The sequence below is a fragment of the Spermophilus citellus genome (genome assembly GCF_964194105.1).
Source record: "Spermophilus citellus genome assembly, chromosome: 14".
Lineage (NCBI taxonomy): Eukaryota > Metazoa > Chordata > Mammalia > Rodentia > Sciuridae > Spermophilus > Spermophilus citellus.
Window position 1 is genome coordinate 103,918,877 of NC_138194.1, and position 65,169 is coordinate 103,984,045.

General features: G+C 61.0%; 2 protein-coding genes across 2 annotated transcripts in view; both read right to left on the bottom strand.

Annotated features, from left to right (window-relative positions):
- Positions 1–17,213: 17,213 nt before the first annotated feature.
- Positions 17,214–41,986, bottom strand: LOC308633530 (maestro heat-like repeat family member 5; the record flags this gene model as incomplete). Its single annotated transcript, XM_081266381.1, has 26 exons — positions 17,214–17,346; positions 17,458–17,532; positions 17,619–17,721; positions 19,586–19,708; positions 20,314–20,709; positions 21,565–21,741; positions 22,340–22,483; positions 22,701–22,812; positions 23,192–23,329; positions 23,563–23,747; positions 24,750–24,894; positions 25,741–25,895; positions 26,451–26,600; positions 27,818–27,912; positions 28,077–28,212; positions 29,510–29,614; positions 31,966–32,061; positions 36,191–36,326; positions 36,931–37,007; positions 37,107–37,229; positions 37,713–37,862; positions 38,367–38,486; positions 38,684–38,800; positions 39,157–39,295; positions 40,048–40,189; positions 41,899–41,986. The coding sequence occupies 26 exons, from the start codon at positions 41,984–41,986 to the stop codon at positions 17,249–17,251; spliced, it is 3,525 nt and encodes a 1,174-aa protein (XP_081122507.1). The 3' UTR covers positions 17,214–17,248.
- A 19,839-nt stretch (positions 41,987–61,825) lies between these two features.
- ARC (activity regulated cytoskeleton associated protein) overlaps positions 61,826–65,169 on the bottom strand; it is a 3,783-nt gene continuing 439 nt past the window's right edge. Inside the window, exons 1-3 of the mRNA XM_081266528.1 lie at positions 63,147–65,169; positions 62,788–62,927; positions 61,826–62,599 (exon numbers count right to left, since the gene is read on the bottom strand). The exon at positions 63,147–65,169 is cut by the window's right edge and continues 439 nt beyond it. Coding sequence (XP_081122654.1) covers positions 63,734–64,924 — 1,191 coding nt within the window. The 5' untranslated portion in view covers positions 64,925–65,169 and the 3' untranslated portion in view covers positions 61,826–62,599; positions 62,788–62,927; positions 63,147–63,733. The remainder of the gene's footprint in view (positions 62,600–62,787; positions 62,928–63,146) is intronic.

The following is a 65,169-nucleotide window of genomic DNA, read 5'->3' on the forward strand; positions in this document are numbered from 1 at the left end:
GTGGTGATGATGATGGTGTTGATGATGATGGCAATGATCATGTTGATGATGGTGGTCATGGTGATGATGACGGTGATAATGGTGATGATGGTGATGCTGCTACTGGTAATGGTGGTAGTGTCGTTACTTATAACAGTGATGGTGGTGGTGGTGGTGGTGATGGTAGTGGTGATGGTGGTGGTAATGGTGATGGTGGTGGTGGTGATGGTGGTGATGGTGGTGGTGATGGTGGTGGTGGTGATGGTGGTGGTGGTGATGGTGGTGGTAGTGGTGATGGTAGTGGTGGTGGTGGTGGTGGTGGTGATGGTGGTGGTGGTGATGGTGGTGATGGTGGTGGTGATGGTGGTGATGGTGGTGGTGGTGATGGTGGTGGTGGTGATGGTGGTGGTGGTGGTGATGGTGGTGATGGTGGTGATGGTGGTGGTGGTGGTGGTGGTGATGGTGGTGGTGGTGGTGGTGGTGGTAATGGTGGTGGTGGTAATGGTAGTGGTAGTGGTGGTGATGATGGTGGTGGTGGTGGTAATGGTGGTAATGGTCGTGGTGGTGGTAATGGTGGTGGTGGTGGTGGTGGTAATGGTGGTGATGGTAATGGTGGTGATGGTGATAATGGTGGTGGTAGTGGTGGTGATGATGGTGGTGGTGGTAGTAATGGTGGTAATGGTGGTGATGGTGGTGGTGGTGGTAATGGTGGTGATGGTGGTGGTGGTGGTGGTGGTGGTGGTAATGGTGATAATGGTGGTGATGGTGGTGGTGGTGGTGGTAATGGTGGTAATGGTGGTGATGGTGGTAATGGTGGTGGTGGTGGTAATGGTGGTAATGGTGATGAAGGTGGTAATGGTGGTGGTGGTGGTGATGGTGGTAATGGTGGTGGTGGTGGTAATGGTGGTGATGATGGTGGTGGTGGTAATGGTAGTGGTGGTGGTAATGGTGGTTTTGATGGTGGTGATGGTGATGGTGGTGGTGGTGATGGTGGTGGTGGTGGTGGTGGTGATGGTGGTGGTGGTGATGGTAGTGGTGGTGGTGATGGTGGTTTTGATGGTGGTGATGGTGATGGTGATGGTGATGGTGGTGATGGTGGTGGTGGTGGTGGTGGTGGTGGTGATGGTGGTGATGGTGGTGGTAATGGTGGTAATGGTGGTGATGGTGGTAATGGTGGTGGTGGTAGTGGTGGAGATGGTGGTGGTGGTGATGGTGGTGGTGATGATGGTGGTGGTGGTGATGGTGATGATGGTGGTGGTGATGGTGGTGGTGATGGTGGTGGTGGTGGTGATGGTGATGATGGTGGTGGTGGTGATGGTGATGATGGTGGTGATGATGGTGGTGATGATGGTGGTGGTGATGGTGATGATGGTGGTGGTGATGGTGGTGGTGATGGTGATGGTGGTAGTGGTGGTAATGGTAGTGGTGGTGATGGTGGTGGTGATGGTGATGATGGTGGTGGTGGTGGTGGTGGTGGAGATGGTGGTGATGGTGGTGATGGTGGTGGTGGTGGTGGTGGTGATGGTGATGATGGTGGTGGTGGTGATGGTGATGATGGTGGTGATGATGGTGGTGATGATGGTGTGGTGGTGGTGGTGGTGATGGTGATGATGGTGGTGGTGGTGATGGTGATGATGGTGGTGATGATGGTGGTGATGATGGTGGTGGTGGTGATGGTGATGATGGTGGTGGTGATGGTGGTGGTGATGGTGATGGTGGTAGTGGTGGTAATGGTAGTGGTGGTGATGGTGGTGGTGATGGTGATGATGGTGGTGGTGGTGGTGGTGGTGGTGATGGTGGTGGTGATGGTGGTGATGGTGGTGGTGATGGTGGTGGTGGTGGTAGTGGTGGTGATGATGGTGGTGGTGGTGATGATGGTGGTGATGGTGATGGTGGTAGTGGTGGTAATGGTAGTGGTGGTGGTGGTGGTGGTGATGGTGGTGATGGTGGTGATGGTGGTAATGGTGGTGGTGGTAGTGGTGGTGATGATGGTGGTGGTGGTGATGGTGATGATGGTGGTGGTGATGGTGGTGGTGGTGATGATGGTGGTGGTGATGGTGATGGTGATGGTGGTGATGGTGATGATGGTGGTGGTGATGGTGATGGTGGTGGTGATGGTGATGGTGATGGTGGTGGTGGTGGTGATGGTGGTGGTGATGGTGGTGTGGTGGTGGTGATGGTGGTGGTGATGTTGATGGTGGTGGTGATGGTGATGGTGGTGGTGGTGGTGGTGGTGGTGATGGTGATGGTGGTGGTGGTGGTAGTGTAGTATGGTGGTGGTGATGGTGATGGTGGTGGTGATGGTGATGGTGGTAATGGTAATGGTGGTAGTGGTGGTGGTGATGGTGGTGTTGGTGGAGGTGGTGATGGTGGTGGTGATGGTGGTGTTGGTGGTGGTGATGGTGGTGGTGATGGTGGTGGTGATGGTGGTGGTGATGGTGGTGGTGGTGGTGATGGTGGTGGTGGTGGTGGTGGTGGTGATGGTGGTGGTGGTGGTGGTGGTGGTGGTGATGGTGGTGGTGATGGTGATGGTGGTGGTGGTGGTGATGGTGATGGTGGTGATGGTGGTGATGGTGGTGGTGGTGGTGATGGTGATGGTGGTGGTGGTGGTGGTGGTGGTGATGGTGGTGGTGATGGTGATGATGGTGGTGGTGATGGTGGTGGTGGTGATGATGGTGGTGGTGATGGTGATGGTGGTGGTGATGGTGGTGGTGGTGGTGATGGTGGTGGTGATGGTGGTGGTGGTGGTGATGGTGGTGGTGGTGATGGTGGTGGTGATGGTGATGATGGTGGTGGTGATGGTGATGATGGTGGTGGTGATGGTGATGGTGATGGTGGTGGTGGTGGTGGTGGTGATGGTGGTGGTGGTAGTGGTGGTGGTGATGGTGGTGGTGGTGGTGGTGATGATGGTGGTGGTGATGGTGGTGGTGGTGGTGGTGATGGTGATGATGGTGGTGGTGATGGTGGTGGTGGTGATGGTGGTGGTGGTAGTGGTGGTGATGGTGGTGGTGGTGGTGATGGTGGTGGTGGTGGTGGTGGTGGTGGTGATGGTGGTGGTGATGGTGGTGGTGGTGGTGATGGTGGTGGTGGTGGTGGTGGTGGTGGTGATGGTGGTGGTGGTGGTCATGGTGGTGGTGGTGGTGATGGTGATGATGGTGGTGGTGGTGGTGATGGTGGTGGTGGTGGTGGTGATGGTGGTGGTGGTGATGGTGGTGGTGGTGATGGTGGTGATGGTGGTGGTGGTGATGGTGGTGGTGGTGATGGTGATGGTGGTGGTGGTGATGGTGGTGGTGGTGATGGTGGTGGTGGTAGTGGTGGTGATGGTGGTGGTGGTGGTGATGGTGATGATGGTGGTGGTGATGGTGATGGTGGTGATGGTGATGATGGTGGTGGTGATGGTGATGATGGTGGTGGTGATGGTGATGGTGATGGTGGTGGTGGTGGTGGTGGTGATGGTGGTGGTGGTGGAGGTGGTGATGGTGGTGGTGATGGTGGTGTTGGTGGTGGTGATGGTGGTGGTGATGCTGATGGTGGTGGTGGTGGTGGTGGTGATTGTGGTGGTGGTGGTGGTGGTGATGGTGGTGGTGGTGATGGTGGTGGTGATGGTGGTGGTGGTGGTGGTGGTGATGGTGGTGGTGGTGATGGTGATGATGGTGGTGGTGATGGTGGTGGTGGTGGTGGTGATGGTGATGATGGTGGTGGTGATGGTGGTGGTGGTGATGGTGGTGGTGGTAGTGGTGGTGATGGTGGTGGTGGTGGTGGTGGTGATGGTGGTGGTGATGGTGGTGGTGGTGGTGGTGGTGGTGATGGTGGTGGTGGTGGTGGTGGTGGTGATGGTGGTGGTCGTGGTGGTGGTCGTGATGGTGGTGGTGGTGATGATGGTGGTGGTGGTGGTGGTGGTGGTGGTGATGATGGTGGTGGTGGTGATGGTGATGATGGTGGTGGTGATGGTGGTGGTGGTGATGATGGTGGTGGTGATGGTGATGATGGTGGTGGTGATGGTGATGGTGATGGTGGTGGTGGTGGTGGTGATGGTGGTGGTGGTGGTGGTGATGGTGGTGGTGATGGTGGTGGTGGTGGAGGTGGTGATGGTGGTGGTGATGGTGGTGTTGGTGGTGGTGATGGTGGTGGTGATGGTGATGGTGGTGGTGATGGTGATGGTGGTGGTGGTGGTGGTGGTGATGGTGGTGGTGGTGGTGGTGGTGATGGTGGTGGTGATGGTGGTGGTGGTGGTGGTGATGGTGGTGGTGATGGTGGTGGTGGTGATGGTGATGGTGGTGGTGAATGTGATGGTGGTGGTGATGGTGATGGTGGTGGTGGTGGTGATGGTGGTGGTGGTGATGGTGATGGTGGTGGTGGTGATGGTGGTGATGGTGGTGGTGGTGATGGTGGTGGTGGTGGTGGTACTTATAGGGTCAGAAACAAGAACCTCACAGCTCACTCTGTCTCCTGCTCCTCTGACTGGGGGTGGCCAGAGGAAGGGTGGGTAGAAGGAAAGGCACATAAGGACAATGACTAGAGTCTCTGAGTCAGTGGGGCACGGAGCCTCCGGAAGCAGAGCTGCCAGGTCCTGTGCTTCTTTCCAGCACCCACACTCCCAAGATCCAGAAGAAACTCCTTCTCACCGGGTTCCACCTGTCACCCCTTTCCTGGCATCAACACAGCGCTGGGAGGTGGGGGCCCGAGGAGTCCTGTTCCCATTCCCGGAGCCTTGGCCTCTAAGCAGGCCAGGGACCTTTCTGGCAAAGTCCTTCACCACCTCTCTCACCCCACTTCCGGGCCCTGCTCTAGCCAGGCTTGCTGCTGGAAGTCCTTCCTCTTATCCTTTCATCCTCCCTGACCACTCCTGTGGTCTGGGCTGCCATGTGTGCTCAGGCTGGCCTCCCCACCCTCCAAGGCCCTCCTGATCCCACGCCAGGGAAGGCCAGAACCCCAACTGGGCCTACCACCCTCCCCCACGGGCCCTGCTGTCCTCGGGGCTTGCCTCCAGAGAGAAGCCACAGCACTGTGAGCTTGCTTCTGGGGCTTATTCCAGAACTTTCTAAGCTGCCTAGCCCACCCCAGCTCCCTGTGGACGGGGAGTTCTCCACGCTTCCTGGGTGCCCCCGAGACTGACAGGGCTGGTGGCAGCTCACACCAGAAGCCCAGGGGAGGAGGGCAGGGTTGGGGAGGGGGCAGGGTTGGGAGGAGGGTAGGGTTGGGGAGGAGGGTAGGGTTGGGGAGGAGGGCAGGGTTGGGGAGGAGGGCAGGGTTCGGTGGCCAGGCAGCCCTCGTCTCAGATGCAGTCCCACATTTCTGGCTGCTTCTTCCCCCAAGAACCCTACAAACGTCTTGGCTCAGAGGCATGGTCCTCCCGGGAAGAGTGCCAGGGACCAGCCTGCAGGACCACCAACGTAGGCCTCAGAGTGCCCTGCCCACCAGCCGGTCAGCTCAGACAGGCCCACAGAAGGACCAATGGAAGTGAGACCCCAGTGCGGGGTGCCTGGGGTGGGAAGGTCCAGCCAGGCCTGGCCTGAGCTCCCCTCCCTGGCCACCCAGAACTGGCCACAAGCTGGAGGCCAGGCCGACTCCCCCTGCCTCAGTTTCCCTATCTGTGCTGCGGAAACAGGCGCCCTTCTTGGCCCGTGGCCTGTGACTTGGCACTTCTCAGAGCCTCAGGAAGTTGTGGGCTCCCCTTTGTCAGACCCTAAAAATAACCGGGAGGGAGGAGCTCTCTGAACAGCTTGTGAATGTGCCCGTCACCTGCCCTCCACCCCCACCCCTCCCTACAGCAGAAACTCCTCCAAATAGGGCCTTGGCAGAGCCGGAAGCTGGCACCCCAGCCCGTCACTGATCACGTCAGCAGCGGGTTCCAGAACCCTCCCTCCTGGCACCCAAGTCTCTCCCACAGAGGCCAGTGCAGGTGGGGGCCTGAGAAGTCTGGCTCGTTCAGATGCCCAGAGCTTGCCAGGCAATGGCAGCTCGTGAACGCCAGGTCCTGCATTCCTCGTCGCGGAATCCCAGAACCTGCTGGTCTAGGGACTTGAATCTAAATGAATGAATATTGGAACTGCTAACCACACCCCTCTCCCAAAGTTCAGAGAACAGTGGCTCCACATGGAGAACTGGAGGCCCTCCCCAGCGGGCAAGGTGGGCAGGGTGGGCTTCCCTCCCCAGCACCCCAGGCTGAGCCTCCCAGGCAACAGGGAGACCCCACAGGGGTGGGACGGCACCCAGCTGTCCCTGGAAGGCGGAGGAGGTGCTGCTGGGTTCAATATGGTTCCCTGGGAACACCATATGGACCCCACCCGGGAAGAGAGGGGGCGGGAGGTAGGAGGAAGTGCCCCTATTAGCCGTCTCTGGGCTTCCTACCCGGAGTTCCCTCCCCAGGGTGGGGGCTGAAAGTCGGTCTGCAGGACGGCTCAGGAGCTGGTGGCCTCAGCAGCCCGTCTGTCACTGAGTTTGCCGTGGCACCAGGCTGGAGACCCTTAAGGGGCTGCCTGAAACTTACCTCTCCCCTGGGTCCTTCCTGATGCCTCCCAGCCCCTTGCAAGACTCAGGGACCCCCCAGCCCCTGGAAGACTGCACCCCAGTCGCCCTTCAGGCCATGCTTAACCTCCACAATGGACAAGGGTGGGTCTGGGGGCCAGGACAGAGGGTGGGATGAACAGGTCCTGGGTGAGTGGGAGGGGCTCTGCCACCTGGAGAGCTGGTGGGGTGGGGAGGACAGCAGGACCGAGGCCGCCTGCAGGAGGGACCAGACGGAGCCTGGAGATGGAGGGGGCTGTCCTGACGTGTTGATGGAGGGAGGACCCAGGAGGGTGCTTGTCCTTGGGGTTCCGGCCTCAGCAGAGCCCAGGACCTGCTGGGCAGAGGGAGAGCTCAGCTCTGGAGCCTCACCACAGGGAGATTCCAGGAACCAGAGAGGGCTTTGTCCCACCCAGGTCACCGACAGGTCATTAGGAGAGATGTAGCCAACTCTCCTGCCCGAGTGCCTGGGCCCACACTGGCCCCACGGGAGCCAGGCAGGGGCACCTTCCATGCTCCCGGGAATGACGACACAGGCCCTGCTTCCGGGAAGCCCGCGCCCCACCTCTCCTGCCCGCTGGCGGCCCGTCTGGTTGCCCCTGCAGGCCCAGGGCCGTGGTGCTTCTCTCCCCGGTCACTTTTGGTGAGCTCTAAATCCCTGAGAGTCTAACTAGTTCCACCAAGTTTCCAAATGCCCTGGAGTGACACTGCTCATGATTTTCTCATTCCTTTTGAAATTTCTGGTGCTTCTGTCGCTGGTCCTCTTGGTCAGCCCACAACTGAATGACGCTTTCTCTCCTTGTCCCTCGACCTGCCTGTTCTCAGCAGTTGTTTAGAGAACTCACGTCCGCTTCTGGGGCCTCTCCACCGGCCCCCCTTCACCAATCCTTGCCTTTTATGACCTTCTTCCTTCTTTGGGTTTATTATGAGGTTTATGTAACTTCTTAAGCCAGATTCTTAATGCATTGATTTTGAACCTTTCTTATTGTCTAATACGGGTATTTAGGCTATAAAAATTCCCTCAAAATGTTATTTTACCCCGACCTGCAAGTCTCCATATGTACTATTTTTATTATCACTCAGTTGTACTGAATGTTTAAATTTCCCTTCACTTGTACTGTTTTAAAATTTCCCTTTATATATATTTTAAAAGTTCTAAACCATGAAGTTTAAAAAATCTTTTGTGAGTTCTAGTTTAATCATAGTACTTTCATAGAATGTCGTCTATATGAGAATCTCTTTGTTCCATCGTGTCATGTGATTCCTAGGGGTGGAGAGTGGCTCTGAGTTACTCCAAGGTGTACAGAGGAGCCCTGAGCTTCTCCATTTGAGGGCAAGTGACGAGGCACAGTGACTTGGTAATGTCTCTGGGCACATAGCTCACCACCAGATGTCGGAGATACACAATTCATCGAAAAGAGTGACCCCAGAAGCACAGCACAATCACAAGGCCAAGCGGATAAATAATTGTGCTAGTAAAAAATGACCACAGGCGAACTGACCAACTAAATCAGAGCATGCGGATGCACAGGTGTATCAAGCCCACATCAGAGAGACCAGGCCTGTGAGCCTATCAGGCACGCCGGACCCCCAGTAGTGCAACCCCTCGCCTGAGACCCACACAAGGAAGGACACTTGACAGTGGTCTGGTGGCCCACACTGTCTGCCTGGTCAGGGCCATGGGCTGTCACTCCTGACTCTGTCCCCAGGGCTTCAGCTCAGCTCATTCTCCTGCTTGGTGTAGCCCACTTTGAAGCCACCTGCCTGTAGGGACCCTCACCTCCCTGGACAGCTCGGTGCCTCAACAGCTCCGAGCCTTGAATAAGCCCCACCCCTGAACCCTGAGCCCACTCCTTGGCTGGGTGTGCACCTGTGTAGGCTTCCTGTCTGGCTCAGTTCCGCCCCTTCAAATCCCGTGGCCATTCTTAACCCTCCCTCAGCATCCTGTAACCTTGAATGTTATAAAGATTAGCGATTAGGATAGAAGGGAATAAAGATCCTCGGTTCCTGCCACCCAGGTGAGCCGTGCGTGCCTGGGGAATCAAGCCAACAGAATGGACGACTCACGGACTCATTATCTTCACAAGCTCTGACACTGTGGGAAGACACAGGGCACGTGGCGCTCCTTGGTGGCCCAGCTCACTCGTGACAGCAAGGCCCAGTCATTTGTGTGCTCACTAAGCCAGGACAGTCCACTCGCTGCTCAGATCTTCTTACTGTGATATTGGGACATTGGTCCCGGCTGTGGGTAGCCAGGTCAGTGGTAGCACTTTTGCCTAGGCAAAGGAGTCCTGGCTAGACACCCCCACCCCACAAAAAAAAAGGGAAGAAGAGAGACATCCACAGCTCTGGAGCTCTTGGAGTCCTGGGAGCCATGTGCGTCCTGTGGGCTGCTGCGGGCTGCGGGCTGCGGGCAGGGGCTGGGCAGTCTCAGGACAAGCTGTTTGCTGGAAAGACCAAGGTGGGATTTGGGCACGGGGTCCTACAGCCCCACCCCAGCTCCAGGGAGGACAGGGAGGAGAGGGGCTGAAGGTTGGGTTGTTCACCCACAGCCAGCACTGGGACATATTGTGCCCACACAATAAGGGGCCCCTACTGCCCCACAGCTTGAAGCTTGGCTGGACACAGCAGTTCCTGGAGGGGGTCCACCTGGGGAGGGCATGGGAACCCTGCACCCCACCTTGTCCTCCGCATCTTGTCCAGTGCCCATCTGCTTCCTTGGTGTCCATCCATCATGTGGACAGCAAACGGGAACAAGTGAGGAGCGTCTGGAAGACGCAGCCTCCCGCTGCTCTCCACCGACCGCTGCCCCTCGCCCAGGGGCCTCCCGCTGTGGTCCGGTGATGTGCCCCTCTGCTTTGACGGGTTCTGTTTTCCTACAGAGTGGAGATTTGGGGTCCTTTTGCAATGGCCGTCTGTAGGCCATGCTGGATGTGGCACTGATGCCTGTTGAAGGGCATCTCCATGGGCCTGGCGGTGACCCTGCAGCAAGCTGCAGCAGGGGCTCAGATGTGCCACTCCGCCTTCAGCTCTGTCACACGTGTCTGGTCCTGTCTTGCCACCCTGGAGCTCCACTTCTCTCCTCATGGTACCTTAAAGGAATCTCAGGATTTCCTGAAAATATGGATTTATTTAGGATCCACTTTTGCCGTCCACTGACGGGGAAAGCGCCGGACTCTTCCTGACGCTGCACCAGGAGTCACCACAACAGGGTCTGAGGCTCGCCCACTGTTGGCCCCTTCCCAGCAGCACTCGGGGCCCAGGCTCCCACCTTCTCATGGGCCCATGTGGCGACACTGCCTACGTCTAGCTCGCTGGGTCACTTGCCCCCCGGCAGTACCCGCGGGGCCCACCTGAGCTGCCACTGTGAGGTCACACACCTCCCCCCTGGAGTGCACACCTTCCAAGTCCCAAGTCCCACCAGGTCGGCGGCTGGTTGCTGTGGCTTGCTCTCTCCCCTGCCTCCACTTCCTGTCACCACTGGCCGGTGTGAACCCCCAGGCTCTTGTTTTTGTTCCCCCATATTCCCACAACACTCCCCTAACCTATAAGAAATGCCTAATTTCGTGGCTGTGGGTTTTTGAGTTCTTTTCAATTTTTGATAAATTTCAGGCAAACAGAGTTGCAGAGAGAGAGAGTGGGGAGATCTTATCTTCAGCTCCCCCACGGTGACTGCCTTACATAACCAGGCACAATGATCACGGCATATTCTTATTTAAATTATATTATTCTATATCTCAATCTGTCTTTTAAATTTTCCACTAAGCACATTTTTAAAAAGAGCCATCTGTTTGCTGTGTGTGTTTCGATCTGTTACTTTCCCATTTCTTTCCTCGACATGGTTTACTTTAATAGGAACCTGGCCCCACGTAGGCCACAAGTCACACGGAACTGCCTAACACAATGTCATGCACAGTGACTAACACGGACGTGAAGTTCCCATCTTTATTCAGCTGGACTAGGCACGATTTCCACGAGAAGACTCACTCGTTTTAGGTGCTCAGTGACCTCTGTGAACCAGCCCTGCCATCACTCGGCCCCACTCTGCCAGGTGGGCTTGGGAACCTGGACTTGAATCTGGCAGCCGCGACTCCTCACCTCCACACTTGGCCTTTTCTGGAGTCCCCTGGAACGGGTCAGTTGGTGTGCAGCCTTTCAGGCCGGTTCCCTCGAGTTGCCGACGTCCACACACTGCCTCCTTCTGCTGCCCAGCAGTACCCACCACAGCAACCATCATTTACTACTTGGCACCAAAGGATGTCTGAACTGCCCCCGGTTCTGGCAATCATGGGTGAGCTGACATGAAGCCTCCAGTTCGGAGATGCCCAGGTCACGCCGCAGATGCGAGTCTGACTTCCTGGGAGGCCTCAGGACTGGGAGTGGCTCAGTGGCTGAGCTCTGGGTTTGGTCCCCAGGACGGCAAAAAGAAGGGGAAAGAAGCCCCCGGCAGTCCCCAGGGCGGTGTGCCGCACCCGGGGCCCACTCCTCCACCAGCCCTCCTGGGTACCTCATTCTCTCAGGAGTGTCTTTCAGGGACAATCCTTTCACATTCCTCTTTTATGGATAAGAGAATTTTTGGTGCCCTCCAAAGACCTGATCCCAGTTCACACAGCTCCGGGCTGCTTTCCGAGTGTGTGGTTCCCTTGACATTCAGACCCGGGTGCAGCTGGCTTGTACAGGGCAGGGACCACCTTCTCCTCCATCTGAGGAGTCCCCTCACCTCCACTCTGGAAAGAATTGTCACTGTATGCAGAAATCTCGACGGTTCTTTTCCGTCAGCATTTAAGAAATTCTGTGCCCTTCTTTCTGGCTCCTGTGATTCCGGTGAGAAATCCGCCGTCTTCCAAGCACGGTTCTCTTCATGTGGCTCTTACTCTGGTGGCGTATTCTCCTGCCGTACCTTCAGCAGCTGGGTGGTGCCCCTTGTGCCCCGGTTGCTTCAGTTTGTCCTTAGTTCATCCTGGAAGTCCTCCAGCCATGCCCCTCACGCCCCTTTCCTGTGTGGCTTCCCTCTCTCCCGGGACCTGCAGTAGGAACGCCAGGTGTGCGCAGCTGCCTCCCCGACACCCACGGCTCTGCTCCACTGTCCATCTTGCTTGCTCTTCTGTGCAAGTGGGGTGACCTCCGCTCGTCGAGCCTCACACCCACTCCATGGCCCTGTGCTGCTGGACTGTCCAGCGACTTCTTATTTCAGCCATTGCATTTTTCAGTTTTAAAATTTCTATTTAGTTCTTTTAAAATGTTTACTTTGGATTTTTTTTTTCAATTTTAGTGCTCCTCTCCCTTTCTCCCCCTCTCTCTCCCTCTCCCTCTCTCTCACACACACACTTCTCCCCCCTGCCCACCTTTCCCCCTGTGGCAGACACCGTTAGTGAACCAGAATTCACACACCTTCTCCACCCGGGTCCACAGCTCACCTTCAGGCTCACGCTGGGTGTTGCTCATCCTGGGCTTTGGCCCAGTCAGGGAGATGCCGCGGCCCTGCACACCCCAGTGCGTCTCCCACTCAGCCCCCTCTGCGGTCCCTCAGCCCCCCCCTCCCTGCTGCTCCCTCCCCACAGCGCAGCCTTCTAGACCGACTTCGCCACCCAGCCAGGGGCTTGTCTTCCTGTGGCTCCCCTCGTTTCACTTTGGCGGCAGGTAACTATTTATCCGTCACTGGAAGAAAGACATCTGGGGCTATTCCAGTGTGGGCTGTAACCCTCCGCACCCAGGTTTCCGGGTGGACACAGGTTTTCTCGTTTGGATAAATGCCTTGGGCAGAGAGGGCTGGGTGAGGCTGAGAGCAGGCAGGTCTGTGAGGGCCTCCACGGGCTGGCCACTTCTCTTTCCCGCCAGCAGAGGGCGAGCCTCCCTGCTGCCCCCCTCCTGGGCACGTCAGTGCTGCCAGGTGGTCTGTTCACCCTGGGATTCTGGGATCTCAGAGCTGATCCGATCCCAGTTCCCTGATGACGATGCGCGGCACCTTTTCCATGCTTTACCTGCCACCTGTGTGTCTTTGTGTCTCTTCTTTTGCCCGTATTTTAATCGGGTTGTTTTCTTATTGTTGAGAGTCCTTCGTGTTTTGGACCACAGTCAGCAGAGAGGTGCTCAGTGGGCACCATCTCCAGTCGTGGCTGGCCTCTCCCGCCTCCGGGCAGTGTCTTTTGTAGAACATTTTCAACTGTTAAAGAAGAAGTGCAACTCTCACTCTTGTTCCTTTGTTTTGATGAGGTATGTAAAAACTGACAGATCTCCTTTATCTTCTTGAAGTTCTGTGGGTTTTCACCTTCCATTCGGGGTCAATGTTTACTAGAGCAGGTTTTGCAGATGACTTAAGGCCATCTTGCTTCGTGCTGCCTTTGCCCTTTGCCAAGCAGCGGGTGACTGCGTCGGAGGGGTCTCTTTCACAACTACTCTAGTGAGTTTTTGTACTCACTTTGCTTTGCTGTTGGATTCTGTCTTCTAGTTCTCTGTTGAGATGCTCCAGTTTCCCGCTTGCCCCATTATTCTTGGATTATGGCTAAGGTCTCTGACCTTAAAGTCTCTGACCATGTCACTGTGCCCCTCTTAGTGTCTGATGAAGGTCTTTTCCCTTGTGATTATTGAGATTTTCCCAGGTTTTCCTTACACGGCATGCTTTTGGATTGCATCTTGGATACTGTGAACATCTTGTAGTGAGGCTCTGGGTTCCCTTAGAATCCTAAGAAGAATGCTAATCCATGCTTGGGTTTTGCAGACAGTCAGCTTGACCAGGTTTGCACTGCCAGCCCTTTTCTCTGAACTGGGGTCCTAACTATGGTTTCCAGTGTGACGGGGCTGTGCACCCCCAGGCCTGAGTGTGGAGTGCCAACTCTGAGGGCTCCTGCTGGGCCGTCTGGTGGGATCTAGGGTAGGCAGGCTCTGGATCCATACACGTCCTCTGGTGGCTTCCCACACTCACTCTGGGAGACACCCCAGTGCTTTCTGGCTCTTGGGGAATCCCTATTCCAATTAGAAACGGGGGTTTAGTTTCCTGGTTCTGCTGTGCACCTTGTGTAGCTGATTCTGTCTCCTAGGCCAGGGGCCAAGACAGCCGAGGAAACACAAAGGCAACGGGCACCCGCCTTCCTGTGCTCAGCTCCCAGCCTGGTGACTGCACCCCAGATTCCTGGGACTCGAAGAGCAGAGAGAAAACATGGAGAAGCCAACAGGGTCCCTCCCCTCCCTGACCAGCAGGAGCCCTTCCCAGCTCTCGGCCAGAAGCTCTTCCTGCCTGTGGCTGACGACTGTCTGGAACTGTCTTGGAGTCTAGGCCCAGAAGCACCAGGGGAAGCCAGATGTGCCCGGGCCAGACTTTACATCCCCCAGTGCCCTGCTCTGGGGGACTGATTCCAGGCCCCCAGCTCCTGCCCGCACACGTGCCGGGAAGCCAGGTAGCTGCTGTGGCCAAGCAGTGGAGTCTGTACTTCCTCCTCCCCAGGTCGGAAGGGCTGCTCCCACTCCACTCTGCGGCCTGCTCCTGTGGCGGGCAGCTCCTGTCCACCCACTCAGGCTGTCCTCACGCATGTGGCTATAGGTACGTTCTCTCGTGGGCCGCTTTGGGACCAGCATGAGAACTGCTCTCTTTGCAGACTCAGGGGTGAGACTTCTGGCTTATCAGGGATGTGCGACCTCATGTGGCCCCATGGTGTCGGACAGCTCTCCACACGTCCACCACGGCACATCTCTCACAGGATGCACCAGAGACCCAACGTCCTCCGGCTGTCACCAACACCAGGCATCCACCAGCTAATTCCTGCTGGCCCAAGAGGCGTGCGGTGACACGTTCTGTCCCGTGCATTGGGCTGATTATCACAGTTGATGCTTCTTCCCGTCCACTTGTGGGCCTTGGGCCCCTCTTCTGTGTTCTCACTTCTGTTATGGACCCAGGTGGCGCTGCTTGTCTGCGAAAATCACCTATGGTCTGGATCATCATCTTTTCTCTGCAGAACCTTGACGCCTCACCTAACTTCCACTCTTCCTATGACGTCCTTCATTAGTGGAGTCCAGCTGAGGTGCTGTCGGCTCTGGGCTCAAGTGGGACGCCTTCTTCCGCTCGGTGTTGTTTTCATCCTAACTCTGACGTAAACAAAGACACCCTTTAGCTAACTCATGCTTACCAAGTCCTGGACCACCCTGTCCTAGCAGCCTGGGGAGCTGTTCTTTGTATCATTAGGCCTGGTGCCAGCTTTGGTGTGGCCCTGGACAGGCCACCACTTCGTTTTTCTGCACATAGAGAGCTTGTGGTTTGTTCTGCCATCTTTACCATAGCCCAGGTCCCTCTGAGCTGCCGGATGCTCTGTTGGTCTGTTTTTAAGCCCAAATAGTGGTTTGCTTTTGTTCCTTCTTTTTATGTTTACTACCATGACTTGGCATGATCCTATCAATCGTTGCTTGATGCGTTTTGAGGCCATGATTCTTGGTGCTAATGCTCTTGGTGACCACGGCTGCTTCTCACCTTGCTCTTCTATTGGTCCGCACATCCACAGAACCCCACATGGCAGGACATTCTCACCTTGATGCATCTGAAAACGTATTTGGCCTTCCTGCTTGCAGGTGACCTTGCTGGGTTCGGTCCTGGGTGGTACATACCACTCTCCCCTCTCCTGCCACCTGGTCTCTGTTGGTCATGCCTGGATGGGCAGGGGCCTCTTCCCCTGTTCCCAGCATCCTTTCATGTTCTCCACAACATGCAGACATGTGGGTTTGTTTAACTTGATAGGAGTCGTATTCCCGACAACTGTGGATACAAGTCTTGCACCAATTTTTGAGAATTTCTAGCAATTTCACACCTGGCTTCCGCTCCTTCTCTCCAGCTGCACCTGACATACTACCTGATTCAGCCGCGGAGACTCGGCAACTGTCCTTTCCTCATCTGAAAACGTCATTGCTTCCCCTCTGTGTCTGCATGGTCACTGGGAGGCTCCTCACCTTTACTCATTGCTTGGTCCCATATTTTGCTTCTTTAATGTCTCCCAACGAGCGTTTCATAGCTGAGGCTCCTGGCGCCTAAAACCCTTGTGGTGCCCTTGCTGCTCACAGGGCTTCTGTCCTCATGCCTGGGCACCGGGAGCCAGGACAGTTCCCTCAGGGGGCGAGGCCCGTGTCCCAACCGCAGCCCCAATTCAGCAGCAGTCCCAGGTGACCCCGAACTTTCCTGTCACTTTTCCTTGACACACTGGTGTCAGCTCACTGCATGGGAGCTCTTCAATTCTGTCCACGAGCCTTTATGACAAGCACAGTGGCACAAGCCTGCGTTCCCGGTCACTCGGGAGGCTGTAGCAGGAGGATCATTCAATTCAGGGCCAGCCTGGGCATAAAATAAGCAGGACTGGGGGAGTGGCTCCGGGGTAGAGTGCCAGGTTCAATCCCCAGGTCACGGGGTGGGGGGGACCCACTGATTGCAGTTTCCTCAAGACTGAGCTCAACTCTGGTCCCACTCTGCTGAGGCTGGAAACCCACCTGGCTCTGCCCACCCTGCCCACCCAGGTGCCCTGCAGAGACCGGGTCCTTCCTCACCTCAGCCCCGCGGGCATCCAGGCAGTGTCCTGTCCTTCTTGGCTCCTGAACTCCATGCTGCCCCCCCTTTCCTCTTATCCCTCTGAACCTCCTCCACAGGGACACTCTCCAGCCAACCCCACCCTCAGCCTGTCCCCGCCGCCCTGCCCCCAGTGGCCACACCACGCACGGCCTCAGCTCCCTCTGCACAGACAGTGAAAACATTCGCCACGGCTGACTGCCCTGGGCCAGATGCATGGTCCTCCCATTCCCACTCCCCCCTGCCCTCAGTGTCCCTGTCACCCAGCACTTAGCTGGGCAGAGGGACTGGCTGGGCACCAGAGGCCCCTGCCCATCCAGGCATGACCAACAGAGACGAGGTGGCCCCAGGCCTCTGCCCTGGGCTGCTAGAAGAGCTTCTCATGGCCCAGGCTCACAGGCCCAGGGCCCGGGCACGTCCTCAGCCTCCCCGGCAGGCCGGAGCCTGAGCCTCCCTTCCGTGCCTCCGAGGTTGAGCTTAGGCACTACCTTTCCCAAGAACTCCCCTCCTGGGTGACTCCTGAATGTCTGAGATCCTTCTGGAGGGCCAAGGCCGCCCCAGGACAGCAGCCCACTGGGGCCCCATCCCCACTACTGTCACTGCACTGGCTGGCGGTGACGAGGAGCCCAAAGCGCCAGGACTGCTCAATGTCCCTGTGCCTGGTGTGGGCAGAGGTGGTCTAGGCTTGGGGAAGGTCAGAGCCTTACAGAGGGAGGAGTGGGCGTCCACGCTGGGAGCCACAGAGCAGACAGCAGCCAAGCAGTGGGGAGGGGTGTCCCTGAAGGCTGTGCTGGCTCAGCAAGAGTGGGGGCGCAGAGGCCCAGCTGGGCCACCAGAGAGGGCAATGGCTGCAGCTCCAGTGGGCGCTGGCATGACGGACACAGACCAGGAGTGGACCTAGACAGCTCTGCCTGAGCTGGGGAGTGGTGAGAGGGGACAGGCGGACTGAGGACGGGCAAGGGGAGGAAAGGGCTGGCACAGATGACCCAGTCCTGGGCTCATGCTCCCCCACATCACACCCCGAAGGACAGGCATGGCAAGGCCATTGCATTCTACAGTCCCCAGTGGCGACCGCGGAGGGACAGTCTGGCCCAGCCCAGGACCTACAATGCCTGGGGCATGGGGCCTGCAAAGCCTGAGGCCCGAACCTGCTGTCAGCATTTAATACAGAGAACTCAACAAGGACCAGGACGGGGCGAGCCTGGTGGCGGCTGAGGCCTGTGGTCAGGTCACATAGTGGGACAGTTCCATGATGTCTCCCGTGAAGTTCAGGTAGAACCTGCGGCACATCGAGTCCGGGTCCTCCCTGAGGGTCTTCAAGCCTGTGGCAGAGACCCTGTGTCTGACTCTGAAGCTGTGTCTGTCCCCAGGGGTCCCAGTCGGCCACCCGAGGCCCTGTGCTGCCCAGCCCCGGGGCATGGGGTGTGGCTCACTTTTCTTGAGGGTTTTTATGTCACCCTTCTTCAGGTAGAAGCAGAGGTCAGCGAAGTAGTCCTGCAGCAGTGCCCCTGGGACGGGCAGGGGTGGGCAGTGTCACTGGATACCAGCTAGCACCCACCCGCAGGGGGCGGCCAGGGTGCAGGCGGGCACCTACCGATGAACCTCATGGCGGCCAGCTTCAGGTTCCTGTGGGGGCTGTGCAGGTAGGTCAGGGCCTGCATGAAAAACTGGTGGTAGTTGCCAAAGTTGCTCTCTATCTGGGGGAAGAGGAGTGGCTGGTGGCCAAGCTGGGCCCAGATGGCACCTGGCCTCTGTGGCCCTGTTCTGTCTGAGGCCCCCATGGCAGTACTAGCCAGAGAGTGCAGGGCGATCACCTGCGACCCTCAGGTGGCAGGAGGGAACCAAAGCTGAGACCCCCGCAGGCTGCAAACACAAGAACCTTATGCTAAAATGTAGGTCTCTGATTAAGTAGCTAGAGCCATGTCCGTGAGTCCGTCATGTACGAGACTATTCGAGGAAGTTCACTGAGTTAGATAAGTTTTAATTTATGGGTTGACCTCCTGATGGGCAAACGTGATGTTAGCAGTGTTGCCTTTTAAGGCTTAAAAGGTGGATTTCACGCATAAGATCAGCACCCTGGATGTTAAGTAAAATAGAAATGGTCATGCAGATGCCCCTCCATGCAGGACACAGCTCCAAGATCAAAGAAACTGTCAACAAATCCCTCTTAAAATCCTTCAAGCAAGCTGAAAAGAACAATGCTTCCTGAGGGCAGGACTGGAATCGGTCCGAGGTCAGAGCCCACGCACTGGCTGCCCTCAGCAGTGGGCCGTCTGCCCAGGCGGAGGCTGAGCTCAGTGCCCACAAGGAGGACCAGCCCCAAGGACAGGCAGAGGCCAGAAACTCACCTCCAGCCCAACCGGGGCATGGCAGGCTGGAGCTACCGTGTGGACTACAGCCTCCCTAGGACAGTCCAAGGTGAGGAGGAGGGAAAGTCACCCCAGGGCTCAGCAAGCAGAAGACACCCCGCTGCAGGATGCCCAGAGGCCCCCTGATGCACAGCACCACGTCAGCAAGAGGACGGGTGGTGGACTCCTCAGGCACTGCAGAGCTGACCGCTGAGCAGAGGCAGCTGAGCACTTTCTAAAATGACTACAGCTGCAGAAAAGGTGCACACAGGACACGGTCAAGGCCCTCTGTGCTGGCCGCTATCTGTCTCTGTGATCAGAACCCTGACAAGACACTTCAGAGTAGGAGGTCTCCATCTGGAAGATCTCGGTCCATGGGGGGCAGGGGCTTGCTCTGGGCCTGCCATGAGGTAGCCCAGGAGGGGCATGGGACAGGAGGGGCACAGGAGAGGAGGGGCAAGAGACAGGAGGGCACGGGACGGGAGGGGAACGAGACAGGAGGGGCACGGGACGGGAAGGCCTTGAGTCTGATCCTGGGCCTGGAGACCAACCGCCACCTGTCCACGCCCACCACATGCAGCCTGCTGGTAGCGCCAAGACCAGCCTGGCTGGGCAGCCTCAGAAAACTGCCCCTGGCTTCCCTCCTCCCACAGCTGCCCTCAGGCACGCTGGCAAGGGCTCTGCCCTGCGGCCCTGGAGGAGAGGGCGGGGCGACACAGCTGCATACCTCCTGCCTTCCCGGTCCCACAGACCCAAACCAGCCAGATCAGGGAGGCCTGAGAAGGCCTGCTGCATCTTCTGGTGACCTCGGCCTTGCCCCATACCCTGAAACTGTCATCTGGACAGCCTAGGCCACTGGGAGGACAGGAGAGGCTGGGTCAGAGGTTGAAGTGGCAGCTGAAAATGAGAGGGGCAGCGTTTCCTGCACCCCTCCTGGGCCCAGCTGCACCTGCAGGTAGAACCTTGGCCCTTTCTCCATCACACCGTTAGGGCCACTCCACAGTGGCTCTGGACACAGTTCAGGTACATGGTGTGAAAGCTGTGTCCCCCCAGCCACTGGAGAGGACCTGGGCTCCACTGTGGACAGGGACCAAGGACACTAAACAGAAACACACAGTACAGACTCTCCGCTGCTGATGGACCCCACTCAGAGGGCTGGGGTGACCAGCACAACCATCTCCTCCTCCCTCCTCTGGGAGTGCCCACATCTTACCATGTAGATAAAAACATCGTTCTCGGCACCCAGTCCTCGGCCCCACGCCAACTTGCTGAACAGCTCCTTCCGGAATTCCCACTTTAGCAAGATGGCACAGCGCAGGAAGGTGAGCTTGGTCTTCTGTAGGCAGAGCAGGTGGGTCACCCAGGGTTCTCTGTCTCTGCCTCACCACATTCCTCCCAAGCAGACCTCAGGGGAGGATTCTGCAAGGATAACACCCAAGGACAAATGCACCTTGCTGGGGTGGGGAGACTGCTGCCAGAGGAGGGGGCAACCACACCAGGGACCTCCACTCCCTGAGCCCTGTGGTGCCCTCTGGTGCCCTGCTCTAATTCACATGAAGCTTCAGGAGAGGCCTGTGGTCACCCTGGCTGCCAGGCCTCCTTCTTGAAGCTAGGAAGGACACAGGCTAAGCAACAGGCAGAGAGGGGCATCCAAGGAAGTCAGCTTGGGACACCCTGCCTCAGAGGAGGGGCCTGCACCTTTTGGGGAAGGAGCCTGGGCCAGGCTGTTCAGAGATGACAGCTTAACGCTACAGGAGTGGTCTGCAGAGAGAGCATGTGACAAATCCGGGGACTGCAGGGCTACCCTGTGGATCCTTGTGGAAACTGGACGTGGGGAACTCCTGGGGAGGGGACTCTGGGAAAGCAGGTACCCCTGTGCAGGACATGGTGTGCACCCCTGGCCCAGGGAAGGGAGCAGGGGGACCTAAATGCTGGGCTTACTTTTGTGTGTGGGGGGGAGGGGGCTGTGGTCAGTGGAGCTCCAAAAGCCAGGACCATCTCTGGGATGCGTCCTTTCCTTTTCTCCATCTGCCTGTTCTCCTGCAGGGCCAGGTGTGGCCTCTCCCGTCTCAATGGGCCCAGGATGGTGCCTACAGGGCTAAGTCCTCCAGCCCCACCAGCAGATGGGTTCTCCCCACACCTGGCTCTCCCGGCCACCACAGCCAGGCCAGGGCTGCTCACCATGACCACTTCAGGGCAGGAGTCTGCCAGGTGGAAGAGCAGGGGCACCAGGGCCTGGAAGGCAAAGGTCTTGAGCGCCTGCCGGAACTTCTTGCCACCACTGTGGATGACATCCCCGAACAGGAAGATGGCGCACCCTCGCACCTCTGCACTTACCTGGGAGACATGGGCAAGTCTTCCACTCAGGCAGCCCCTGCACCCCCCGGTGCGGCCTCTCAGCCGCTGACCATCACCCCTCCCTCTCTGCCCATGATCTCAAGTCGCTGGTGTACGCCTCATTTTGGCTCAGGGCAGACCCACGCCACCCGGGACCCCACCGACAGGTGGACCCTGGGCACCCGAGGGTAGCTCCTATTGCCCTTTCTCTGCCCCATGCTAGGTCTTCTCTGGGTTCCGTGCTCCCCTCGCCACCCCCGGACCTCCGGCAGCCTTTCATTTACTCTCCTAGATGTCCCTCCTCTGGGTTTCTTGACACCCCCGCCCAGGCTAGGGTCAGTCCGTCACTTCCTAGCTCCGTGACCCTAGCAAGGCTCCTTCCCTGTGCGACCTGGCGTCGCCTTTGCTGACAGCAGGTGACTACAGTCCTTGTCCCTGCACCTGCACCGAGCGGGCCAGGGGCCGTGGTCCTTCCGCGCCGCCCACACCCCTAGCCCTTAGCCAGGGGCGCAAGACAGAGTCCCCGCGCCCCGCGCCCGCCTTTCAAACGAATGGTTCTTGTCGTCGGCCCTGGGAGGCGGGAAGCCCGAGGGCAGCGCAGCACCTGGGTCACCTGGGGCGAACGGAACGCGGTCCTCACGCAACCCCCTCCCCGGGCGGGCAGTCCGCGGGGCCGCACAGCACAGTCCGCGGGGCCGCACAGTCCGCCAGCCCCGCGCACAGCGGCATGGGCTTCTCTCATTGGTGGGCCGGAAGAGACTGCGCAGGCGCCCTGCCTGCTCCTTGTCAAGCCCGTCCCACGCATGCCCCGTCCCTCCCTTTGCCGCGCTCCTCCTTCCTCTCCAGGCGGCTCACGTCCTCGAAGAAGAGCTGCAGGTGGTGGGCGATCTTGAGGATGACGGCGCCGACGCCCTGGTCGCCCAGGCGGTGCAGGATGTCACCCAGAATCTGCATCAGCCCCAGGGGGTCGGTGGGCTCGGGCTGCAGGAAGCTGTCCAGCAGCTCCAGCAGCCGGCTCTGGAGCAGGGCCATCTGCAAGGAGACCCACCCAGTGTCTCCAGGTTCCCCAGGTGACGCGGGTCGCCTGCCGCCGGCTGCGATCACAGCTCTTTGGACTCCTGGCTCTCTGACCAGGGTACCTGCGCATCTCCAAACCCACCCCACCTAGCAGGGCTCTCGGGGACCGAGGAGGACAGAGTGCCTGGCTGAGACCGGCCACAGGCTCCCTGGCTGCTTGCCTACACATGGACAGGAGAATGGACAGAGTCAGGCGGTGCATCTGGGCGTCCGTCCCAGCCCTGCAGTGATCCTAGGGGAATGGACCAGTTACCCGAGGCTGAGGGCAGGAGGAGGTGGGTGGAGCACAAGGAGCTGGCAGGTGGCTGGCAGGTGGGGGCCTCCTACCTGGAAGGGGGTCAGAGGTGCTGATCTCAGAGGCCCTCTGCCTCAGAGTCCCCTGTCCTAAGCAAATACTGCCACCTTCTCCTGCTCCAGACCCGAGCCTCTTTCCCGTCTACCTCTTCCCACCAGACTCTACCCTGGCAGCCCTCTTCTGGTGTCTCCTTCTCCTTGAAGTCTTCCTAGGATGGAAATGGGTGTGTCACCAAGCTCCCCCATGTCCCCCTCTCACCTTCTTGGGGTGCATGAGGATGCTGCTGAGGGCCTGCAGGCTCATGGCCCGCACCAGCGGGTTGGGGTTTTTCAGGTTCAGGTTCATGAAGTTGACCATGGACCTCTGATTCACATGCTGGAAGACATCCGGACTGTTGAGAAACTGAACAGGGTTGGTGCCATCAATCTACCTGTCACCTGCAACTGCCAGGTAAAGTCAGCGCCACAGCATGAGACACTGGAGTTAAACATAGGGAAGCACTTTCGGGCAGGAAGCAGATCTGGTGTATCAGACCCAAGTTAGGGTGTCTCTTATCAGAGGACAGTGTCTTTTTATCCTTGATGTAAGGAGCAGGTCAGGGTGGCTGGGGGAAGCTGACCTCTGAGATGATGAGGATAGCCACAAGGTTGTCTCGCTCCTCACTGTTCTTCAGAAAGATGATGGCTTGCCCCAGGATGGCCTTGACCTCGCAGTCATAGTGGGACATAGCTCTGTCCAAGGGAAGAGGCAGACATGATCCCTGAGTGCTTCACTCTAGGGCCAGGCCCAGATGGGTGGGGGGAGGGATAGGCAACCCCCCACCCACGCAGACTTTTCCACTGGCTGGCAGCTAACTTTCACCTGCCGCATCACATCTGCCTGCTGCCTGAAACTGCTTCCTTTTGTCTAACTCCAGAGTCTCCTGCTGTGCTGCTGACTGTACCTGGTAGCTGTGGTTGGTGGGTAGATTGATGGTGCCCACGTGACTCAGCCCAGACATCTTCCAGCACAAGTCCAGAGTGCAGGGTCCCGTGTGGGGTGTGGCCTGAGCCTGGGCTGCTGACTTCCAGCTCCTTCCAGGCAGAAGAGGGCACCCAGCTTGGGACCTACCTGGCCAAGAGGGTCACTCCCTGGGGGTAGGTCTCCAGGCACTCCAGGCACTCCCAGCCGTTGAGCAGCTTGACGTGGGCAAACACCTCCCAGTAGTTCGTGGTCCAGAAGAGGCCCTTCAGCGCTTCCAGGCAGGTCCTGGAGTGGTGCCCAGGCGGGAGGGTCCCCTGGGGCCTGGGCAGACTGCCACCTCCTGGACTCCCCGTGGCTCAAGATTGTCACCGCTTGGTTGCCCCCTGCCCTCAGAGCCGGGCTCATTCCTTCCTGGGTCCTGAGCGTCCAGCCCCACTAGCACCCACCAGGGACTCCTGTGGGTGTGAGGCAGAGGCCAGGGGGTCCTGAGAAGGGGCTGGGCCCAGCCCGCGGCTCACCTGCAGGGCCCGAGGGGCTTGTCGTCCAGGATATCCTCCTGGTAGTCTGCCATGCCCTCCACCATGCCCAGCTCCAGCAGGTAGTGCAGCTGCGTGAGCAGACCCATGAGCACCCCTGCGAAGGCCCAGCGGATCGTGCCCCTGTACTCCTGGGTGTACAGCAGCTCGTAAATGGTGTTGAGGGCCTGCAGCAGGCGACAGGGGGCCCGTGAGCGGGGGAGGGCAGGCCACTCTGTCTGCAGCCCCAGCCGTCCACCTGCCCGGCCCACGGCGTGGAGCACCTGCCCGTGGCTGCTTCTGGCTGCACCCCCACACTGCAGCAGCCTGAGGCCGGAGCAGGCGCCCTTCGACTGCAGGGCTTCGCTGGGCCCCCAGGCCTCGCCTGGCCTCTGCACCCTGGGCCTCCTCCCTTGCCCCAGCTTGCCTCCAGCCTCTAGTGAGCTGCCTACTTTGTCCAGGTGCCCTTAGCGTGGCAGTCCTTTCCAGAGCACCCCCTTGGTGAAGGCCACCCCTGGTCCTGCTGGCTTCCTGGCCCTGGCTCCGGCAGCCATCCCTGTGCCGCCCCATGTTCCCAGGGTGGGACTGTGTATGGCCCCATCTGTCCCCTGAAGTTCTCTAGTCAGCCCTATGGCCATGGAACCCCTGCCCTGCCCTATCCTTGAGGGCAGTGTATCCCACCGCTCCTGCCCCACCCCGGGTCCTCTCAAGGGCAGACCAACTGGTCACTCCTGAGCCAAACCCTTGTGACTTCCAGTTGCTCTTGCAGGAGAGCTCTGGGGCTGGCTGTCACCCCTTACCCACAGCTGGGGGGCACTGGGACCTCCCTCGCCACACTGTCCTCCCAGGCCTCCCCCATCCCTCTATCACTGTGGCAGGCAGGCACAGGGTGTGGGCACTGGCAGTCCTGGGCAGCCAGGCCCTCCCCTGCTGTCCCCTAGGTGCTCCCTGGTTCCTGGCAGAATGGACAGGGTGGGGCATCCCCACGGAGAACCAGTGCCAGGCAGCAGCCAGGCCTTGGCAGGGGCAGCTGATCAGTGTGCTGGTGCCCCAGGCACCTGGGGTCACCAAGGGCACAGGGGCAGGGACTCCCTGTGAGAAGGTGGGGCACACGGCCCCCTCACAGATCACGGTGATCTGCCCACTCCTGCAGTCACCAGGGCCACGCAGGCCGGGGCAGAGGCGCGCACCTTCAGGCAGACCAGCTGGGCCTGGCGGGTGGGTTGGATGAACTCCCTGGAGGGCCGCAGCTTCAGCTTCATGTAGAGGATCGTCATGACCTTGCGGGCCAGCTGCTGGTTGGTAGCCAGGGTCCTCCACAGGAACAGGATCTTCCTGGGGAGACAGCGACCCAAGCCACTGCAGGCCACACTGGGGCACCTGGGCTGTGCTGCCTGAGGGCCCAGAGGCACCTGGGGGGCCTTCCCGGAAGGCCCTGATCTGCCTGTCAATGAGACAGCTTGCCGGGTTCCTGAAATGGACACAGCCAGCCCTCAGGAGTGGTGACAGGTGGGTTCTGAGTCTGGGCCTGGTCGCTGCTGGCTGGGCTCTGAGCACAAGTGAGCTTTGCCTGACATCTGGGCTCGCTCCCCCTGGCACCCGCCCCCAGCTCCAAGCTGGCAGCCGCCATCCTCAACCTGCCTCACCTCTTAGCAAGCGAGAAGCTGGGTGGGTGGGGGACAGGAGCACAGGACGAGCAGCCGGCTGAGCTGCCTGGGCTGCCTGTCAAAGGCTGGGTCCCCTGGGACAGGCCAAGGTCCCCAGCGCCCTCAGACTGCAAAGTGCTGCACATCCCAAGAGGTTTGCACTAGCTTCTGACCCCACAGGGCTGGCAGGTTGGAGGCGGCCTTCCTAACAAGTGCCCTGTGGTCCAGTGGTGACCCAGGAGGAGCCAGCCAGGGGCTCGGGACCACCAGACCCTGTGTCTTCAGAGCACTGGGTTGGCCTCCGGGGCTCTCTGAGCCGGAAGGACCTTCCAAGGTGAAGGCCCTTCCTGGGACTGCGAGCCCAGGGCATCTGCAGGCCCCGGCCAGGCTGGGCCCTGGGAGCAGGCACCCGGCAGGAGCTGTGCTGACCATGCTGCTTCAGCGTGAGGCTGGCCTGGGGCAGCTGTGGCTGGAGGGCAGGCAGCGGGTGGCAGGTGGCGTCCATCTGGGGTTTGTGGGCAGAGGGCGGACCCACCTCTCGAAGGGGTGGCTCAGGGACAGGGTCACCTCCACCACCTCCTGGGTGTGCTGGTTTCCCAGAGCTGCGATGGCCTTCATCATGGTCTTGTAGACGTTCTTGAAGCGGATGCCTGGCAGCTCCTGGAGCAGGCTGTGCAGGATCTCGGCCACCTGCAGGGGGGCCAGTCCACGGCCAGTCCGCAGTGGGGCCCCTGTGAGTCCCTGGGTGGGACCCAGCTCCGCGGCTCACAGCACCGCCTGCCCCTTTGCATACCCGTGCTCCACTCCTTGGTGGCGGGGGGTGGGAGGACAGGCTGTGGGGGACCAGTGTGGCTGGCGCAGGGGGTGCCCGAGCAGGTGGGGCCTGGCAGCCCCTTGGACAAGAGTGTGTGTGAGCCCTGGGTCAAGCTGGCCTCCCCAGACTGAAGGGCAGCTAGAGCTGCAGCCACCTACAGACGGACACCAGGGGACCCACGACCCCCAGGGCAGTGGCAGGGTCCACCTTCTGGGGCACAGGACAGGAGCAGGGCTGCCAGAGGCCACCTCAGGGCCCTGTGCACCGCTGCAGGGAGGGGGTCTGTCGTGGAGAAGAGGTGTGGCCGTGGGCGTGTGCACACACAGCCCTGGGATGGTGGCCTTCTGCCCCCCTCTGGGTCTCTGCAGGGAGGCTCCCTCCCAGCAGAGGATATGGCCCTGTTCCCCAGAGGGGCCTTGTGCCCGCCCTACCTGCTCAGGCTTGATGCCAGCGTCCTGGAAGATCATGAGGAGGAGCCTGGAGGCCAGGTCGCAGCGCAGGTGGCTGTGACTGTGGAGGCCGTGCAGCAGCGTGAGGACCAGCTGCGTGTGCTGGGCCACCGTCAGGTCCTTGCGAAAGGCCTGGTGAGGGAGGGGCTCTCCTCAGCCCCAGCCTGACCAGGGAGGAGCCAGGCCCTTTCCAGGAGGAATGAGCGCCCTGTGAACCTGCCCACAAACGTCACACACACACAGACCTGCCGCGGGCCAGCACGGTGGCCACAGCTCCCAGCTGCCTCTTGGCTAGAGAATTGCCCTGGGGGCAACAGGAGCAAGCAGCCTTGCTGGCCGGCTGGGCAGCTGGTGACTGGCTGCCCTGCCCACGTGCAGTCCCTGGACCGCCTGCTGCCAGCGGCCTCCCTTGCCATGTCCCACTCCCTCCCCTGCTCGTGCTGAGAAAATGTCCTAGTGAATCCTGCACCCAGGTTCCCATGCCCCGGTCCCCTGGAGGGTCTCGGCCAGTGCACTTCTCAGGGAACCACCCTGCCCCACCCTGCAGCATCCTGTTCTGGGAGCAGAGGGACCTCAAGCCCCAGGAGCCCTCACTTGGAAGGTGGGGAAACAGGCCCGGAAAGGTGGGATAGCACGCCCAGGGCAGCCCAGCCGCCGGGCAGAGGTGGGGAAACAGGACCAGAAAGGTGGGGCAGCACGCCCAGGGCAGCCCAGCCGCCGGGCAGAGGTGGGGAAACAGGCCCAGAAAGGTGGGGGCAGCACGCCCAGGGCAGCCCAGCCGCCGGGCAGAGGTGGGGAAACAGGCCCAGAAAGGTGGGGTAGCACGCCCAGGGCAGCCCAGCCGCCGGGCAGAGGTGGGGAAACAGGCCCAGAAAGGTGGGGTAGCACGCCCAGGGCAGCCCAGCCGCCGGGCAGAGCTTGGCCTGGTGCCAGGGACAACTGATGGGCAGGGCCGGCGGAGGGTGGGCCAGGCGAGGGAGCAGGAGCACCTGGCTTGCACGGGCTGGAAGGGCAGTGCCAGGCCATGTGTCCCAGCCAGGCAGGCGGGGCTGCCACCCTGGAAAGTTCTGGAGAGAGGCCCGGCAGACACCAGTGACAACCTGAGGCCTGCTTCCTGTCAGACCAGGAGGTGAGGCTGAGGCGGGGACTTTCCTTGGAAAGGGCAGTGTCCAGGGTCCTCGTCCTGGCCCTGCCCACACTGCTCCCCTGACTGCACAGGTCGCCTAGGACCCCCGGGCCTGCCGGTACAGGGGGCTGGGGAAGGTGCGCCAGGCAAGCTCCAGCTCTCAGGAAGCCTGGGCCGCGGTGGGGAGCGTGGCGAGGGCTGGCCCCGCGCAGCCTGGGCTCACCTTCACCATGTGGCCAAGTTTCATCTCCCACTCCTTGGAGACCTTGACCTCGAAGTGCTTTGCCTTGTTCCAGGGCATGAATTCCAGCGCCCTCCCTACGTGAGACTCAGGTTCAGGGGAACCGCTGGCCTGGGGGACAGCACCCCCCTCCCCAGCCCTGTCTCCCAACTCACAGACCAGGCCTGAGTCTGAGAAGCCCAGGGGCCCAGGAGCCAGGGTGGTGGCCGGGAACCATCCCCTCCCTCTCCTGGCGGCTCACCCTTCTGCTCCACCACCAGATGGAGGAGGAGCGAGACGCACTGCTGAGAGTGGCTCCTGGTGACTCTGTCCTTGTCCCGACACAGCAGAGTCAGCAGGCCAATGTGGTGACCCAGCACCGAGGGCGTGGCCTCCTCCTGTGGAGGGGACCGGTGAGCCACACCGGCCCTCTGTGGTCTACTCCTGCACTGCTCCTGGGGACGCCTGCTCCGGACCCACAGGAGCCTGTGCCAGCCTAGGAGTCCCCTGGCCTCCCTGAGCCAGCATCCCCATCTGGAAAGGGGACTGTTCATCATGTGTGACGGGGACTCAGGGCGTGCCTGCTGCTGCCTCCCTTTGAGCGGGCACACACACAGGTGCCTGTTACACGTGGGCCACCATGTGCACACAGTACTGCTTTCTTTGGGGTTGTTTTAAAGATTTTCCTACTTAATGTTGATTTTTAGCAATTTTGGTTCTGATGTTCTTGGATCCGTGGGTTCATATTTTTCATCAAGTTGGGGAGTTTTAATGTCAGCTGGCCGGTCCTCCTGCCTGTTCCCCCCCCCTGCCCTGGGGCTCTGGTCATCCTTCTCTAGTCCTTCTTTTCCTTTCGTGTCTAGGGGTCTCTTATCCTGTCTTCAGATCACTGTGTTTCCCTCTTCTTCTCCAGCATCTGACCTGCTGGTACAACTGACCAGCGCCTTTTTATTTCAGCCTGGACTTGGTTTGATGTCTCGCTGTGGCCATGTATCCCTAGATGTTCCAGATCCATTCTTTATCATGTTCATGTTGGCCTTCAGCGTTGCCCCGGGACTGGACACTGAACACAGGCGTGCTGGTTCTACCAGGGAGCTGCACCCCTGGCCCTTTTTATTTTTATTTGGAGACACTTTAAACCTACAGCCCTCCTGCTTGGGCCTTTGGAGTAGCTGGGGGACAGGCGTGTCACCTGGCCCCCAGAGCCACGGGCTGTGCCATATTCCACTGGTCACTGTGGCCATATGCCCAGTTCCCATACGGGAAGTGGTGCAGACAGTGTGGTGGGGCCCTCTTGCAGCCTTCAGCCACGGCGGGCAGAGGGGCTCCTGGGTGTCCCTCTGAAGGTGCAGCCTCAGAGACCCCGGGAGTTGGGGAAGTTGAGGTTCCACTTGGGGAGAGCTGCTTGTGGGGCCAAGCGGTTTGCACCTGTGCAGAGCCACCACCAGCCGGGTCCCCGGGCTGGCAGAGCGGGGAGGAGGACAGCGCTGCCCCGGGCTCTGGCTCTTGCTGAGTCCCCCTCAGCTCTACTGGCCACGGCCAGTCTCCCACCCCCGTCCTCAGACCACCCACGTGAGCTTCCCTCCCTCCCATGCGGACGGTCTGGCCACAGGAATCTGGGCAGCTCCATGAGGCGGGACGTCCACCTGGGGGTCCTCCCCCCACCTGGGTGTCCAAGGGAGGACGGGGACTCACGGTGAACTTGAGGGAGTCCACCACGTACTGAAGGAGCAGGAAGATGGACAGCACCACCCGCTTGCGCTCGTGGCTCCTGTCGGACTTCAGCCAGCGCTCCGTGTGCTGGGGCAGGAGAGCAGGATGAGTACCGCTACTGTGGCCCTCCTCCACCCGCCAGCCCGGCCGAGCCGCAGCCGGCTGACAGGGGCCTCCAGGCCACCGGGCTCCGTGGTGCGCCCCTGCTCCCTCAGCATGTCCACTTCAAAGGGACCTCTCCTCCTCTCCCAGCCAACACCGACCAAGCCATCCTGCAGTGGGCACCAGCAGGCGTTCTCCAGCTTGATTCATTCCAGCATCACTTACCTGGAGGTGGCGTTAGACCCTACAGACTAGGGCTCAGCCCCAAGGTGGCCCTACATCAGATGCCTGTTGCAAGCCCCGGGTATGGCCCGTTGCTTCGACCCAAATGAGCTATGAATCCAATGCATGGGCCCATCTCTCATTACTACAGTGAAATACCTGAAGTAGGTACTTCCATAAAGAAGAAAGGTTCACTTTTGTTCACAGTTCTGGAGATCCAAGGTCAAGAGGCCACACCTGATGATGGCTTGCTTGCTGGCAGAGTCCTGCGGCAGCACAGAGCACGTGTGTCTCTGTGTCTCTTCTGGCCTCTACCCCTCTGCTCCTGAAGCTAGCAGGATGCAGCCCTGGGCCCCGCCCTAAGGACATTATCTAGTCCTTGTCGCAGCCGCCCAGCGGCCTCTCAACACCACTGTGGATCCGGGCCCACCTCAGATGGCAGTTCAACCTCCTCAGGTGGAGCGTGGGGGCCACTCAGTGCCGAGCCACCCACGGTGCCTCCTGGGGTTCTGCTACCTCTGAGCCACTCTCAGCCCTCAGGAGGCACCAGCCCGCTCACCGCTTGTCACCAAGGGCATGACAAAGGACCAGCCGACACCAGACAGAGAGGGACGAGGGCAAGTGGCGCCAGCCCCTGCCCCGCACAGCCCTGCAGGCCCCGCGCACGCTCCTCGAGGGCGAGCCCCCAGCCCAGCGCTGGCCGGTGAGACCCCAGGCTCAGGGCCCCTCGCCTCTCCAGGGAGGGGGCAATAGGCGACCTCCAGTCACAGCTGGTTCCCCTGGCCACAGCCTCCAGTGGCCACCGGCACAGCAGCCTGGGGGTCTAGGGGCTGGAGCTGACGACCAGACCTCTCACCACCACAGGCCTCCAGGCTTCCAGAATGTGCAGAAAGGCGGGGCCAGCTCGGGAGGTGTCTGGGGCCTGGTTTGCAGGGCCTGCTGCTGGGTCAGCATGTGGGTGTGGAGCAGGGGGACACCTGGGAGGACCATGGTCGCTCTTCCCTCTGTATTCCTGAGCCACTCCAGGGATTGGAGAGGGACTGTCTCTGTCCTGGGGGCCCCGTCCCTTTTCCCTGTCGCTCCTGTCCCTGGAGGCCCAGGTTCCAGGAGGGACCCCAGCTGCGTGCCTGTTGTCCCTGTCACCTGACCTCAGACTCTCAAGGACGGGTGCCGGCCACTGCCCCCTCACACACACACCTCCCACAGGGGCCCTCGCAGGGCTCCGGCAACAGCGCCTGCCAGGGGGGTGTTTCTGGCCTGAACTGAGCAGTCCTGGCCCCGCCAGGGTCCGCAGTGGCTGATGGGCACGGCTGGCACCGCCAACGTCCCACAGCTCGGGCCAGAACTTACTTTCCACCAGATGGAGGGCTGGCACCCACGTGGCTCACCTCCCTCCGGCCACCCTGCCTGAAGCTCCTGTCTTCTGCCTGACTCCCTGTGGGCCTCGGTCACCTCCAGCGTCCAACCCCACCCCGCCCTGGGCCCAGACACCTCAGAACAGCACGGCACAGCTCTGGACAAGTGTCCTTCAGGGCAGAGAGGAAAGGGCCCGACCGGGGCCCAGCACCCGGTCACCTCCCACCCCCACCCTGTTGCTTCCCAGCCCCCACCGGGAAGATACCTGGCCCCACAGCCTCTCTGAGTCTTGGAAGGTACTCAGGGCGTTCCTGGGGACACACCTGAGCCCATGGGGCTGCCTTTTGGGTTAGGACAGTGCTGGCCCCACACAGAGCCACCTGGGAGGTCAGGGGCAAGGTGGCCCTCCCCAGCCCATCCCACTTATCTGTCAAAGGGGTCCTGGGATACCTCTGGGCTGGAGGGATTAATCATTGCAAAGCACAGAGCCCAGGACCAGCACGCTGCTGCCAACCCTGCAGGGGACTTCAGCAGTGCAGCTGACCGCTGCCCACCTGCCCAGCAAGGAGGAGACCGAGACTAGCAACCTGGGCACTCTCCCCAAGTCCCTTGCTCTCACTCAATGACCGCAGTGGGGAAGAATGCCTCTGGTTCCCAAGACAGTGACTCTGGCAAGCGGGCATCATGGGCACTGGCCAGGAAGAGACCTCGGGCCCCAGTAGTGGAGACGCGGGCAGGCCGGCTGGAGCGGGCCTCACCTGCAGGAGGAAGGAGAGCTCGTCCATGCTCGGATTCTCAAGGAAGAAATTCTGGAGGAGCAGGTCCAGGGCTCTCACCGTCTTCCCGTACAGCGCCTGGCGGAGAAGGGTCAGTGGGTGTGGCCGCAGGCCTCCCTGCCCTGAGCCCCTGCTCCTCCCGAGGGCTGTGCCCCCCACCCAGGACTGGGCAGGACAGGGCAGGACGGGTCAGGCTGCGGCTGCCGCTGTGTCCAGGAGACGACCGTGTGTGTGGCCTGGCTGCTGCTGCGGTCCCCTGCTGCCCTGTGCCCCTGCTCTCAGGCGTCTTCCTTCCTTTGCCCTGGAGCGCTGGGCTCCCCAGGAGAGGACAGGCGGAGTCCTCCTTCCCCTCGACCTGTGCCCTTCTCCTGGGAATACTATTTGACTGACGGCCCCAGATACGCAGAACTCAGCAGGTCCAGTCACCCCAGACCTGCTGCCCATCGCCCTGGTGCCCACTGGGCCCTGAGAGCTGCCGGGGACTGTGGAAAGGTTGAGTGAGGGAGTCAGCCATCACGGTGAAGACCCAGCTGCTGCCCAGCACCCACTGCCGCTCTGCCAGGGCCTCACCCGGGGAGACAGACGGTGCGGACGCAGGCAAGAAGGGCGCCTGCCGACGGGCCTCCCTAGCCAGCCTCCTAGTCATGACTCCCTCTCAGGGCGGGTGCTCGCTGGTGTGTCCTGGCCCTGGGGAGGCGCACCCCACAGAATCACCCAGCACAGACGGGGAAGCACGAGCACCCGTGGGAATCTCCAGTCCAGAGGACAGGTCTGACCGGTGCGTGCAAGACAGGTGCATCCATGTCAGGAGGAGGACAGTGGCCAGACAGTGGGCAGCACTTCCCTGGAGTCTAGGGGGGCCGGGGCTCCTCAGCACTGAGGTCTTCCCCTCTCCTGTCCTCCCTCCCATTGGCGCAATGTGAGTTGCAGGCACGGTGTCCAGAGAGCGGCAGGGCAGACCTGCAGAGGGCACGTGGCAGCAAGGGCTGGAGAATCACCCTGGGGCCAGGGACCAGTGCTGGCTGCTGGTCAGGTTGGGCTGAGCAAGCCACCTGCTGGAACTTTTGTCAGTCTCACTGCTGTCCACATCCTGTGCCAACGTCACCTGCACACACCCACACACATGCGTACACACCCCGCCACACACATATGCACACACACACATACCACACACACACACACACACTCAATCCAGAGGGCCAACCAGGGCCTCCTGGGCACAACACGTTTTCAGAATCAAGAGATGGACTGAGATGGAAGGCCGCAGACAGAAGTGTGCGCATAGGCAGGTGACCGGGGGGAGAGGACGTGACACAGACACAGGCACTGATACAGGTGTCAGGACCAGCAGGACAGAGAGACGCACTAACGATGTGGACCACAAGTTCATCTGACTCCAACGTGGAAAGACACCAAGGGGGAACAAAGGACAGAGGGACAGGGAACGGCCAGCAAGACGGTCATGCCGGACAGATACCTGATGGGCCATCGCCATCTGATGGGCCATCGGCCCCCTTACAATGCCACCTGATGGGCCATCACCACCTGATGGGCCATCGCCCCCCTCACAACGCCACCTGATGGGCCATCGCCTCCTGATGGGCCATCGCCCCCCTCACAATGCCACCTGATGGGCCATCGCCACCCTCACAATGCCACCTGATGGGCCATCACCACCTGATGGGCCATCGAGCCAGACCTACTCAAAGGCTTCCTACAAAAAGCCACTTCAGCAATGACGGTGCAGAGGCTGACGGCACAGCCAGGGGCCAGGCCCAGCCCTGACCTGGGCAGGGGCAGCAGGGACAGGCACACAGGTGTAGGGACCTAGCAGCAGGCACTGGGCGCCAGGCCAGCGGTGAAGACAGCCTTTCCCATGGCTCCAGCAAGACAGAGGCCTCCGTCTTTATGGCCTAAGAACAGCTTTGAAATCCCGTGGCAACCGGCATAGCGGGTCAGGGGTGGGGGGACAGTGCCCTGCGGCCGGGACGTGTGGCCCTGTCCCTCACTGAGGGTGTGTGGACCAAGTCGGTCGCTCACAGGCGCACACAGCTGGGCACGGCGCCTGCCGGGTTGTGGGCCAGTGGATCTGGGCAAAGTGCTCTCCTGACAGAAATGGAGCTTCCTGTGAAGACATCGGCGCACTTCTAAGTCATCAGCGCATCAAAGAGTGAAATCAGAGAATCCAGGAAATCAGAGAATCTCTGAAATCAGAGAATCAAACCGAGTAAAGATGAAGACACCACAAATCCAAATCGGTCCCCGTGGAGGACCTGGGAGAGCGTGGGCAGCGGCCGGCACCCCCCCAGCATCGGGAGCCATGCCTCAAGACAGGCCTGCAGCGCAGCACGGCTCCCGCACCCCGCTGCCCATCTGCGCTGGGCCCCGACCCTGACCCTAGCGAGCGCAGCAGGCTGAGGATAAAGAGGGAGGACACAATCAGAAAGGAGGGAGTGGGCCGCCTTCACGCGAGGAAGCCACGCGCACCGACAGGCAGAGGTGGAGCCTCACAGGTCACTTCCTGTGTACCAGCAAGGAGCCGGGGACCTAAAGCCTCCAGACACCATGGAAAACGTCACCACAGTGGGAGACGGGAAAGAAAGCCCCGGCAGAGGGATGGGCAGGAGAGTGGTGGGAGAGTGCAGAAGGCCTGGCCACGGGAAGACACTGGCCCCACAGACCCCCGAGCCTGTGCCAACCCAGGCCTGTCCCAGTGTGCGGAGGGCAGCCGATTCCAAACCTCCCTGGAAACGCCGGGCACCCCGGAGAGCAGAAGCAACCGCGAAGGACGACAGACGGGTCTGCAGAACCCGGCCTCGGGCTCAGGAAGCCCCTAGCGCCCTGTGGGAGCAGACGGCCTGTGCTTACCCACCCCGGAATGTGTGTCTCCGGGAGCCCAGGAGCGAGGCTCCACCGTCACCACGTCCCCCCAGGGGGAGCAGCAGACGAGCTCTCAGACGCAGGACTGGACACCAGTGTGAACTTCACGGGTCCTGAGCATGCTGTCCACTGGCCCCGCCATCGAGGAAGTGTGACGACGGCACAGCACAGATCACGGGGCAGAACGAAGCCATTAGAAATGGAATCCTGGGTCCCTGCAGGTTGGTGTTCAGCAAAGGTGACTGAACCAAACCAGGAGGGTCTTTGTCAAGGCCCCCACGGCCAGTAGGTGTTCGTGCACAGACAGTCAAACTCCAGCCCACACAGGAACTCACGAGAATCAGCTCAGAGGAGGGCCCGCCCTGTTCCAGGCTGTGTCCCCTCAGCCTCCTAGGCTGACATCCTAGGGAGGGAGCCTTGGGGGGGACCTTGGGAGGTGCCCATGATGGGATCAGTGCTCTCATGAAAGGGGCTCCAGAGCGCTCCAGCCCCTCCATCAAGGGAGGACCCAGAAAGCAGCTACCGGGAGTCTAGACGAGGCCTCCCCAGAGCCGCCACCTGCCACCGCATCTTGACTCCCAGCCTCAGACCTGCAAGAGGCAGATTTCTGTGGCTTGTGAAACACCAGCTATGGTACTTGGTTACAGTTGCCCAGACAGACCTGGACAGGGACCAGGTGTCAACTCCAAAAGAACAAGACTTCTGGCAGAAAGCAGAGAAGCTGTGAAACGTGGTGTCGGCAGACTTGGGGGCCACAGCGGACGTGGTTGGCACCAGGCCCAAAGTACCGGAGCCTGTGCCCAGCTCTGGTCCAGATGCAGGCTCCGCCTCTGTGGGCAAGTACCTGGGGCGGGAGAGCCAGACCCTTTTCTGAAGAAGCTGCACTATTCCACATCCTACCAGAAAGCTAATCAATCTGGATTTCCTCAACATCAGCAACTTCCGCTGCCCAGAAGACTCAACTAAGAGAAGAGGAAGCTACAAATTGGGAGAAAATATGTCCACATCAGATATCAGAGGACAGAGGCTCACATCTAGAAACAAAAGGGCCTCTAAACATAAGAACCACAGAGGTGACTCAGGTGACTTCCAAAGAGAACCTGGAGATGGCTGGGATGGCGCGAGAGGGGAGGGGGCTGAGAACCGAGGCCAGCCCATGCCTCTGGCCAGGACCAGGATTTCCCCAAGGTCAAAGTCAGCCAGGATGGAACCAAGACTAGACCCTAACTCCTTCTCCTGCCCTCACCAAGCAAGGCTGGACAGTTGGGCCAGTACCCGGCACCCACCATGAAGGAAGAAGGGGAGTGGCCCAGAAGCACAAGGTCACCATGACATCCGGGGCTGGCTCCAGCGGAGGGGACTTGCTCTTCAGCTCCTCTATTGGGGGCAGCAGGTACACGCTCTGCAGGCAGGTCTGCAGAATCCTGGACTTGACCAGGGGCTTAAGGCTGGGCCGCAGGTTGCTGCAAGGAACCAGAGAAGAACAGGCTTTGCAGGACTAGTGGGCTGGGGCCAAAGCCTGGCTGGGAGTGGACCTGGACAGCCACACACCTGGCACAGGGTGGGGAGGCATGGGGGAAACGGAGCTGACTTGGACTGGCAAGGCCCCCCAGTGACAGGGACTGCAGCAGGCCATCCTAATTGGCTTCATTCTTGGGTTCTTTGGTATTTGTGAGAAACTTAGGGATGACTCTGGGGTCAGTCAGGGTTGTGAGTGAACCAAGATCAGAACTTGATTTGTGGCCATGTCAGGACTCAAGGGGTGACAAGGCCAGGGCTTGACCAGGGTCAGGGCCCAGCATGTGACTGGGATCAGGGCTCTGTGTGGGGAAAGGATCAGCCCGTAACCACGACCAGAACTTAGCGTGCCACCGGTCAGGGCTCACTGTGTGACCAGGGTCAGGGCTCAGCATGTGCCCGCACAACCACCTCTGGGCTGGGAACAGAGCAACCTGGCCCTGCAGATGGACCCTGTCCTGGCCCAGCCCTGGGGTCCTTTGCACAATGACCCTCTCCACAATCAGAGGGCCTGGCCTGTCTTTGCTCCTGGACCCCAGGGGGAGGCACCTGAGACCCACAATGACGAGTATGGTCTTCTGCCGGCAGAGGGTGGCCAGGAAGTCAGGCTCCTTCTGGAGGATGCACTGGGAAGGTAGAGGAGGGACCAGTGTGGCAGTGGCACCCAACCAGCTGCCGGGCCTGCCTGCCCCACCCACCCTGGCGGCCCTGGTGACACCACTCACCAGGAGACACTGGATGAGCTCTGGCGTCTGAGTGAACTTGTAGTTTTGGGCGCCGTACTCTTTCCTGAGCACCCTTGTGAGCAGGATGGATGCGGAGAGGAAGCTCGATTCTAGGATTTCATCCTAAAAGGTGGCCAGGTCAGGGGACAGTGGCACAGAGTTCCCCAAAGCTTGTGCATGCACAAACACACCCACACAGGTGCACACGTGTGACACACCTCGACACAGCACACACACACACTCTCACCAGCCTGCAGGCAGCACACAGCCCAGGACCGTGTGCACCACCCACACACTCACACCACAGCCCCAGGAGTGTGAGCGCCCAGCAGGAGCTGCAGGGATCTGAAGGTGCTCCCACTCGCCCGTGGCTCGGGACAGTGCAGGCAGGTGGCCGCCTCCTCCACCAGCCTCAGGCTGGTCGCCATCCCCTGCAGTTACAGCCCTGGGCCCAGGAGCGTGGGAAGCAGACCCGGGGTGGGCTTTGCCCGGCCACATCCCTGTGCCTGAGCCTCCTGTCTCCGGGGTGAGTGTGGCCTGGGGCGACGTGGACTGGGGTGCACTACCTTCCCTGCCCTTCTCTGGAGGGGCTGGGGCAGGGCTCACGTAGTAGCTGCAGGAGAAGTAGTACACCATCCTGGAGATGATGTTGTCCACCCAGGGCAGGATCCGCTCCTTGGCGTGAATGGCCATCTGTCCATAGCACAGCAGGTAGGTGCTGCTGACCCACTTCCAGTGTAGGTCAGGGTCCTTTGGCTGCAGGCAACAGGCACAGCTGGTCCTGAGGGCTCTGGCAGAGGCCCACTGGCTGCCCTCCCAGCCTGCACCTGTCTCCTGCCCCTGGAGAGGGTCAAGCCCTCTGCCCAGCTCTTGGCAGTGGCCAGGTCCTCAGGGCCCAGTCCTAGGCCTGGCACCAGCCCTCTCCTTCAGGAAGCCCTCAAGTGGTCTGCATTCCCAGGCAGACGTCCGCCTTGGGGGCTCTCGGGGTCTGCTTTTCCCAGGGAGGACTCTGGGCAGGGAGTGCTGGAGAAAGGACCTCTCAGCACACCTCCTAGCTCTGGTGGCCAGGCCTCACACAGCCCCTGGGGTCGGGGGAGCCCCTTCACTCCAGGTGCTCTGCCCAGCAGGGACTGAGGGCTTTCACTGGCCTGCGTCCCACACAGCAGCCCCTCCAGAACCCTCATGTCCCCCGTGAGTGCTGGGGGCCAAGGCTCTCCCAGCCCCACACCCCCACACCGGCAGCCTCCAGGGACTCTCTACCTGGCTCTCTGGGGACGGGAGGGCCCACCTCAGGAACCTGGTACGGCCCATGTGCTCCAGCAGGGCCCACACTTCCTCCAGGTGCGTGGTGGATGCTAAGCCCACCGAGAGGGCAATGCCCTGTGGGCAGAGGATCCTGTGAGTGGCCCCCGGTCAGGGCCCTGGTCCTCCCAGGAGGACCAGTTAGCACCTGATGCAATGGTCCCCCACTGCGAGAGCCACACAGATCTCCAGGAGCAAGGGCTGAGGGCCAGGAAGTGACAGGGACCCTATGAGGCAGGGTCTGGAAGAGGGGAAGCCCGTAAGTGCCCACCCACCTCTCGCTGGCTGCAGGACAGGTGGGAGGACTCCAGGAGGCAGGTCAGGTGCCACTTCACCAGCTCCATGTCGACACACTCGCGAAGGAAGATCCCGTAAAGTTGGAAGAGGAAGACCTGGGCAGAGGGACGGGAGCGCTGGCCCCTGGGCAGCACCCAGCTGGACGCTCAGTACACGGCCATCCACGGGAGGGGTCAGCTTGCTCCGGCTGGTGTGGGAGCCTCACATGTAATGGCTACTGCAGGTGATGTCCAGACTTTCTCTCAGCAGTGCCCTAGCTCAGGCCCTAGCCCAGGCCTGTCCTCTGGGTCCCCAACACACACTGGGTGGAGACCGCAGGTCAGCCCTCACTCCGCCCTCACTCCCGTCAGTGCTTCCTGCATCCTGTCAGCAGTGTGGGGCCTAGGGGTCACCCTGCTGAGGGCCTCTGAATGGCAGAGGGAGGCCCTGAGAAGCTGGCCCAGGCACTGACCTTGTCCTCAGCCTTCTGGGGGTCCATCTTCAGGAACTCCAGCAGCCTCTGAATGTCCATACCAGAGTCTGACATCCGATGCTTCTCCACCAGCTGTGGGCAGAGCTCGGTGCTCAGTCCCACTGCGCTCCCACCCACCCTGCCAGGGCAGGTAGTGGCTGAACCCGTCACATGGACGGAAGCCCTGCCTGCTCCGGGAGCGCTCCCCACCCCCGTGCTGCTTCCATACTGGCCCCTGCACAACCTGCTCCCTCGGACTGGACGCTTTGCCACGCCCAGCTCCCTGAGCCTGGGTTGGCAGCCCTCATACCCAGCGAAGTGCGTGGGGCAGCCTCCCTCTGTGAGCCATGGCCCTGATGTGGTTCCTGCCTCTGTCGTCCCCAGACCTCAAAGAGTCTCTTCCTGAGTGGCCCACGGGTGTGGCCAGCAGCCTCCAGAGGCTGGAAACCAAGGTTGGAGCAGAAATTTGGAGGCTGGGGCCAGAACCACTTCACCCATTTCAGGAACCTCTGGTGGCCCTCTGGGACAGGGGCCTCCCCAAGGAGGAGCAACTCTGGGTCCTGCTGTCCCCCCATCCCACAACTGCAGGAGGCCTGAGCCGGGCAGCCTTAGTGAGCGTTAGCAGGCAGGTCGGGAAGAGCCCTGAGCAGGCAGGACCCTGGGCCTCAGGTGTCTCTGGCCTCCACGCTCCTGTGCCCTGACTCCCTCACACCTGGCACCTTCAGGGATGGCAAAAGCCAAGGGACGGTCGAATGCTGGGGATGGCCATGAGGTGCGCCCAGAAGCAGGCTTCCTCCCTGGCCCAGTGGCTGGGGGCAGGAGGTGGTGGGGGCCAGCAGGCCCACTCTTGTCAGGTGGAGCGACTCTGGCCCTACCTGGCCTTGAGCATACAGGTAGATGCTGATGGTGTCCAGCACCAGGCTCTGCTCAGTGACCAGCATGGCCCTGGCTTTGCTGACCAGGTGGGCCTCCCAGGATGGGTTGCAGGTCCAGTGCTTCCCTGTGTCTCCTGGGAACCTCGAGTCTGAGTAATCTGCAGAGAAACAGTGTAGTCTGCCCGCAAGTCCCAGAGACCCAGGACCACGACCCTCGCGGAAGCCAAGGGAGGCTGGGCTACAGTGGAGACCCCCTACCAGGCAAGCCTGTCCCCGCGAGGACCCTTCCTGGACCCGCAAACTTGCTTTAAAATAAGGAGAACTGAAAGTGTAGCATGTGCTGGGGGCATGTCACAGAGGCACAGTGACCAGCTCAGAGTAGGGCCAGTGTGCAGCCAAATGACCTGGGCACAGGGCTCTGACACGGCCCAGGGCACAGAGACATGATCCACAACCTGAACTCAAAACTTCAGATCAACGAGGAAAACATGGGGGGTCAGGGTGCCATGTAATTTCCCATCGTTTGGAACAAGTTGAGCTGGCTCCCTGCCTGTTCCTCACACCAAAACCAACAGCAAAGAGCAGCAGCTTCCCAAGGGCAGAACTGAGCCGTGGGCTTGTTGTCCATGACCCAGGGTGGCGGAGGCTTCCTGAATGTGGAACGACAGAGATACAGGGAGACCACTTCTGCAATGAGCCACATAAACCGTCCCCGGCGGCAAAGACGAGCTAAGAAGGTGCTGGCCACACACCTAGGGGGCTAGGGGTACCCTGAAGCCTCATCCAAGGTGCAGCAGAGGATCCCCTCTGCACCCCAAACTAAGGCCAGAGAGCCCTACAGAACAGAGCCCTACAAACACAAGACAGTGTGAAGAAACCATTCTCACACCCAGAAGGGTGACAAGTCATTAAACTGCAGGTCCCAAAGCACAAATAACGGTGCGCTCAGAACTGCAGGCGCAGGGTTCTTTTCTCTCCTGGGAGCGTGCAGTGACGGTGTGGACACCATGTGGCCCTGGGCTCTCAGGAGAACCAGCCCTGCTTCCATTTGAAGAAGGCTGTGAGCCAGCCTCACAGCCCGGTCTTTGGATCAGAGGCCCATGGCCCCCACCTGGTGTGCTGCAAATGAACAGACTCAGTCCCTGCCATTCACCCCCTGGGGACTGAGCATCAGCACTGCCAGGCAGGACACTCACCTGAGCCTCATGGAGCCCCACACCTTCCAACCCCTGGCCCTGGCCTGGTGCCATCTTGAGGAGGAGCCTGCTGTTGGCGTTTGAGAGTGTTGCCCACCCTGCCCTGTGCAGGTGGCCAGGAGGCTGTGTGGTAGGCTGCAACTCTTACTCATAGATCCTTGTGGTCATTCATCCCATAAAATCCCTGACTACCCCCTGGTCAGCCCTGGGGCTGCCAGTCAGCATAAATGTTTATGTCTGTAATGGCCTTTGGAAGACCCATGCCACCTCTCCTTTGTCAAAGCCTCAAGGACCCCAAGGATCAGCAGCAAGGTCTCTGTGAAGCTGGCTAGGAGGTGGCACCCAGCTGGCCCTGCCTGCTCCAGGACCTCAGAGCCCTCTTTGTCCCTGGATGCAGGGAAGGCTGGCCCCCAGCTGCCAGGGGGAGTGAGTATGGGCAGGTAGGGGCCAGAAGGGGGCCTTCCAGCACACCCCACCTCAGGCCCTTGGGGGTCACTGAAGCTGTCCCAGGCTTGTCTGCCCAGTCCCTTACCAGGAGGCAGGGTCTGAAGGGACAGCGATGGCCTTGCCCAGTGCAATGGGAACAGATGCATCCCTTGCTGAGCCTGGGAACCTTGGTGCCCCAGCAACGTGCCCATACCCCAGACTCTGCCCGCTGCCCACCTGCTCACCAAGCTCCAGCTCTTGCTCCTCCCTGGGGGACAGGCGGTTGGACAACCAGAGGGGCCGGTGGAAGACGTTGTTGGTTGGGGCCAACATGGAGCACAATGCCTCGGGACCTGGCAGGGACAGGAAGGCTACGCATTGCACCCTACCCTGAGCCAGGCCACGTGAGTTCCCCAGGCACCCCCCTGGTCAGGTCCATCTCGGCCTCCTTGCTCCTAACCAGTGCTCCCTCAGTTACCCAAACACATCCACAGGCCCCCTCAGCCTCCATGGCAGGGGAGGACCTGGGTGGGAGGGGAGGTGCCTGTGCTGCCCTCCTCAGAGGCCCGGGCCTGGGGTGTGCTGGCTGGGACGAGGGTGCACACTCACACAGCCATCTCCTGGTCACAGCAGCTGAGAGAGGGCAGGAGCCCAGCATCTCCAAGAAACACGGCCAATCTGTGGGCACTGCAAGGCCAGAAGCCCCTGGACCCAGGTGAATGTCCTGGCACCTCCTGTGCAGTGGCCTCACAAAGCATGTGGGGACTCAGGGCCTGTGCTGCCCTTGCCTCCACCTGGTCACCTGGTCCCTCCTCTGATGTCCATCAGGGCTCTGCTCAGCACCTTCCTCCGGTCCCCCTGAGCCCCTCCCTGAATGGTCCGCCCTGCCCCACGTGCACAGCAGGGTCACATGGAACCGGGTTAAAGTGCATGTCCTCCTGCAGCAGTGGTCTGACCAGAAGCTGCATGTCTAACTGGCCGCCAGAGGACCTACGGGAATCCAGGGTCATTGCAAGCCCAGGTACTCTCTGAACACCTGCCCCAGGTGCTGGCCATAGACCACACCCATGCTTGGGTGGCCTCCCTCAGGGTCCAGAGCCCCTGCCCACTCAGCCAGGATCACCAGGCCAGGTTCTGCCTTCGACCCTAGGTGAGCAGGCTGTCCAACTGACGAATTGGCCCACAGTTGTCCACCTGGCACCCCTGCCACCACCCAACAAAAGCCCTCATGTGTCTCCTGAGGTCCCTCCTTGGTACTTCTCCACCCTGACCTGGGACTGAACCCTGCAAAAACACTGCCCCAGTGGGGCCTTGGCAGCCTCGGTCACTCCCCCTGTCCCGGGCCCTCACTCAGCCACCTGGCTCCCGGCCACGGCCTTCTTCTGCAGCCCTCTGCTTGGTGGCCCAGGCAGCTTTTAGCACCCCTGCCCCCAACCTGGAGTGCTCCCAGCCTCCACACCAGCCCCCACACGAATTCTCTGCTAGGAGCTGCTGAGCCCCTGCCTCTTCTGGGAATGGAAGCTAGGCCTGGTCACCTCAGGTCTGTGCCCCGCAGAGCGCCTGGTCTGGCAGGACTCAGCACGCACAGCAGTGCGGGGCGCAAACCCATGTGTGGGAGACGAGGGTGAGCAGGTGACAGCAGGGCCACCAGTGAGAAGACAGGCCCACCTCCCTATGGCACAGGCACCTCCGTGGAGTGCCTGGCTAAGCGGCACTAACCGTCCTGCCAGCTGAGGACCTCAGGGCCCTCTTCCATAAGCCAAGCTCATTCCATGTCCCCAGAACCTCCGTTCTCTATCCATCCCAGGCCTTTGGGCCACGCCACACCCACCCCAGCTTTCTCAGCCCCTGTCCACCCCAGTCTAGCTGTCCATCTGCTTTCCAAGGTGCACTGGCTGAACCCCTCAGGAGCCATAGACCAGGGACAGGCTTGTTCCCTGCTCAGTCCTGGCCTCGGCTCCCTCATGCCTGGCCTCTACGATCCTTCCATTCTCCCCTCTTGAGCACCGATGGCCCCTGCCCTTCAGCTGCCGGGTGAGGCCTGGGCACCTGTCTCAGGGCCTCCATTAGGTCTCCCCTCAGGGGTTGTTGGATATTTGGAGGAGCTGGTCTTCCTGAGAGGTCAAAATCCCTCTGGAAACCAGTTCCTCAGATGCTTTTCATGGAGGCGCAAAACCATTCCTAATTCATTGCATTCCAAACCTGGAATGCCAGCAGGAGTGGGTCTGGAAGTCTTCCTGGAGGAGGTAAGAGGAGACCAGGGAGCCCAAAGTCAGGACAACTAGCTGAGGAGGTGGGGTTAGGGTGGCTTGAGGCAACTGAGCCCCAGAAAACCTGGCCAGAGGAGGTCCACGGCAGGGAGCTGAGCGGGCCTCTCTGCCTGGGCCAGGCTACCTGCTGCCTCTGCCCTTCCTACCCAGGTCCTGCCTGTCCTGAGTCGCCCACTGAGCTTCTGTCCTTTCTCTCAGCCAGGCCCTGAACTGGTCCAGCTGCCCAGAGTGACCCAGAGACAACCCTGAGACCCTTCCCAGCTCCCTCCTGGCCTCAGGAAGAGGAGCCCACACCAGCAGCCTGGTCCAGGGCCAGCTCCCTTCACCTGCAGAGCCACAGCCCTGCCCTCCCCTGGCCAGCTCTGCCCGACCTGCTGAGGACACAGCCTTCTTTTCAGGTCTCCGTAGGCGGCACCTGGGGCCCGGACCTGCACCTCTGCTCCCATGGGCCACTGCCAGGAAAGTGCTCTCCAGGCGGCCCCCACTCCTTGCTCCCTGTCCTGGCTAACTTGGTCACCCTCGGCCCTGCCCTCTCCCCTGCTCCCTTCCTGTCTCTGGAGTGGTGGCTGCTTGTGGGTTTCCGCTACAAGCTCTCCAAGTCCTGTGAAAGGGACAGGCACCCTGCCCAGGTGGCTAGGGGGTGTTCCACGACCTTCAGGCCAATAAGAGAAACAAAGCTGTGTCCCCCTGAGCACAGATGGCCTGGACGTTATTAAAGACACGAGGCCCTGGGCACCACCACCAGCACCCCAGGGCCCCTGTGCTGCCAGAGACCCCCAGCCAGGGGCAGAGCTGGCTGGGCCCTGAGTCCCACTGCTAGAAATTAAACTGTAGAAAAAATTGGAAGTGCCCAGAAAGCCCCGACACAGGTTCTCCCCAGGTTAAATAGCCACACGCTTAAAATGGGGAGGACGGCAGGGTTGGGAGTCGTGAATCTCAAGAAGGCCAGGAAAGCTCATGGGATTCTACTTCAAGATCCACCTTCTCTCCAGGGCTTGGATTCCAGGAGACCAGTTTGTTTTCTTCCCCTGAATCTTTTTTGAAATTTCCCAATGGGTCCCCGGTGAGCATGACTGACTCTCGTCAGAAACACAGATGGATAACAAGGCTACTTAACCACGAGAAGGACGTGAGATTTCCAAAGACAGAAGAGAGACGCCCTCGTTCACTACCTTTGGCCCCACGGGGAGCTGGGCAGCAGCACCTGGCCCAGGGCTCTGCCCAGTCTTGAGGTCCGGGTCTGGTGACCTTGGCAGCCTGAGGGGAAGAGGGGAGGGCTCAGACCTTCCAGGTGAAGCTGCCTGGCCACCAGGGGCCAGGCCAGTCAGACGGGGACTCTCTGCCCCTCAGCCCGTAGACAGACTTGCTGAGCACTCGGGTCTCCGGGGGTGTTCTGTGGCTGTGCTGAGATCCAGGAGGAGTTAGTGGAGATGGCAGAGGGCTGCCAGGGGAGAGGGTGGGAGGCGGCTGCCCTCTGGGCTCTCTCTGCACCTGTTCCCAGGGCCACCATTCAGGGAGCCCAATAGCCCTGGCCACAGGACTGACACTCCCCCATGGAGCAACTTGTTGGGGTTTTCTGAATGTCATCTGAATGTTCAGAAAGGCCCCAGGCGGAGAGAGACACTGGGCGGGCGGGTGGGCAGGGTCCACACCACAGGAGACAGGGGCTGGAGGGGCAGAAAGGCAGAGGTGGGAAGGGGCCCCCCTCGAGGGCTGGAGGCAGGAATGTGTCCCTGCGACCTCTGCTCCCCCAGCTGCCCGCGGAGAACATTTTGAAAGGATTCCTAAGCCCCCACTATGGTGTTTGGTTCTTGGGGGCAGGGGACAGTCTGGGAGGTGTCCTGGCAGGACGCAAAACTGGACCATGCCCAGGCCTGCTTCAGGTCAGCTTCACAACTGTCACTAGGTGGGAGTGGGGCAGATACCTCCCCAAAGAGAGGCCCTTCTTCAAGTCTGAATCAGCGAGTCACTGTCCCCAGTGCTCAGTGGGGTCACGTCCAGAGAGAGCCCCAGCAGAGGACCAGGGGAGACTTCAGGGAGTCGTTCCCAACTGTCACTTCCTGGAGGCCCCCAGGTCCAGAGGCTCATTCACCCCTGAGAATTCCGCCATCAACTGACGTGGAGGGCAGTTAGGGAACGTCCCTGCCTGCGAGGTGACGGCCCTGGTAACTGCCCTGGCGATGGCTCTGATGGCGCTGGTGCCTCCCAGGCCTGTGGTCAGGCCTCCCAGGCCCTGCATCGTGCGAGGAGGGTCTCCTGAGGGCCAGCAGGAGGAGTGGGAGGGGGCTTGCCCCGAGCGGGCCTTGGAGCATCTCGTCCAGCTCCGCAGCCTGAGCTCATTCCACGGGTTTGGGCTGACTGCTGTCCTCCCACGGCTCGGCTCCTGGGGACACTGTGCAGATCAAGTTCAGAGATGGCTCCAAGTCCTGAGAGCCAAGAGTAAATTCCTGCGGACGCCCTGAGGCCACAGGCACTGTCCCTGGTGCTCACCTAAGGGCCCCCTTGGACCTACAGTCCAAGCTACAGTTGGAGAGGGTGTGGCTAGGCCAACTGCCACCCTCGGATCCCAGAGCTCTCCCGCGAGCCGCCACTCAGACGTTTGGTGAGAGATGCCCTAGCTGGGCAGGGTGAGGACAGTCACCATCCCGAGGAGAACCCTCCCTCAGGGCCCTGGCCACTGCTGCTGGGCAGCCTCGGAAATGACCCCCAGCTGGAGACGTGGCTCCTCCGGGGCAGAGCACGCGCCTAGAACCCAGTTTAAGCAGCGGGGAGCCCACCAGGACCAGGCCCTCAGTGGTCTATCTTTAAAAGTTCTGTCCAAGAAAGCTGTGACCCTCGGGGCACTGGAGTGGCCTCTGGGGAAGGCAGGGCAGCCTTGTACCTGGCCTCAGGTCTTTTGAAGGAATTCCATGGACGGCATGGCTGTCCCTATCCGAGGCAGAAGAAACCCTGCAGCTTCAGCTGCTCAGGTGTGGAGGTCCCGCTGGTCCAGAGCTGCCCCAGGAGAGCCAGGGCCGGACCCGTCCTCCACGGAGATCAGGGCAGGCTGGTGGACAGAATCAGTGGCCACCCTGGAAGCTGTGAGGGGAACCTGAGGGAACCCCCAGAGCAGCCCCTACAAGAGGGCCACAGGCAGGGTCACTACCTCCAGTCTGTCCCCAGAGAGAGGACCCAGGCTCTGAAGAGAACCAAGTATCCAGGACCTGAAGGCCAGTCTTGAACCACAGAGAGCTTCAAAATGAGGACCTCTGGGCAGTTGGATGAAGTGGCTTAGGCCAGTTGAGGAGCTTTGTGGAGAAGACTGCCTTCCTGCCCAGAAGCTGGAACTGGGTCTCCCTCCTGCAGGGACAGAACCCGATGGAACACCACAGGGAATGGAGCTGATCTGTAGCAAGTAAGGAGACCACAGGCCATCGCTTCCACAACCACGACCCCAAACCAGGGCATGCTGCAGCTCATTGGGGCAGGGAATGCATCCTCAGGAGGGAGGAGCATCGTCACCCCCTGGGTGGGGACAGTCCTGTGTGCCTCCCACGTCGTGGGACCAAGGCTGCTGCTCTTCCCTGGTGGAGCTCTGGGTGTCACCATGAAGTCAGGTCCACCTTTGGGTCGCTGGTGCCTGCTCCTGAGAACACTCCTTCTGGAAAGCAACTTGAGGAGACTTGCTAGGGACTTCATGCCAGGACTCAGGGTACAGTGGGGAGGGAGTCGCAGCCTCCTTTCCCAGACCCTCTGAGACATTTTACCCCTCTCCTCGAGGCTTTAGGGTTGGAGATCATTCCTCTGAAACTGCTTTCTGCTGAGTGGGGACACTGGTGGAGAGTCCTGATTGGGAGTGGACGCCCCTGTTGCTAGCCTTACGTGAGTTTGCTGACTCTCTGGGGAAACCTCCATCTGTTTGCCCCTGAACAACTACTGCTTGGAGATTTGTGGCCTCCAATCTACAAGGAACCCAGGACACCAGGCAGTTAAGGATGTCCCATCCGCAGCCCAGCTGCACTAGGGCACTGGTAGTTTGCTAAGAGACAACAACTGGGGACATACAAGGCTTACAGCAAATTGAGACCCACTGACTAGCTGCTGGGGAGAGTCCGGTGGTGGCAGGCTGGATGCGCAGCGCCTGCCCTCTCCACGGTGCTCTGTTCCCTGCCAGTTGCTGCAGGGAGGGCTCTAGGTCCAGCCATGTAAGCAGCAGCCTCGCCAAGATTCTCAGTCCCATTGCCTGGCCACCATTCCCAGGGCAGGTGCTCTGGCCCCTGTGAAGGAACGCAGCTTCTACAGATGGCACCAGCTGCCCTGCTTCTCAGTGTCTCTCAAGACCCACACACGGTTCCCTGGACTTGGCCAGGTTTGTGGGAGTGCTGAGGGGCTCCAGGACATGGTATTTGACTGTCCTCGTCCTCCTCGGGGAGAACCCCAGGGTGCACAGTTCAGAGGTCAAGACTACCTGAGGCCTGAGGAAGGGGGAACCAGGTTCAGTTTGAGAGACCTTTTTATCTGCATCCAAATTTGTGTACAGAGTTGGTCTTGCCCCGAGTCACAGACCCAGGGGCCTCCTATGAAGGGACGTGGCTCTAGTCCTCTGACCTGACACATGAAGGTAAAAACAGCCCGACTGTCTGCCAGGGAAATGGGGCGACTTGGTCATCTATGATCATGGCTGCCAAGGAGTCCAGGGGCAGCTGGACACAGCCTGTGGGTCTGCGGGGTTGTGGTGGTGGCAGCAAGAGGCTGCTTGGATTTCATTCTCCTGCCAGGCCTGGCAGAGGCCTGCTGAGGGCAGGAGCTGCACAGCCTGGAGCCCAGTTGCCCCCCACCCTCTGTGAGGCCAAGCGTGCTCAGGGGCTGTGGTGGGGCTGACCCCCCGGCAAGGTCTTGGGGTGTGGGCCTCCTCTTCCCAGGCACCAGCAGCCTGTGATTCCCTTGGGCCATTGAGAAGGGAGATGGTCCTGCCTGGGGGCAGGCTCAGGCCCAGTGGCCGGGGCCTTGTGTGTCTACGCGGTCTTCAGGTCTTACAGGTCTTCAGGCTGGGGGAGCTACTGGTGAAGTGTGGCAGGAACTCAGCTCCAGGACAGAGACGGGGAGTGTCCTTTACATCTGGACACAGCCCCAAAGATTCATCGGATGCCTGTCACAGCTGAGGTGGCAAGTCAGAACAGAGGGACAGTCAGGGCCCTGACTGAGACAGCCCAAGGCCAGCAGCCTTCCCAAGATCCCTCACCCAAGACCAGAGACCTCTTATTCCTGGAACAGTGTTTTGAAGTAAAAGACAGTTAAAGAGCTATAGATCTGACCAACTGAGTAGCCACAGATTGAGCAAGTTTCAGGGCACTAGGCCGCAGGCAGATGATGGAGGAAGGGACGGTGAGGAAAGTTGAGGTGGCAGTCCCCATGGAGACAGAAGAGTGGGTCAGTGCCTCCCAGCCAGGGTCCTGGGGTCGGCAGTGTCAGAGCGTCATCCTGGATGGTCACTTGGGGTGTCAGCCTGGACGTGCTCATCACCGGCAGGAGAAACCGCACCCTGCTAAAGCCCAAGGGCAGGGATTTGGAGGTTCTTTGTGATTTTCCTGGGCCAGGCTGGTGACGAGTGACCAGGGGATGGGGCCATTGTGTCCAGGCACAGGGTGCCCTTCTTCTGATGGACCTCGAGTGAGGGGTTGCTGCCTGGGGAGCTCAAGGGGCCTGGTTTTCCCACCCGAGTTTGCGAGGCGCCTGTGCCTGAGCTTCTGGTGAGCAGACAAGCCCACGGGCCGCTCCTAGCAGCACGACTGATTTATCCGTCTGTGCCTGACGGTGGTCATGCCTGGCAGATGGTGGTGTTGACTTGTACAAAGAAGGTGTGGAGTCATTGCCCCTCAGCCCTGCAACTCAGAATGGAGGGCTCAGGGCCAACTGCTGCTCTATAACCAGGGCAGCACAGGTTCAGGCACAGCCTGAAAACTGCTGCTCTGTCCGTGGTGGAGCCACTCAGCCGGCGCCCGGCGGGCTCTCTGCAGGAGCAGAAGACCGCCACTGGGTCTCTGAACACAGCCTCCCCTGGTCCCCAGCACTCCTCTCTGATACTGTGTTTTCTGTGGAATGAGCCTCTGGGTTACCTGGGCAGGCCTCATGGAGGAAGGGGCATTGGAACTGGGGTTTGAAGCACAGAGAGGAGATGGCCAAGCGGTGGGGAGAGAAAAGTCTCACAGCAGAGGGACAAGCTCACAGAGGCCCACTGAGGCAAGGACCCAGTACTCGTGGGGCTGAGGGGTGATGGTGAGTGGTCCCCTCAGGGCAGGCCCATGTGGGCTACACGGCAGAGAGGGCCACGCCCTTTAAAATCAGGGCATCTGATGGCAAAAGGAAGGCCTCTGAGGTGGAGGAGGCCCCCTGGGCCCTTCCAGGGGAAAAGGCCAGCTGAGGGGAGGCCTCCACCTCCTTCATCAGCTTCCCAGCAGGCGTCCGGGTGGCCCAGGGCCAGCGAGAGGAAGGCCCCCCAGGGGGTCTGAGCAGCACTTCCTTGGAGCCCCCTGCCCGCCCCTCTACCTCTCCAGGTTCCCACCACGACTGCCATCTCCTGCCCACACCCTCCCTGCCCCCAAGACCCAGAGCTGAGCAGGCCGGCGGGCTGCGAGGGAGGCTGGGAGGCAGAGCCTCTGGGGAAGCTTGGGGTGGGGTGAGGAGTCCCCAGGCACCCTTGCCAGGCTGGCGGCAGCCAGTCTGTGCAGGACCCTCTTCCTGAGCCCAAGGGCACCACACCCACAGCGCTTTAGAGCTCAGCCCTAAACCCCAGTCTCCCACTAAGTGCTGAGTGACCTTCTCACCGAATCAGCACCCTTGGCAGATAGCCAAACACCTGGGCGCCGCGGGTTTCTCTCAGTGGGCGCTGCCTGGAGAAGGAGGGCTGCGCTATTGAACCTGACACAAATACAAGACCCCCGACTCCACCTTTACATCAAAGCCAGCTGTGTCTGTGTACACAACAGCTGGCCAGCAATGTCCCCCCCGAAACCCCAGGCCAGAGAGCACCCCCAGCTCTCCAGCAACAAGCTTTTATAGCACACAAAGCTGCCGAGGGGGGTGTCTTGAGAACTTACAGGTGACAGGATTTGGGCGAGCACAGTACACAGGCAGGGAGCAGGGTAAGGTCTACGTGGTTCAACGTTTCCAGGTAGGGAGTAGGTTCAGATCCCAGCCCAGGATTTATGACGCACCCCTGAGGTTTCAGAGGGGGGTATCTGTCGGGGAAAGCCAGGCGTGGGTGAGTTCCAGGCACGGGCAGGCATCCCAAGCAAGTTTAGAAATCGCAGTGACTTATAGTAAAACAGACAGGAACTTCTCATGACTTTGTGATGAGATGGCTCCCAATCTTAAGAGGGAATTGGGCAGGTTCGTCAGTGTCTGCAGGTGCCTTCCCCCAGGTCGGGGGTCTGGCCCTCTCACCTGGTGAGGGGCGTGTGATGTCCACACCCTCTGCAGCTGTGCTGGGGCAGGTAGGCAACTCGGGCACCAGGGCTGGCTCTCTCACAGGCCGTGGTGTGGTCACTATGATGAGGCTGTGAGTCCAGGGTCGTCTGGAGTGTCAACACGGCACCGGGACCAGGGAGAGTGCGTCCAGAGGCCCCCCTCAGGTGACAGCTGGGTGGTGGCCGTCAGAGCCCTCAGTTTCAACTTCTGTGGTGACAGCCCCTGAAAGCAAACAGCCAGCAGGGACACAGGTCGCCAGGGGCAGGGCTCAGCCTGGAGCCATCTTCGGGTCTGGTTGCTGGTTCTCAGCTCCTCCTGCAGAGACCCTGCTCGTGGGGTCAGGAGAGGGCGCTGAGCCTTTCCCTGTGAGGAGATGCAGGGCTGAGAGGGCAGGCGCCAGCCTCACCTGGGATGGGCTGGTGCAGGGCTGCTGCCCTCGGGTTGGGGGACCACGCCCGAGCAGGTAACGTCCCGCAGAAGGGGGACAGAGAAGCTGTGCCCCAAGGGGAGGGGCTTCCAGCACGGGCAGTGGGGAGGCGGGGCCTGGGGGGCAGTGCAAGGCCTGCAGGCCACTTTGCAGGATAGAGGACAGTCTCTACTCTTTTGCTGCCTCTGTGCATTTGACAAGAAAGCATTTGCCATGGGCATGCAGAGCACCTGAGGAAGGCCACGGCCCAGCTGCCGTGGGGGCCTGCCTCTGCCCTACCATGAGTTTCCGAGCAGGACTTGGGCACAGCCGAGGGAAGGCCGTGCCTCACAGGGCCAACAGGCCTCAGAGCCAGCGGCTCCCAGCTCCCGGATGCACGACTGCTGGGCCTTCCAACCCTGAGCGGCAGAAGCTGGTGCGGGCACTCCAGGGAGGGAGGCGGTGGAGAGAGAGGGACAGCTGGCTGGACACGGCTGAGCCTGGGACTCCTCCCTCCCTGGCCTCCCCGCCCTCAGGAATTCCCATGTTCCAGCCCTCTGCAGCAGAGGTGACCCCCGGGCCCCAAGGGTGCTCAGCCAGTGTCGCCTGAAGGTCATCTGCAAGGCGCCCACCAGGCCTGGAGCAGAGAACAGGAAGCCCTCCCTCTCCGAGGCTTCCAGCTTTTATTCCCTTCCCAGGACCCAGGGAGGTCCCCCCTCAGTCTCTCTGGCACAGGATGTGAAGACCTTGGCAATAAAAGCGTTTGTCTCACTCCTTGGGCCTTTGCGATGCTGGGTGTGCTGGGTGGATGAACGGGCCACCTACAGAAAGGGCTTGCTCACTGCCGCTGCCCACCTGGGGAGGCCGGGCTGGAGCGCGGGTGGCAGGAAGGCACTGTCTGCGCAGAGGAGGCTTTCCAAAGGACCGCGGCTTGGAGACGGCGACGGCTGCCCAGGGTCACCAAGCAGAGGGCCAAAGGTGGGTCTCAGGCAATCTTGGGGAAAAGCTACAGCTGTCCACCGGGGGTCCCAGGGCTGCACCGTCCACCCTGTCCCCAGGGCATGCAGCCAAGGGCAGGGCACTGGGCTGCCCAGTGGGTTCACAGGGGTCCCCATCACTCAGCAGAGAGGACCAGAAGGGGCCACTGTGTGGATGGTGAGTTCTGTCATTTCTGTCACTTGTCAGTCCCTCCGTGAAGACCAGCCTCTTGGCTGCTCAGGGACTTCAAGCAGGGTGGACAGGTCATTCCTCCCACCCCCTCCTCCTCGGAGCCTTTGGGGCCTCTTGCTGTCATGCTTGAGGCAGCTCCTGAGTTGGTTGGGTCGTTCAGAGGTGGAGTGAGGGGACTGTGGGAGCTGGGTCTAATCTGTCCATCTGGTTTGAAGGGACTGACTGGGTGGTGACTGTAGGCAGGTGGGAAGTGGCTGGAGTCGAGGGTCACGGGGTGTGCCCTGGAGGGGTGCTCTGCTCTGTCACCACCACCACCCACCCACCCCACCCCCGCGTTCCTGGCCAGCGCTCCTGCACCCCACTCTTCGTTCTGCCTCGCCTGGGGCCCATAGCAGGCCGTGGACTAAATCTGATGCCGTGAGCCAAAATAAAGCCTCCTCCTCCTCCCAGGGCTGCCTGAGTGGCCATGGCAGCAGGGACGCCAGCTGCGTGGATGGATGAGGCGTGGTCCCTCTTGCATTTTGTGGAGTGGACAGGGCAGAACCGGCACTGCCCCTCTCCGGACCCTTGCTGGGCTGTGGCTGTGGAGCTGTAAGAGCCTGCAGAGCATTTTTCGTGGGTTTTAGATCCCAAGTTCACCATCTCTGACGGGCTTCCTGTCCACCAGCAGTCCAAGGCCCCCGCACGGCCCTTGATGTTGGAATGAAGTGTGATTTTACTTTATGCAGACGTTCTTCCGACATCGCTTTTCCACTATTGAGGCCAGAGATGGACTCTGGCTGCTGTCTTTTGGCCTGGTCTTGTCCCTGACTGTCCACAAAGTCTGGCTCAGGCCCTGATGGCTGTGAAGGACAGAGGCAGGTCTGGCTCTAAGTTGCCCATCTAGTAGGAGGAGACCAAGGTCAGTGGAGTTGGGGCAGGAGCCCAGGCAAGCTCCAGGGGGGACCTGCGCTGCAGACGGGCACCGTCTCTGGAGATGATGCTCAGGACCTCAGAGACGGCACCCACCATACTTTCTCATCTGTCTGGCCACCTCACAACCTCAGGCCTCAGAGGCCACCCCCACTGGCCCACAGGGCCTAGGAGCCTGAGCAGAGTCTTCTCCAGGGCACTTGCCTGGCCTAGGGGTGAGGGAGCTGTGGGTGGGGTGCCAGGGCTGCCTAGGGAGTCCAGATCAGCAGCCTCAGCCCCTGATCTCTGGGCTCACTGGGGCCAGACCAGCCCCACATGCTGTCCCCACCAGCCTTCTGAGGGCAAGGACATCGGGGTGGCCTCAGCAGGACCACACAACAGAAATGCAAAGAGCCCAACAAGACTCAGCATGTCCCACAAGCCCCAGCAGAAAATAAAGAGATGTTGGTGACACTGATTGTGTCACGCTTTGGGTCTGACTGTCCCTCCAGGACTCATGGGCTGAAGGCTTGGTCCCGAAGGCAGCAGTGTTCAGAGTTGGGGCCTTGGGAGGTGCCCGGCACAGAGCCACTACCCACTTCCCCCAGCTGCCGGCGGGTGTGCAACTGGGGACAGGTGGGCTCTGGTGACCCGAAAACAGCCCAAGTGCTGCCACTGCAGTGATGGGGAGACTGAGGCAGGAGGTGGGGACAAGAGGTGGCTCCCAGGACATGCTGCAGGACCCAGGCCACGGTCACAGCCCTGGGTCATACTGCTGGGGAGGCTGAGACTCAGCAGGGTGAAGTGAGTGGACCTGGTGGGCAGGAGGCAGGACCCAGCCGGATGCCGGGGTCAAGCAAGGTCAAGACAGGCAGCAGGGAGGGAGTCAAGGCTGCTGTGCTGGGGTGTCCCCAGACAGTGATGCCACCCACAGGGGTGACATAGGAGTGGCCGTGAGGAAAGGGAGTGTGGGCTGTGCCCTGGGTGGGGAGCTGGACACACGGCAGAGGCTGTTTCTAATCACCCTGCCCTTAGCCCCGTGATGAAATCCCAGGAACCCTTCTCAGGCTGCCGACCCTCCAGCCCACGCACGTGTGTGCCTGCGACGCACACCACACACACCTGTGGCCCTGCAGGGACCTAAAAGCATCCATCAGGGATGCCGTGGGTACCCCAGCCTGGTTCCCATAGCAACGCCTGGATGGTGGAGAGAGGGGAAGGTGGAAATGCAGAGAAATCTCTCATAAAGATCAACGGCTTCAAACTGAACAGCCAGCAGGGGAGACAGCCGTGGGGACAGCCCCGGGCTTGGGCTGAGGCCACCGCGCAGCCCCGACAGGGCAGCCGCTCCCGCCAGGAGTGCCTGGGCCAGGCCAGGGGAGGCAGACCTCAACCCCCTGGCAGCGGGGAGATGGGAGGGCACACACCAGCCTGTGGACAAGCTGTCCACGAGCCCCACGGCAGCTCCAGGAGCCAATGGTCATCACCCCCTTCACAGAGCGGCCACACACAGCAGGGGGCACGCGGCCAGGCTCCAAAAAGGCCTCGAGGGCAGCCCGGGCTCCCTAACAAAGGAGACAGAACCCTGTGGCCTGTAGAACACACGTCCATCTTCTTGGGGTCTGTAGGTCAGCCTGCCCTGCTCCCCGCTGGGCTCAATGGAAGGGCTGGCTAGCTCCCTGTGGAGGCTCGGTGGAGAGCCTGAGCCTGAACCCCCAACCTCCGCAGCCTCCAGAGTCGCCCACTCGGCCCAGGCAGCTCCCCGTGTGTGATTGGAAGCCGTGGCGTCTGGGGGAATTGCTCTGACCGGGCTCCGTCCTCAGTCCAGCTCTCACCATCTCCTGTACCCTTCTCCTGGGCCTTGTGAGTGTACACTGGGTCCAGCCAGGGGGCTGGCTCGGCTCCTGACCTCAAGGTCATGCCAGGCCAGCAGCCCAACAGGAGGGGCGTGCGGATGCTGGGGGCTGTCCCGCCCACCACAGGTAGGACTGCAGGACAGGGGACCTCTCTAGGGGCAGTACCCAGGGGTCTGCAACAGGGCTGGCACAGCAGGGGTTGGCCTGGGCAGAAGGCCTCAGGGGCAGAGGCTGGCTGGAGGACTGCAGGGGAAGACCGGTCCATGGGGATGTGCCTGAAGCAGATGATCCCACTGCCCAGTGGGGAGGGACAACCGGGTGGGCCTTGAGGCTTGGGAGCCAGGGAGTCGGGCACCCACAGTCTTGCAGGTCCAGATGCCAGGGGGGCCCTTGTGGTCCAGGGCTGGATTGGAATCCCTGGTGGATCCAGGTCCCTGCTCGGCCAGTCAACACTGCTGGGGGACTAGCAGGTCACCTTCCCTCTCTGGCTGAGAAACCTGCCTCATCTGGTCCCTGCTTCCCCCAGGGACCTACTACCAGCCCAGGAAGCTCAGCCCACACCCCCTCTGCTCTCTGCACACAGAGAGGGCCCCAAAGATGTGGAGGTCCGAGTGGATCACCAGCCTCTGGCTTCATCCAGAATCTGAGTTTTCGGCTCTCTGAGGCCAGGCCCTGTTTTAAGGGCTATTGGGGCACCATCCTATCCTCAGCCCCTTTGCAGGGGGTGTCAGAACCTCCTGTGAAGTCCTCCTGGGTTGTTAAATTGAGCCAATGTCTTCTGGAGTGGACAGAGATGGGGGCATTGAATGGAGGAGGTTCCTGGCCCCCGTCACAGCCCCCCTCCCATTCCAGTGGGGATGGGGAGGCTTGTTCCTCAGTGGCCCTGAGTGTGGAGAGATGAACTGACATTTTCCAGCAAGATCTTACCAGGTACTGAGCAAAGCAGAGGCAAGATAATTACAGCGATGGCCGAGGCTAAGAATAGCCTCCTCCACAGCCCAGCCTCCTGCAGGGAAGAGCCCGCAGCAGAGCCTGGAGTCCCGGCCAGAGAGGGGGACATGCCTCATTGTGAGGCCACTTCCGGAATCCTGCTGGTGGGGGCATCAAGGACTTCCTCGGGGGTCAGTCCAAACAGCGAGGTCCGGGGTGCCCGCTGCATAGCAGTGGCACCTGGGTGGGAACTGGTTTCCTTGAGGAAGCCCGAGAGCAGGGCCCTGGGGAGAGAGCAGCTCGTCAGACTGTGGCCATTCCCTAAAAGAGGGCTCAAAGGCCCCCAGGGGACACCCAGAGTTTGGAGCAGTGGTGCCCGCCAGCCTCCTCCAAGCTGAAGAGACACTGGGCCCTCCTGGCAGGGTCTCAACTCTCCCCCAACTGGATACCCTTGGGCAGGTGTCACTCCCTCCTCAGGTGACTGCTGTCTTTGGGGGACAGTCTCCAAGCAAAACCACCTTTCCTGCTGTACCTCGGGTGTTCTGACTGCCCGGCCAAGGCCCAGGGTGCTGAGCACAGGGGTGGGGCCCAGTGTGATGTGGGAGGGGATCAGGGTACTGCTGGCCGTGGGTCCAACTCCTGGGGAAGTTAAGAAGTTCTCTCATGGGGAAGAGAAGCAGTGCCCTGCAGGGGACACCAGCTGTCACCCACTCCAGGAGCCACCGTCCTCAATGGCAAGGTGACCTCCTGCCACGGCCCACACTGAGCCCCACCTCCCACCCCTGCCAGAGACAAGGTGGTGTGAGCTTGCTGGGCTCAGTGTTCTGTGAGGGAATGGGGCTGGGGCTCAGGGTCCTGCCCCTGGTGTCCCCGAGATGCTCAGGAGGATGGCCTGGGTGAGGGGAACCCTCGTCATCTGACCCCCACCCCTGGGGTCCCCAGGGGGCTGAGATGGGCAGAAAACCGCTGGTGAACTTGAGGCAGGTAGAGCAAGGGAGGGGACAGGGTCAGGAGTCCACAGCAGGCAGGGGCTCTGGTGAGGAAGTCCTGGAAGTATGGAGTGCCCGGCAAGGGCAGGGAGAGGCCAGGGCCAGAGAGACAGAGGAAAGGGCGGGACATGGAGGCAGAGACCGAGGGGCAACCGAAGTCCGCAGACTGACCAGGAAGGGTGAGGGGGGACGCCTGGCTTCCCTGCTGGGCCCAGGAGGCTTGCTGAATGGGGACCCAGTTCCAGAGGCAAGGAGGCACCTAGAGGCTGGGGAAGCGGCAGGGAGCCAGGTCACTGCAGGACAGGCAGCTGTGGACAGGCGGGAAGTGGCCGCCTCTAAGGCTGGGGTAGGAAGGTCGCCCAGTTTTCCAGGGCATTCAGGGCCTCTGGGAATGGGGGGGTGGGGCCAGCTGGGCTGAGGGTGCTGCCCGGGATGGCCAAGGTGGAAGGGACAGGGCAGTGGAGTTGTCTGTGCCTGGGGGCTGGGGAAGGATCCTCGTGGGTGCAGAGACAGCAGAGTGGCCGTGGATTGGGGGCAGACTGGGGTTCCCGTGACGAGCAGGGAGGGCAAGCCAATGTGTGCCATCCCATGCCCATGACAGCAGGGCACCGGCTGGGTACTCTGGACGAGCCTGGGGTGGGGGTCAGATGACGAGGGTTCCCCTCACCCAGGCCATCCTCCTGAGCATCTCGGGGACACCGGGGGCAGGACCCTGAGCCCCAGCCCCACTCCCTCACAGAACACTGAGCCCAGCTCACACCACCTTGTCTGGCAGGGGTGGGAGGTGGAGCTCACTGTGGGCGGTGGCAGGAGGTCACCTTGCCATTGAGGACGGTGGCTCCTAGAGTGGGTGACAACTGGTGTCCCCTGCAGGGCACTACTGACTGGGGCCAGGGTTGCAGCTTCTGAGGGTGGGGACAGAGCCCTGCACCCTGAGGCACTGGTGTCCCTCTGGGCTCCCAGGGACAACAGGGGACCACAGTGCTGCGCATACCTGTGCCCAACCAAGACTTGCCTGCCTCCTCCTGCTGGTCCTAGGCCGTCTTCCCGGGAGGCAGAGCCCAGGACAGGGGCACAGGCAGTGGCTCACTGAAGCAGAGCCCAGGTCTCCAGCATGGACTTGGGGGGGGGGCAGGTGGGTGTCCGGCTCCTCGGCCATCCTGGGCGGCTCTGGTGTCAGGGCGCCCTGGAGGTGCTCCCCTTGGGCCAGGTGGGCCCTTTGAGCCCACGTTGGTGAGCCATGGGCTACACCACCTCCCCAGGCACCGAGTCCCCAAACCCGCAGCCATGGCAGCGGAGCGGGTCACTGACAGGCCAAGAACACCTAGGGGCCAGCAGCTGCTCGGGCCGCTCTCACAGGCCAGCCAGGGAACGGTGGCCTCTTTGGGCACCTCCACCTGCTTCTGTGGCCTTGCTGCCCCATCCTGGGTCGGGGGAGGCTGGGCTTGTGTCTGTCTGGGCAGTGCTGGGCCTTGGGCCTTGGGCCCCAGTGAGGAGAGTCAGGCAACAGATCAGACCTGGGCACACAGACTTTGTGATTTGTTCATCAGGTATCTGTCCTTGCAGAGAAGGACTGACCTCCTCTATCCCCAAAACAGAGCCCCAGGTGTCACCTCCAAAGGGCGCTGTCAGGGCCCATCATGCACCAAGGAAGCAAGTGCGGGGCCGGCCCAGGAGTCTGGTGATGAAGCCCCTCCCTCCGTGTTGGGCAGTGGCTGATCACAACAGCCTCGCATCCTGACTGGACGTGGCTCTGCCCGCCTGTGGGACCCAGCCAAGCGCTGGTGTGATCTGGGGAGGAGGAGCAGAGGGGAGCTATGCACCTTCAGGGCCAGGCATGGCTTCTGAGCATCACTGGACCCCTGGTGGAGGGGCAGAGCCTACTCAGCCCTCTCTGATCTTTGGGAAGGGGCTCTGCTTGGAAAGGCATACTGATGGCAGGCGCTCATCACCTGTCACTCAGACAGGACATCAGTGCCTCTGCAGCCCTCCTCTCCCGTGTCACCCTCACTGCCCTGGGGTGCACTGGTCTTGCCAAACCCAGGGAGGGTTTAGCCTGCAGTTTCCAAATGGCCTCCCATGCTGCCCTCTGTGCCCCCCTCCCTCGTCCGCCTTCCTCTTTCTCTCCTCCTCCCCCAGCTCACCTCCAGGTTCCCCACTTGCAGACCCAGTCTGTACCCCTCAAAGAATCACCCTCACTGAGGGGGCAGCCCAACACTCAGCCCCACACTCTGAAGGGCCAGATCCTGGGTGGTGGTCTCTGTGCCCACAGGCCCTTGCTCCATGGAGAGGGCATATCTGCAGCAGGTCGAGGTGAGGAGCCAGGACTGGGCCCACTGGGCCATGGCCTCCTGCCCACCCTGGCCTGGGCTCCCCACCTGGGATCCCCACAGCATTCTCTTGCACCTCCTTTCCCATTCTGAACAGTGCCCGTCACCCCCGCCCCGCCCCACCACGCGGCCTGCTTCAGGAGCTGCCTGTGGGTCTACGGGGCCTCGTGGCACTGCCCCCTCCTTGGCCTCTGCAGCTCTCCCAGATCCCGGAGGTAGGGCTAGTGCGCAGCCCCACTCCAGCAAGCAAGGAGGCTCCTTGGTTGGACCCTTGGGCACAGCTGGTGAGACCCTTGGCCCTGCGCAGCCTGACGCCCGCCCTTTCATCCTGCTGCCCGCTCACCGAGGCAGACGTGATTTTAGAGAAAAGCACTGGACAGCATGGGGCAGCCCTAGGGTTTTATGCCTGTGCCCACCTGGCCAGAGGCCTCCCACCAAACTAGGTCTGCAGGTGGGCCCTCGAGCCCCCAGATGCCGGCCCCCAGTCCCGCCTCTGTTCCAGAACCTGAGGATGGCCCTCTCTGTGTCCCAGTCTCCCTGCCCCACAGTGAGATGAGGCTGAGTGGCCAGTGGTGCTCATGAGCAGGGTGACCAGGGTGAAGGCCACTTGGGGAGACTTCCAGCCTGGGGACTTGAGCCACAGGACTTGGGAGGTCCGTGGGCAGTTGGGCCACCCCGCCCCCCGCCCTGCGGCCAGGCCCTCTGCCTGCTCTGGGAGCAGAGGCACCGAGCTGCACCTCCAGCCCTCGTCAGCGACGGGGTGACTGACGACAGGGAACGCCGCGTCCTGGGCTGCCACCTTTCATGTGAGCAGTACCTGTGGGGACAAAGTGTTGTCCCACCATGGGGGCCCTCCTGCTGTCCCTGTCACTGTCTCTCCCCATTCTTGTCAGCAGTTTCATTCTTTAAAAGAAGCGAAGGCGAACAGGACAGAGGCAGCCCTTTTACCATGGAGAGCTGCACTCAGGGCTGCCTGCTAGCCCTGCCTGGAGGGTGACATTTCCTGGTGGCAGGTGGCCAGGACACACACTCCATCTGTGCCCTGGCCCCCAGGCCTCCTCTGTGTCCCCGCAGGCTTCATCCTTCCCTCAGCAGGTGCAGCGAGGGCTGTGCTATGGCCAGGCACCCAGCAGGGCCAGCTCTACCCAGGCTGGACAGGGCAGGCTGCTGCCCTGCCCTGGCTGCCCCCCTCCGCACCCCTGTGAGCAGAGAAACACCATCAGATGGGTCAGCACCTACACAGAGGAGTACCTACAGATGACCTGGTGGTCAGTCAGTCAAGCCCTCATCAAGAAAGGGCCCTGAAAGTGTTCGGTAGGTGTGAGCAACACAGCCCCCACAGGCCACCCCTCCCTCCTCACAGAGGCCAGGAGGCTGGCTTCCCCTTTGCAGGGAGAGCTCACCTTGCAGGGGAGGAAAACGAAGCCCAGAGACAGCAAGTCATGATCCCACAGCCAGGACCGAGGGTCCCTCCTGGCTAGACCCTGCTTTGGCCACACCCCTCCAGCTCCGGGGCCTGAGCAGGCTGTGGATCCAGCCTTGGCACACCCTATACTCTTGCAGGACTTGGGGACTATCCTCTGCTCAGCGTGAACAGGGCTCCTGCCCCACTGCCTTGGGCCTGGGCTGCAGGGGATGGTCTCTGGGGTGGAGCCCTCAGGTTTCTATAGGCTGAGGACAGGACCCTGGGTTTCTCTTGCAGGGGGAAATGTAGCAGTGTTCCCCTGCCCCCAGACCCTCCCTGCACCATGCAGGCTCCACAGTTACCCCTTAGGCCACAGGGCCTCCCTCGAAGCTCCCCTCTAGCCAACCCACACCCCCAGAGAGGCATCAGGAACACTCCACAAGTTTCAGTGTTTTATTAACAAAATCTTATAAAAACAATCTGTCTTCGAGGTAAGGTGGCAGGGATTCTGGCCTGGCAGGACTTTCAAGGTGTAGTTTGTGTAGGGGGGAGGCACACCCTCTGAGGTCTCCCCAGGCCCCAGGACCTCCCTGCAGCCTGTGCTGGCCAATGAGTATGAGTTATGGCTTATGTGCAAAAATAAAATCTGTGGGGGCGGGCAGGGGCACAGGGTGGAGGATTCATCAGGTCATCTGCAGAGTTGGTCCCCAGAATCCGGAACCCCAATGGGCAAGGCAGAAAGAGGAACCTCCAAAACTTCAGTCCGGGCTGCTCCAGCTGCAGACATGAGTGGCCCAGGGTCTAGCCTGAGCAAAAGCAGGGCCAGGGCAGAACAGAGAGCCTGGGACAGCCCAGGAGCAAAGGCCTCAGGATCTCCTGGGGCTGGCCTGGGGGCTGCTAGAGGGGCTGGGGCCCTGGCCTCGGGGCTCCTAAAAGGATCTGGCAGGAGGCCATGGCCACACAGCACGCAGGGACTCCCTGCTGGAAGGGCCAGGGTAGTGGACCCTGGCTTTGGCTGCAGTGGCTCTAGGGGCAGGGAGCTGGCAGCCAGCGGGGCGGGCATAGCGGCAGGCCCTGGCCCTCACGCCGGTCCATCCTCACCACCAGCTCTCAGGCCGAGCTGGGGTGCTGCCCAGTGCCAGAACGCCTCCTCTCTGCAGCTGCCCTCTCTCAGCTGCCCTGGGGCTGGCCGCCTCGAGAGAGGGGAAGACAGTGCCAGGCTCAGCAGCAAAGACTCCCAGGCAGTCAGAGACCTGAAGGAGAGAAAGCACAGCCATCAGCAACAGAGCAGTGGGCTCACAGGCAGGACTGGGGGCAGGTTCTTGGGCTAGAGCCCCCAGGGTCCAGGCACAGACTCTCAGCTTTCACAGGGGATGGGTGAGCGCATGCCTGGGCAGGATGGCAGAGGGGCAGTCTGAGGCAGGAAGAATGGGGCTGTTACCTGTTGTGATTCTCCTGGCTCCGAGTGCTGGCTGCTGCCTCAGCCGGATTTGAGGACTTGGCCCCTCTGGGACTGTGTGCCCGCCACAGCTGAGTCACTGAGCAGAGCTCAGACCCTGTGCGTCTGGCATGAATCACTATCTGAGATGAGAAGCACAGGGTCCCGGTGAGCAGGCTGAGCCAGCTCCTCAGCACTGCCTCCCACCCCAGCCCACTCCTGATCCTGGGGGTCTCTCTGCACCCCCACGATGCCATCCCAACCCCATCTTTGCAGCCTCGGAGCCTCAATGGGCTCACTTGGAGAATGAACTGGGCCCTGGACCCTCCCAGCTCTAAGATGCCACAGAGGTGGGGACTCACCTAGGGGCCAGGAGGCGCCAGGATGTCAGGTCTGCTGCTGCTGCTGCTGCTGCATGTGCCACTTAGGTGCTCCCTGAGAAGGGAGTTGTGCTGCCCAAGGCTGGCCGTCTGCCCTGGAGGGCGACGGGAGTGCCAGCTGGCTCTGCAGTGTCTGCCAGGAGTGGGTGGTATGCCAGAAGTTGAGGTTCAGCACTGGTTCTGCCTTGCCTTCTGCCCGGGTGCCCTGTTGAGCGGTCTCTGCCTTCTGGACACTTGGTTTCCTGTGTGCCCAGAAGCACTGGAGCAGAATGAGGAAGCTGGAGATGTTCTACAGTGGCCTGAGTGCAGAGGGTAGGGCTGCCCCCAGGCCCAGGCAGGCAGGCCAGGAAGACAGAGGTGGGGTGACGCAGGAGCCCTGCAGGGGAGGAGCTCCTTGCTGCTCAGGGCTTTGCACACATCTGGGTGGCATGTCTGTGATTAGGGCCTGGAGGCTGAGGGTGCCTGTTGGATGAGGAATGCCCCAGTGGGTATCAGTGCCAGATCAAGTCCTGGTTAGCAAAAGCCACAGCATGGCTGTGGTGGGCAGGCTGGGGGCCCTGGGCTGCCCTCTATTCAGGCTGGGTCCGGTCGCTGGCCACAGACTCGCTGGTGAGGGCGGGAGTGAGGGCCTCTGCTTCGTCCTCAGTGGGCACCTGGGGGCCGGCTGGCTCAACCTCCTGCTCCAGGCCGTCCTGCACCTCCATGCCCCTCTGGATGAGCTGCTCCAGGGTCTTGGGCAGTGGGTGGCGCAGAAAGCGCTTAAGCTTGGGCTGCAGGGTGCCCACCACATACTGGATGATCTCCTCCTCCTCAGCGTCCACGTACAGGGTCTGGTACAGATCCCGCTTGCGCCACAGGAACTGATCCAGTGGCTCACCCTGCTTCTGTGGCAGGTCCAGCTCCCGCTGGATGGCCTCTCGGGACAGGGTGCCCTCGCTGTACTGCAGGAACTCCTTCTTGAACTCCACCCAGTTCTTCACAGAGCCCTGCTTGAACTCCCACCACTTCTTGGCTGGCCCATTCATGTGGTTCTGAATCTGGGACAGCCAGTACTCCTCAGAGCCACCCACCTGCCGCAGGTATTCTTCCAGGTGGCTCAGGAACTCCCGTGGGTCCTCGAAGATCTGAGTGTCCACACCTGGGCTTGGCTGCCCGTCCTCTCCAGGCCCCCAGGGCTGATACTGCTGGGCTTCAGCTGGTTCTTGACCCGGCAGCTCACCAGCAGCGGGTGGCGGAGTGATGGCATAGGGGCTGACCGTGTAGTCGTAGCCATCAGTCTCCTGGCAGTAGCTCTCAGGACCCCCCACGCCCACGGAGACCGTGTGGCGGGCTGGACCGTCGCCCACCGGGTACTTGCCGCCCATGGACTCCAGGCGGTCGGCCCACTTCTCCAGTCTGTAGAAGACCTCCCGCCACACATGCATCTCGCGCTTGACCCAGCGCTCCAGGTTGGCGATGGTCTCCTGGCAGCGGTACAGGCAGGCCTTGATGGACTTCTTCCAGCGCTGCGAGTCGCTCGTGGGCACGTAGCCGTCCAGGTTGTTCTCCAGCTTGCCCACCGACCTGTGCAGCCCCTTCAGCTCGCGCTCTACCTGCTTGGACACCTCGGTCAGCAGGTGCCGATGGGTCCTCCGCACGTGCTCCAGCATCTCGGCGCGGCACTTACCGATCTGCAGGATCACGTTGGGCTTGGCCGCCGGCCCGCCCCGCGGCCCAGGGTAGGCGTGGAGGCCGCCGCTCGTCATGTGGTCCAGCTCCATCTGCTCGCAGGTGGCCGCGCTCCGGACCGGTTACGAACTACTCTGGGACAGGCGCGGTGAGAGCGCAGGGAGCCGGCGGCGGCGGCGGGGCGCGGGGCGCGGGGCGGCTTGCGGAGCGGCGGGAGCCCGGGTGCGGGAGCCGCGGTGCTGCGGCAGGTGCGGCAGGTACGGCAGGTACCTTGCGGCAGAGGCTGAGAGAGGACGCAGCGCCCGTGCTCTGCGCCGAGCGGCTGCCGCGGGCTCTT